Genomic DNA, 72,089 nt, shown 5'->3' with positions numbered 1-72,089 from the left:
CTGCTCCAACGGAATTAGTTCAGTTTTCAGAGTGCATCTACAACACCTGCACTCATCTGACAATAAAGAGTCGAAGGGCATTAATAAAACTAATCTTGATCTTGCAAAATAAATGTAACATCTCTTCAAATTAACAGTGAAATGTTAATACAAACTTGGCTCACAGTGGCTATGTTTGATAAGTTAACTATGCCATACATGTAAGTGTTAAACAATATGTGTCAAGTTTGATGATATGTTTTACCAGATACAGAAATGACTGATTTCCTTCAAAAATTTGAAATGCGAAAAAAAAGTACATTTGTGTGAAATTTGCCCTTAACAAGTTTAAAGATGAATCCCTGTATTCTTCATGAATACATTATTTATTTTTTTTAAATTAACAGCAGTAATTACCTGTGCTAATCCCCTTCATAATTTTCAGTCATGTCACCTCTTAATGTCTTTCTGTTTAAATTGAAAAGGCTCGGCTCCTTCATTCTCACCTCATAGCTCATACTTCTCAGTCCCAGAATCAGACTGGTCATTCTTCTCTGGTGTTTGTCTAGTGCTGCTATATATTGTTTGTAATATGATGACAAAACACTGTACACAGCAGTCCAGGTGAAAACTTACTTGAGAGTTACATAGCTTAAACATAACTTCCCTTGTCCTATATTCTATATACTGTGCTGTATAACCTTTAACACTGTATTAGCCTTCTTTATTAGTTCTATACACTGTTAGTTATACAGTAGATAATGACAAGTCCACTATGACTCCTAGTCTATCTCATAACATATACTTTGATGTTTAAAATCTCCCATTGTGTGTTTGAATTTAACAGTTTTGCTGTCTACAATGCTATTCCTTAAACCTACTTGCTTTAAATTTAATTTGCCTCAAATCTGCCCATGCTATCTAGGCCCTTCTTTAATCATTCAGCTATTTCTACATTATCTTCCCTTCTGCTTATTTTAGTATTGTGATAAGTAGCCCGGACACAGACAGACGGACACCATATTCAAGTCCACCACACGTTTATTATTCATAATAATAAGTCCAATAAAGTGCACAAACCCAGTGCCTCCAGCACCAAACTCCCCCAAAGTCCAGGCTCTCACTCTCTCTGCCTGCTCTCAGGCCGCCTCCTCTCTCCTGCTTCCAAACCTTGTCCTCTCCTCACCCGACTCCAGTCCTCCTTTGCAGGGAGGCAGCCCCTTTTATAAGTGCCCGGATGGGCTCCAGATGCTTCCCGACACTCCTAAGACGGCTGTATTCCCGGAAGCCCTCCAGGTGCTCCCAATCTTCTTGCCCCCCAGCACTTCCTGGTGTGGCGGAAGTGTTGGGGTTCCGGGTCCTTCAGGCATAGGGGTGCCTCCTGGCGGAGACCACGGGCCCCTACAGGGTTGGGCTTCCAAGCCCTGCACCCGTGGCCCCTAAAGGAACCAGGGCGGTCGCCCTCTCGTGGTCTGGAGGAGGCATGAGCCCTGCTCCTGTCCTCCTGGGCGTCCTGGCTGGGCACCACCCCCAGCCGCGTGCCACAGTATCAACTATAAACTTGACCAGCTTATTGTTTACATCCTTATGTTTACGTATATTAAAAAGAATAGCATCCATGAGGGGTACCACTTATAACACTACCTAATTCAGAAAAAGTACCTCTCACTATAAAACTTTGTTCCCTGTGCTTGACCCAATCTTGTACTCCCTTGGCCCAATCTTATACTGCCCTACCCACAGCACCCAGAATGCCTACATCTTTTAGTGTGCAGAGATTTTTAAAAATACATGTCATAGGCTTATATACAGTATGTATTCACTTAAGCATCCCAGGATGTTTGTTTGATTTCAGCCGATTTGATCTAAGCAGCACTTCTCCCTCTAAAATTTCCAAATCATTAAGTGCCTCCTTGATAGACCCTGTTACTACCGGAAGGTTATCAGTTTCTTCCCAAATTCAGAGCATTTGCCATTTCTCTGTATGCATATTTTAATTAACTCCCACTTTTGCTATTGCTTTACTTCCTGCATGACTGTTCTTTATTACCAAAATATTGAAAATCTCTTTGGGCCTTTTTTTGCCTTTTCTAGTATTTCTCTCCAACTGCCTATTAGCTGGGTGGCACGGTGGCACAGTAGATAGTGCTGCTACCTTGCAGTTAGGAGACCTGGGTTCGCTTCCCAGGTCCTCCTTGCGAGGAATTTGCATGTTCTCCCCATGTCTGCATGGGTTTCTTCCAGGTGCTCTAGTTTCCTCCCACAGTCCAAAGACATGCAGGTTAGGCTGCATTGGCAATCCTAAATTGTGCTTGGTGTGTGTGTGTGTGTGTGTGTGCGCGCCCGCCCTGCGGTGGGCTGGCGCCCTGCCCGGGGTTTGTTTCCTGCCTTGCGCCCTGTGTTGGCTGGGATTAGCTCCAGCAGATCCCCGTGACCATGTAGCAGGTTGATTAATGGATGGATGGATGGATGCCTATTAGCTTCACTAATATATTTAACTATTGCTCTCATGTGCCCTATAGGTAGCACTGGCTTTGTTAGTCTTATACTCCTGATAAAGCTGGTTTTTTTTTTCATTTGAATCTATTTTTACCTTCTTATCTATCCACTGTAGAGTTGCCTTCAGTTCCCTACTGCTTCTAAATTTTGAGATAAAGCTGCCCCATATTTCCTCAACTGCCTCTTAAAAGCGTATCCTAATTTAATTTTACCCTACTATAATTACACTTAATAGTTTTAGTTTTTGAATATGTGCTTTGCCAAAACACTGTACATTATACTGTTTTATGCTCTCAAAAGATCCTAATGGTTCTATCATATCTACATCCTGAATCATACCCTGATTATTTGAGAATATTATTATACTACTAAGTCTAAACAGGCCTCATCCTTTGTTGCTGCTTTAACATACGGTGTTAAAACAGAACAGTAATTGATTACGTCTAAGAACTTGTGTTCTTTTGCTTTGATATTTGTAAGGTTAGCCTAGTTAATATTTGGATGATTTAAGTCCTTTATGACTAAAATGTTCCCCTGTACTTTTGTTATTGAATGTTATTGAAAAGAGGCTTATTATAACTAAGGCCTCAATCACTAATGGTGTCTAGTCAAATCCAAACATTCTGTCATGGCTCAAAAATCTATTTTAAATCTTAGATAGATAGATAGATAGATAGATAGATAGATAGATAGATAGATAGATAGATAGATAGATAGATAGATAGATAGATAGATAGATAGATAGATAGATAGATAGATAGATAGATAGATAGATAGATAGATAGATACTTTATTAATCCCAGGGGGAAATTCACAAATCTTGTTTTATATAAATGGTAATTCTCCACACCTTTTTGGTTCTGCCTACTTTTCCTAAATAATGTGCACCTGTTTATGTCATATTTATCTCCATCTCAATTATTTAGCCACATTTCGGTTATTGCTATGATATCATAATTTATGCACGGCGGACGCACCGAAGCGCATGCGCACTGCACCACGGCGCCCCAGAGTCAAACGCAGCGGCTTCCCAGAGTCAGTAGGTGGCGCCCAAACAACACAACCTGTAAATTAAACTTGCTCTAATCCACTGTGCCAGCAGTCTGTGTGGCATATTCAATTATGATTCCTACAACAAGCTTCAAAAACACCACACGCAAAGAAGTCACGGCTCCACACAACAAAGACGAGACCGCATGGATAAAAACAATAGTGCGCCCCAGAGTCAAACGCAGCGGCTTCCCAGAGTCAGTAGGTGGCGCCCAAACAACACAACCTGTAAACTAAACTTGCTCTAATCCACTGTGCCAGCAGTCTGTGTGTAATGTTCAATTATGATTCCTAACAGTAAATGACGTCTACCTAACGACACAGCCACAGAACAACAAAGACGAGACTGCATGGATAAAAACAATACACGGAGGCTCCTACGACGCGCTTCAGACACACCAGAAGCAAAGACGTCACGGCTCCACAATGAAAGAGCTTAACTAACGGAAATACAAAACGAGCCCGTATGGATAAACACAATGAACGAGCGCGCCCACAACGCGCTTCTGACACAGCAAAGGCAAAGGAGGCACAGCTACAAATGGAAGGAGCTCAACGATTAGTAATACAAACATGAGACCGTATGGCTACGACCTGTAAACGAGCCCGTATGGATAAAAACAATGAACGAAGGCGCCCACACAAAGAAACCACTTTAGTACAAATAGGTTTATTTAAGTAAATGAAAACTTTACCAGCCCGTAGTTCCCAGAGTTAGAGCGCGGCGCCCAAACACCACAACCTGTAAACTACACCTGCTCTAATCCACTGTGCCAGCAGTCAGTGTGTGTAAGTTGGAGTATGCTTCCTAACAGTAAACGACTTCTACCTAACGACACAGCCACAGAACAACAAAGACGAGACCGCATGGATAAAAACAATACACTGAGGCTCCTACGACGCGCTTCAGACACACCAGAAGCAAAGACGTCATGGCTCCACAATGAAAGAGCTCAACTAACGGAAATACAAAACGAGCCCGTATGGATAAACACAATGAACGAACGTGCCCACAACGCGCTTATGACACAGCAGAGGCAAAGGAGTCACGGCTTCAAATGGAAGGAGCTCAACGATTAGTAATACAAACATAAGCCCGTTTATTTAATTAAATGAAAACTTTACCATGGCTATGACCTGTAAACTAAACCTGAGGTAAAGCGTGCACGCCAGGTTGTACAGCCGCCCGAACGCGACCGCCCACACCACGGCATATACCACGTTCGTTTAGTAATGTAGCCCTCCATGCCCGGATCCGCCGCCACGGTCACTTCAGCACGCGAATCCGCCGCCGTCAGCAAACGACTTCTCGCTGACGACACAGCCATAGAAAAAAAAAAAGAGACTGCATGGATAAAAACAATAAACGAAGGCACCTACAACGCACTTCTGAAACACCACAACCAGATGAGTCACAGCTCCAAAAAGAAACCGCTTTAGTACAAGTATATTTATTTAATTAAATGAACTTTCCCAGGACGCACCCACCCTCCATGATATTTCATCCCTCCAAGTATCGGAGGGAATAGAAAGTGATTGCCATTCTTGGATTTGCAATTCTTTCGAGAATCGCGGGCTTGCTGGTGATATCATAATTTTGTGAAGATAAATATTCCAAGCATTAAGGCAAGCAATTTTTAATGTACTATTTCACATATTTTGTCTTTTTAACAGTATAGTAGATCTTTAAAAGTTAACTTGTATATTTGTATTTATACTATTGCCTGTCTCTTTATCCATCCATCCATTCATTTTCCAACCCGCTGAATCCGAACACAGGGTCACAGGGGTCTGCTGGAGCCAATCCCAGCCAACACAGGGCACAAGGCGGGAACCAATCCCGGGCAGGGTGCCAACCCACCGCAGGACACACACAAACACACCCAGCACACACTAGAGCCAATTTAGAATCGCCAATTCACCTACCCTGCATGTCTTTGGACTGTGGGAGGAAACCGGAGCGCCCGGAGGAAACCCACGCAGACACGGGGAGAACATGCAAACTCCACACAGGGAGGACCCGGGAAGCGAACCCGGTTCTCCTAACTGCAGGTCAGCAGTACTACCACTGCGCCACCGTGCTGCCCCCTGTCTCTTTATATGAAGTACTAAACCCGTCCAGTCCTTAACTCCTGCCCTGTTTCCCTAGTTTAAACAATCCTTAATTAAACTACTCGGATATCCCCCAACCTAATATATTGGGGCCCTTATGGTTTAAATGTAGCCCTTCATAGAAGAACATGAACTATATTCTACAGAAGAAGCTCCAATGACCCATAAACCTATGCCTCTCTATTCTAAACCATTATTTTAGCCACACATTGAAACTTCAGTCAGTTTAATGCCTCAACTTACTTCAGCACCCTACTCTTTAAATCTTGATTACAGAACTGACAGCCTGCTCTTACTTATGATATTTACTTCAATATGGACAAAGACAACTGGATATACACCCACTCTAGTGAAGCACCTGGTAGAAAATGCATCATATGAGAATCTCTGCCACTGAAACAAACCTGTATCTCAATTTTCATAACAACTGAGTGACCCACTACCACTACTTCTCTCTTTCTGGTGACTGGTTTTGAGGTGACCCATTACGGCTTTTCATCCCTACATATCACCCCAAGGCTAACACAGTCATCTCTTAGTTTTGGCATGGAACTCTTGCATCTTTTGTACTTTATCGTTGCATTTTATGTTTTACTTTGAATTTTGTTATTTGCTGTCCTTATTGGTTGATGGTTTTTGAATTACCCTTTGTTAATCTCTTCTGTTAGTGTAATTATTTCCTCCTCATATCATTAATTATGTAAATTATTTTTTAACTGATGGTGATAGATTGAATACAACACCTAAAACATGTCCTCTGATTAGTAATCTTTGCAGCACCTGAGTCACTATAAAAAGGCTACTCATACTCTCCAAAAGAGACTGGTGTGAAATTCCTTCTGTGTCCTTCATCCTCTTTGTATGTTTTGTAATCTGTTGACCACTTGATTTTTTCTTTTCAACAAATTTCCTTTACTAATATTTTGTGGCCAATTTTTTGACATTTTTTCACCCCACTAGGACAAAATGCATAACAGCTATCATGCATCTCTGCAAGGTCCTGAAAACAGTTGGGTGTGTCCAGCTCTGGGGTTGGTGTGCCAGTGTGAACTAGTTGACTTGAGCTTATATTCTACCATCACACACCTGTTTTTACCTCTCTTTTCTGAAGTCCCCTGTTGTGCACACTATCTCTCTAAGTGATACTTGAGCAAGCATAGCTAATTCCTGATTACAATGCAGGCCTGCCACCTCCTCCTGCTGTATAGCTGGCATCTCTCTCAAATGTAGGTATCCTGGAAGAAGACATAGTAAAAGCCACCCCAAATGAAATTGAGAAAGGACAAATGTGTGACTGATTAGAATTCCAGTCAAAAGACCCAACAGGCTACACATACTTCCTGTATATGCATGTGTTTTCTCTGGGTACTTTGTCTTTCTTATAAATTGAAAGCAATCACTCAATTAGTGAGACCCTCTAATATCAGCCTCCATTAAAAAAGCTACCCTTGTCCACACAGCATGATTGCTGGTTTCTATTTTTTGCCTACTATTTTTCACGCAAATTTTGTTATTCTTTTATTTTTCTGACATAATTTGAACACCATTTTTATTTACCAATATTTTCACAACCACTGCTAGTACTCTGTGTCCAGACTTTTTAGATTACTCTAAAACAACTTTTTGTTTAGAATTACTTTTGGTTAGGGATCTTGTTTAATTAGTTTTGGTATGCGACTTCTGCTGTAGATTTTTTTAACCTCTTTGTCCTTTGATTTATTCAGATGACAAATTATTAGTCTATTTTAATAACGTTTTGCCTGCCTTTTGAACTCCAATTTTGCCTGCTCACTGCTCTCTCATTCTTTTTTTATTCTGTTTCCAAGTTTTAACATTTCTCATCTGCCAAGGTGTACATAACCTTGATAAACAGATAAAATATACATTTATTTATTCTGATATTTAAGAAATCTATTCAAAACAAGAAAGAAGCCGAGATACAGGACAAGTGCAAAACATTAACCAAAGGTTAACGAAAGTACCACAAAATAGGCAAAGAACTTAAAATAATATGCCAGGTAGAGCCAGGTAGCAGTACATGAAAGGAAGAGTAAGGAACAGAACTTAAGCCAACTTTCTGACAAATGTTTCTCCCTTTTCTTCTGCTGTGTTCTTGTCAGAAGCAGCTTTAAACTTCTGTGCCAAGACCTAGGAGCAGTTGGGAATCAGAGGAACATGTTTTGGCTACAGAGGGCTAGGCTAGAGATCACTTTTGTGATCCCAATGCCTTTGCCCTTAAAGCTACCTAGATACCCCAAGTTGCCTTGACTCTGTCTTCATTATACTCACATTTGGTATCTCCCTGAAAAAAGATCTCTGCCAAGACCTTCTTGTCCAGAAGATGTGTGCTGGCCTCCTGTATATCTTTGAAGAGGATTCACCATCATTAACATTTTTGTAATTCAGGATTGGTCACATTCTGTAGCCTTCTACTTTAAGCCTTGATGTAAATATTTCTAAACTTGTCATGGGCAAGTTTTGATACTATATACTTTTATTGATCAAGTTATTTACTGTTCTTCTTAAAATACATCATGTAAGCTTTAAACAAATTCACCTTTTACCTAGGTGGGACATGATTTATTATCAAAGACACCATTGTGCCTGAGTGGTATATTTCCTGTCATCTAAAGAGTGAAGCAGTTAGTCTAGTCTAGTATCACACACTCTAAATTCATCATTGAATCATGATTTATATTATCTTTCCAAACAAATTATTTGGCTAGTATTTTTTTGTCTGGCCTATAGTACTAGGGTGTTGTACCGTGTTAGCCATTATGAATGTAGTGAAAAGTCAAGCAAAATGACAGCTTTTATTGGATAACTAAAAAGATTACAATATGCAAGCTTTCGAGGCAACTCAGGCCCCTTCTTCAATCAAGCAACTGGAACAGTACTACATGCTAGTTACAGCATGTAGCATGAATAATTGCATGAAACACATGATCTGTATCAGCCATTTGTGAGAAATATAAAGTATCCAGCCATATAATATGAAAAATAGATACATTTATTGAAGAAAATACCATGTACAAGAAACATTGTACAGTACATGCAAGAATGACACCTCAGTCCCCTTCAAAGTAGACACCTTGGGAGCTCACTCAGTTTTCCCAGTGTCTCCACTGTTCAAAACACTTTGCAAAATCCTTTATTGGAATCACCATCAGGTACCTAGTCATATTTTCCTGAATTTCATCAGCAGTCTTAAATCTCTACTCTTTCAAAGATGATTTTATTTTGGGAAAAGCCAGAAGTCACAGGATGCCAAATTTGGGCTGTAGGGGGACTGAGTCATCTGGGTGATTTGATATTTCGCCAAAAACTCTGCACGAGATGTGATGCATGGGCAGGCATGTTGTCATGATGAAGCTGCCAATCACCAGTTGCCCATAGCTGCGGCCGTTTTCATTGTATTGCATCTCTTAACTAACAAAGAACATTGAGATAGTACTCCTTGCATCGTCCCCGAAATCCTTCTGAATCATATGAATAGTTTCCACGGACGACTGTTCAAGCTTAATGCAAAATTTGATGCAGATTTGTTGCTCTGTTTGCTCAGTCATTTTGAATGTGACGGCCACAGAGTATACATGGTCACTCAACAGTGACTAGTGCTCTCACTGACTAGTCCAGTGAAGTCGTCATTGTTCACGCATGCTCATTCTAGTCCACTCTCCTTTGTTGCCAGGTTGCATCAATGTCACACAAACCATTCTTGTTATATTAACAATGGCTGGACTTTTTCCGACAAGACCTTTGTCACACACGTGCGCATGGGGAACAGCTGAAGGGCCTAGTCACTTGTAGTTCTACGCCAGGCCAGGGGGTGGCAGAGTGTACTGACTATCTCTCTCAGTCCCTTGCAGACCTTTCCCGGGAAATCCCGCCTCTTGCCGGCCCCAAAGATGACGTCACTTCCGACATCGAGGACGCCACTCCCAGTTCCTGCTACAATGACTTCATTTCCTTTCCACGCCTTTAAAACTACCATCTTGCCTCAGTACAGGCAATTCTGTTCTGGACTCTGAACCATACACATCGTGTATAAAAACAAGCAATTTTGCAGCCGAGCATATTATACAGGTGGCTGCCCCAAACCTTTCTGATGTCTCCAACTCATTCTTCTGACAATGGCGTAGTCGGCAGGATACAACTTTCCCAGAAGAAACCGGAAAGGAACCTTAAAAGTACTCAGGTAGGAGAGTACCGGGGCCGTGTTTCCGGGTGGGTGGCGTGCTCAGTGGTCCGGAGTGGCACGGTGCAGGCTTCGCTCCCACCAAGGGATAATGAGCCCCTAATCCTACACAGGGAGAATGTGGAGGAGACCCACCAACGTGGGCTGGTCCCTGGGGGAAAAATGAAAAGGGCTTACTATGTTCTCTCAGAGGAGAGGACTGGGCTGTCCATTGGGACCAAGGTCCTAGAGACATATGGGCTACCCCCAGACCAGCAGGTAAAAACACTACAGACTTGGGAATATGATCCAGAGAGATCAACCTGGGAGCAAGCTTATGCTCTTTGGGAAATAGTGGCTCAATGGCTGAGACCCTTTGAACTAAACACCAGACAAATTGTGCAGCAGGTAGCCTGCTTTATTTTGCTGCAAGGTCTTCCCAGTAACTTTGCCCAGCCGGTCTGGGGAGACTTCCATTCCATGGACGAGCTTATAGCTCAAATAAGACCACAGCCAGCCTCACAATCTGTGGGAGCAGAACGGTCCTCTAGTGGACTCTGTAGGGATTACGTCCCACTATATAAGTCCCTTCCATATAACCCGAAGCCTGTCCCGATGTCCCCAGGGCGCAGGGTGGGCCGCTCGCACGGGAGCGCGGAGGGATGCGGGTGGAAGGAGGGAGGACGGTTATGTGCACTTTCAAACCGCCTGGCTACTGGTAATATAGGAGTGGTAATAATCAATGGCCATAAATTTACAGCACTTCTGGATACCGGCAGCAACATCTCCATTGTTGATTGCCATTATGTACTACTGCAACAAGGAACGAGAGAAAAGACCAGTATCCGGTGTGTACATGGCGACACACGGTCATATAAAACCGCCCTGTGTGTCATCAGCTATGAGGGAGTGGTAAAAAAGTGCTCCGTAGCGGTCCATCCACACCCTGCTTTTCCGGTGATCCTAGGGCGAGACTGGTCTGACAGTAAATGCGGTGTACTGATAACCACTCCTCATAACTCTATAGGCCTAGTCATAGAAGGAACAAACCCGTCTCAAGCTGTTTCCACACCGTCTAACCGGCCGGAGGAAAGAGATACGGAAGACTCCGAGGAGGACTGGGAGGTTCCTGGGCCGTCGCACATAAACACATCATCAGCCCGGGCCTCGATGAGCCGGGAAGACTCCCCGCCCCTTGAGGTCAGACCGGACCCTCTCTCCGACTTACACTTTCAATTCAAGGAAACACCGGCGTCTTTCAGGAGAGAACAATGGAATGACGACTCCCTGAAATTTGCTAAAAATGCAGTCGTGCTTGTCAATGGCCAACGCACTCATCTGCCCATGCCTCGCGGTCCTCACTTTGTACTTGACAACGATCTGTTATATCAAGTAGCTGATCATGAGGGCGGAGTATGGAAGTTGCTGCTAATCCCACGAACCTACCGGCCGCAGGTTTGTGAGTTGACACACGCCCATCTCCTGGGAGGCCATCTTGGCACCGAAAAAACTTTAGAGCGATTAAGTTCAGATTTTATTGGCCTGGAATAAACAAGGAGGTTCGCCGTTTTTGCATTTCTTGTCCAGAATGTCAATTACGGCAAATTCCTAGGAAGGACCGCACTCCTCTCGTTCCCCTTCCCCTGATTGATGTTCCCTTTGAGCGTATTGGGGTCGATATAGTAGGACCCCTGGAGCCCGAGGACATAAATATATATTGGTCCTTGTAGATTACACTACCTGATATCTAGAGGCAGTTCCGTTGCGCTCTGCCACTACGAAAGCTATCGCATGGGAACTAATGGGTGTATTTGCACATTTTGGGATCCCTAAAGAAATCCTTACGGATTAAGGGACGCCCTTTACCTCGGCGACGTTCAAGGAAACAGCCAAGTTACTCAAAATAAAGCACTTAAGGACCGCGGTGTATCATCCTCAAACCGATGGTCTTGTCGAGAGGTTCAATCAAACTCTCAAGCAAATGCTGCGCAAGGTGGTCAGCGGGGATGGGAGGAACTGGGATCAGCTCCTCCCCCTCGTGCTCTTTGCTTATCGGGAAGTCCCACAAGTCTCTACGGGGTTCTCCCCTTTTGATCTGTTGTATGGACGACAACCCCGAGGATTATTGGATATATTAAAAGAAGGTTGGGAAGGAGAGGCTCTTCCCTCTGCCAATATATTAGAGTATATCGCACAGTTACGCGATAGATTCGGAAAAATCCGACCTATTTTAAAGAGTCACATGGAAGAGGCGCAAACAGCACAGGCCCACTATTACGATCGTGGCACGGTTCTCCGGGAGTTCCAACTTGGGGATCGCGTCATGGTGTTGGTCCCCACCTCACATTCGAAGTTGCAAGGCCCGTATGAAGTTAAGGAAAGGAAAGGGCTCGTCGATTATTTGGTGAAACAACCCAATCGTCAGCCGAGCGAGCGGGTGTATCATGTTAATTTGCTGAAGCCGTGGAAGGAGAGGGACCCTGATCCATCCTCCGCTCAGCCCAGCTCTTTCTTTGCTCAGAGTAACCGCCTTAACTTCAGTACCGACTTGAATGCTAAACAGAGACAGGAACTTGAGACAGCGATCTTGTCCGTTCCGGAGGTAGTAAGTGAGCAACCTGGAAGGACTTCTCTGATTGCGCACGACATCGTGACAAACCCCGGAGTTGTCGTCTGAGAATGCCCATATCGTCTTCCCGAAGCAAAGAAGGCAGAAGTGGAGCTTGAGATCAAGCGCATGCTGGATCTAGGTGTGATCAAGGAAAGTTATAGTTCCTGGTCCAGCCCGATTGTCTTGGTCAGTAAGCCAGACAGGATTTGGAGGTTTTGCAACGACTTCCATCGACTGAATCAAGTCTCCCAATTTGACGCCTACCCAATGCCTCGCGTGGACGACCTCCTCGAGAGACTTGGGCAAGCGAAGTTTTTGACTACACTTGACATGACAAAGGGGTACTGGCAGGTTCCTTTAACGGACTCCGTGAAGGCTAAGACCGCGTTTAGCACTCCTAGTGGGCACTGGCAGTACACGGTCCTCCCATTCGGGTTACATGGGTACAGAGTGCTCCGGCCCCATAACGTGTTTAGTGCTGCCTGTTTGGATGACGTTGTCATCTATTCCAGCACCTGGAGGGATGATGTGCGGCAAGTGGAAACGGTATTGCGGACACTGGCTGAAGCTGGGCTTCGAATTAACCCAAAGAAGTGTTTCTTTGGGTTAAAAGAAGCTAAATATTTGGGCTACCTGGTGGGTCGTGGTGCCGTCAAACCACAGTGCTCCAAAGTTGATGCCATATTAAACTGGCCCCGTCCGAATACCAAGCGCCAAGTGCAGGCTTTTCTCGGGTTAGCAGGGTACTACCGCCGGTTTGTGCCCCGGTTCTCCGAGAGAGCAGCATCCTTGACAGACCTGACAAAGAAGAGGGCCTCAAACCACGTGGTATGGACTGACAAGACGGCCGCTGCATTTTGTGACCTCAAACGGGCCCTTACGTCAGCACCCATATTAAAAGCACCCAACTTTACACTTCCTTTTATACTCCAGACCAACGCTTCGGACACAGGCCTGGGGACTGTGCTGAGCCAAAGTGTCAATGGTGTTGAACACCCTGTCATGTACCTGAGCCGGAAACTGCTGGATCGGGAGACCAGGTATGCGGCAGTGGAACGGGAGGCTCTTGCGATAAAATGGGCGATTACGCAGTTGAGGTACTACCTCTTGAGCCGTGAATTTACTCTGGTGACGGACCATGCACCCCTCCAGTGGATGGCCCTTCACAAGGAGTCAAATCCGCGGGTCACTAGGTGGTTTCTTGACCTCCAACCTTATAAGTTCTCATTTGTTCACCGGAAGGGTTCTCTCCATGCCAATGCGAATGCCCTCTCTCGAGTCCACGACCTCTCGGACAGGTCCGGCCGACCCAGTGGGTCTGGGCTAAGGGGGGGGGGCCTTGTCACACACGTGCGCATGGGGAACAGCTGAAGGGCCTAGTCACTTGTAGTTCTACGCCAGGCCAGGGGGTGGCGGAGTGAACTGACTATCTCTCTCAGTCCCTTGCAGACCTTTCCCGGGAAATCCCGCCTCTTGCCGGCCCCAAGGATGACGTCACTTCCGACCATGAGGACGCCACTCCCAGTTCCTGTTACGATGACGTCATTTCCTTTCCAGGCCTTTAAAACTACAATCTTGCCTCAGTACAGGCAGTTCTGTTCTGGACTCTGAACCATACACATCTTGTATAAAAACAAGCAATTTTGCAGCCGAGCATATTATACGGGTGGCTACCCCAAACCTTTCTGATGTCTCCGACTCATTCTTCTGGCACCTTGTAGTTGTGTCAATTAACCTTATCCTCAGATGCTGAGTCTATTTCATCTACTTTTTTGCCGTAACAACATAACTTGCATAGAATTTAATTTGGTGAAACTGAAATATTTATACAATAAGGTGTTTACTTTAGCAAGCTGTTTATACAACACCTTAATTTAATTCATGTGTAAAACAAGTATGAGACAACCTGGAAAAAAAATTAAATCAACTACATGCTATATGCATCTGTCTTTAGCACAGAGTGCTAACTCTAGAAATGGATCTGGTTCAGTGCGGGGAAATACATAACGGGAAGGTCATTCTGCTTACAGTGCTGGCTGAAAACCACAGCAGTGACAAAATAATCACAACAAAACATGACCTAATCACAATACAAATAATAATTTTATATTTAACTTGTATAAAAGAATCATTTAGATCACAGTCTGCAGGAGGCCCCATTGAATATGGATAGGTCAGTGTTGCTGTAGCTGTTTAGGATTTGTGCTATCTCTCTGTCCCTCTGTCTCTCTCTCAGCTGAGGTGCTCTTGGTGTCCTGGCAATTGACGTTCAGGGTGCTCCAGCAGGTCCAAGGGCTTTGGAGTTTCGTGATGCAAGGGTATGCTAACAGATTTTTTTTAATAACTTATTACTGTTTTAATAAAGTATACCAATCAGTGTTAAACTATAAACTCTTCCACACTAGAGATTTCTGAGAAGTAAGAACTTTCTCAGCATCTCTCCTGACACACCTCAAGAATGCTTTCACACAGACTCATACAGTGTAATAGTTAACATGAAAGAAAGTATGTCTAATAAAAAAGCAAGTATAAGCAATGTAGCCTAATGAAGCTCCTTTATAATGAGGTCAGCTTCAAACACTCTATGGTGCATTCACAAATGTAATTTCCTTACACAGAATAGTTCTTGGCTGTCATTGATTTTGTTTGTAACACAAAGTTATTATCTGTGATTTCTTAGGTATTTCACATGCACTGTAATTGCATTAAATTTTTTTTACAAAGTAATTAATATAATTTGCCTAGTATGTTGCAAAAATGTAAATGAATGCCTTTATATACTAAAATGTAGGTTGTAAAGAAATGTTTCCTAACATGCTGGTTAAATTGACTACCACAGCCTTGTTATTCTGCCCCCCTAATTATCCCTTCTCCCTTATTGGCTAAATTTCTCTGCAATCCTTTCACCACTTTATAGTTAATGAGTTATAGGTATATTGGTGTAAAAATGGCTGCCATTGATTCTTACAGATGGATGCAATACAATTAGTGGTGTTTGTAGTAGGCCCCCACTGTCTATGTGAAGCACCTTGATTAGGGTTAGAAAAGACCTATATAAATGTAATTATTAATTATTAGGATTTGGAGAACAGAAATGCCATGGACCAGAATCATTGGGTTTTGGACCTGGTCTTGAAAAGAGCTACTGCTTGGAAGAGGAGTTGCAGATAGAAAGCACCTTCCTGCAAATACTTCAGAGATGCTTTTTCACTGCTAGAGGTTATTAGTCTGGGTGTGCCACCGACTTGTCTTCTAAATGATCCTGGCTTGGACTGTCTCACAGAGTTAAGGAAAGTGAAGCATATAGTGTTGCCTTTGAGCCCAAGTGAGGTGCAAGGTAGACTCAACAACATGAATAGCTATAGACAGAGATAAGACCATGTTGAGTCACATAGATGGAGACACTCAAAATTGGGGCTTCAACAACAGCATTGTAGGATGGCCAAGGAGGGAGACTGCATGAGCCCTGCTATAACCCAATATTCTCCCCAACTCTCAAATAAGGGTTGCTAGTATGCATATCTATATATCTTCTATCTTAAATCTACTTAAGATGACAAGGTTTATTTATAAGAAACTAAAATCCAATTATGCATCTACTTTGTTAACTGAGATATTACTGTATCTATAGAGCAGTGGTTCCCAAACTCAGTCCTGAGGACCCACTGTGGCTGCAGGTTTTTATTCCAACCAGATTCACAATCGGAGATAATAATCGATAACAACTGATCTCATTTAATTAGCTGGTCTTTTTATTCTTCTCTTATTCTGCATTCAGAAAAACACAACAGTATGGTTTTTCCATTTGTAAAACATTTAGAAGTATTTATGTTTTTTTTCTAAAGCTATAAATGCTTAACTCTCTTTTGTTGTTTTCCTATTATTTTCCCCTTTTCCTGTGTAGTTTGCTCCCTTCATTTGACCCTAATAGTAATAATTAACAACCAGCACAGCAGACAACCAGGATGATGAAAGCAGCAACAACTTCAGTGTCAGACTTGCTAATTAGTAAATAATCAATTAAATAACCAGAACACCTGGAAATGCAGAATGAAAATTAGGTTGAAAATACTGTTAACGACTTAAAAAAAACCAACTACATATTCGCCATATAACTGCTTATTACATTTTAATAAAAATCTACCAATCTTAGTTTGTAATTTCTACATTGACTCCAAAACACAGAAACTGGAAAATAATGACTCACTTAATTAGGCTAGGAGTCCAATGAAAAATGGAAGTTGGTTGGAACAAAAACCTGCAGCCACAGTGGGTTCCCAGGATCGAGTTTGGGAACCACTGCTATAGAGTATTTATTCTCTTTAATAAAACCCCTGTGTGCATCCATGTGTCCATGTGTGTGTGTCTTCTGGTGAAGTGTGCGGGGCACGGTGCGATGCTTCAAAGGCCGCCTGACGCGTCACACAAGACAGAGAGGGCGGGACCTATAAAATATTGCGCGGCCGATTGAATTGGATTTCGGTAAATGAGGTAAGACCTAAAACATAACGCACGAAAAATCCAATCGGGTACTGAGACGAGGAGATCAACTTCCCAAAGATGTGGGATTAGTGTTTGTTGTTGTGCAAGTGTTCACTCCGAGGATGTCAGATTTGCGATTAACAAATTGGCCCGGTAAAGTGTAAAGTGTCAGCCGTTGATGGGGTTTTCCTAAATATACGAATTTTCATGATATTACAATAGGATGACTTTTAAAAGTAGATTTATTTTTGCGCACATAAAATCCGTTGCTAGGGAGACGCCACACATACAATAATCAGCTGCACGCCAGCACAAATTAAAATACTTGCTGGGGAACTGCATAGTACTTGCTGGACAGACGTATTACTGCGAGAAAAAATTAAAGGCACACAATACAGTGACACATATTACAGCCACATACAAGCCAGGATTACTGTAACAGAAAATAGACGGTCCCTTGCCATTTAATATAGACTGTTCCTGCTAATGTTTATGCACTACTGTTCTAGCGCCCGTTATTGTAACGGGCTTAATGTCTAGTTGTATATAAAAGAATGATATTTCATAAGCAGGTTAAGTTTTTTATTACAAAGCTTTTTTAAATCGGCAGATTTTAAATATTGATTGAATTTTATTGTTGCCCACAGCATCACATTATGGCCCTTTTGTCTTGTGTAACAGATAGAGGCACTGTCGACCCCTTGAACCCTCAGATCAGACGTCAGACACCAGATAAAAGTCCAATATGACTTCATTTTATAACAATAATGTGCACCAAGCACTCTACACTCCACTATACTCATATAATACACAATAATACAATAATCCCTATAATAACCAATACAATCATCAATCCTCCACTCCCAGACGTGTTGCCACCCTTCCACCCAGCTCAGCTCAACGCTCTGGTGTTTCTCTGAGTCTTTTATAGTCCTTGACCCGGAAGTGTTTCGCCCTCTCTGTCCACGTGACTAGGAACACTTCCGGGTCAGAAAAAAATCCTTTTCTTCACCCCAGAAGCACATCATTCCTCTTGTTCATGTGACTCTGACATACTTCCGGGGTGTAGGGAAAATAATTACTGCTCCTCCCTGCAGTGCCTTCTAGTGGCCCCCGTGGTATCCAGCAGGGTTGTAAAGGAAAACTCCAATGTCCATAATTTCCTGCTGGCATTCGGGGTACCTCCATACTGCAAGGAGAGCTCCACCTGGCGGCCTGGGGGTATTGGCCGGGATAAATGGCCGGCCACCTATCACACTTGTTAACAATTCATGCTGTGTGCTAAGCATACCACCTGCTATGCATCTGAGGCTTTAATTATGCAACTATAATTAAGTTTTTTGATTAAAGAAAATTAAACAAGGTAAAACAAAATACCCACTGCAGTGATGTCAGCTTCTTTGGAGGGTATTGAAAGTCTTCATGTTGAACTGTTGAAATATCTGTGCAACTCTACTGTGAAAAAAGAAGTCTGCTTATTCAGTTGTAAATGGAAAGGTTGATTTACCAAGGTGTGATCAGTCTTTTAGAGCGATCAGTGTAGGTGCATGAGAAGAGACCAGGTGAAAGTAAATGAAACAAGTTGGGTAGAGGAAAAAACAAATACAATCTTTAATGTGGGGTAAATTAAGCATAAGCAGCTGCCTTACTTATTTATCAATCAGGTGTAGTTGTTTAGATCCTGGAAGAGTTAATAAGGTGAACATTGAGAAAGCTAAGTTTCAATGAGCCATTATTCTCTGCAACAAAGTTATTGTTAGAGGAAACATGAACCATGTTTAGGATACAAGTTGGAAAAAGTTAATATTTCAGTGTGAGTGTTAGATTTCATAAGCAATCTCTTCAGAGATGTGCTGTACAATAGCAATTGTGAAGTGGAATTAAAGAATGAGACATGAAATGAAAAGTTGGAATTGAATCAAGAAACCATAGCAAAATTGCTATAAGGACCATGATAATAGTTAGAGGTGAAAATGCAGAAGTCCAAAAGAGAGTGGTTCACAAATGTGCAGCATATGCATCTAAAGTAGATATTGGATTAGATATTTTAAAATACATCTTATTTTTTCATAAATTGTAATCTGACAGTTCCCGAAAAACTCTCAATAGAACTGTGTTGCATTTCAATAATTTTACATCTTTATCAATTAACACCACAAACAATTTCTTGTATAAAAATTTAGAAAATATCAGATACCATATTACTTTAATAACGTATATTTTTCTTTACATATTGTGCTGACTGTTCATACACCAGTATGAAAAACAGGTTGAGACAGTTTTGATAAAATCCCTCCATACCTGAACTCCCTTATTTTATTTCTGGATCTCCAAGACTCCGAACCTATCATGGAAGCATTAGATGCAAGGTAGGAACCATATTACTTAATAATATATGCATAATTTATTCAAAATTAACATTTTTGATAAACAATTAATATTTGTATACAGTACAATGAGCCCACAGAATGAAATCAGATAGAGGGTACCCTCTGCATGCACTTTGAACTTGGGTTACCAGTGAGTGTAAATATAGTATGGCATTTACCAGGCCAACTAAAGTTGACACCAACACATGTCCAGAGTAGGCTGCAATGCGGTGTCTAATTGTATACTGCAGGTGATCTGGAATTGTTACAATGAGTAGCAATATGCAGTTTAGCACACCATAGATTCTGAGTGAAAGGCAGCAGAATTGGTTCTTGCTGGAGAGCAATCAGCCTAGTGGCCACAAGTAACTATGGAAGTGAGAAAAAGACAACATATAAATCTAGAAATAACTGCTTGCAGACATGGCTCACTAAACAGAACAGACGGAAGAGGTAATGGAGATGATGGTTGACAGATGACCCTCAAAGAAGAGATAGGACAAAGATGACGTAGGAATAATGTTGGGTCTGCTCTTGAGAAAACAGGTAGCCTTTTCCACTAGGCTAGCAGCATAAGTATTTCAATGTGGTGCTGCTAAGTTTAATTGTGTATTAATTTTGTAAATCATTTCTAATTTTTTTGTATTTCTTATTGTATTACATAAAAAGAAATATTTTTTGTGTTTTCTCTTTTGGCTGCGCTGTTTGTATTAGGTGAGGAGGCACAAAGACATAACCCTGTTCCAATATATACAGTGCTCTTTATTCAAAATCCCCTCAAGGTAAAAGTAAAGTTTTCATTTTCTCTCTTTAATTCCCATTGTATTCAGCGGCTGGCTGTTTTGATTAAAGTGCTGTCCACTTAGAAAACAATCAAACAGGCAAATCAGTGCAGCAAGCCAAGATTAAGTTATGTGCACAGCCCTACCCAGCCAGAATCAACACAGACTTTTCTAACATAAACAAAATTAAACTACATGTGTGAAGCAAGTTTTGATTGACTTTACTTCAGATTACAAGCATTGTGAGAATGTCAGCTTGCTTGAGAAGTTTGCTGTTGCCTCATTTGTTTGGCCTGCTGCCAGCTGTGGATGTTACTCTCAGTAACTCAGACAGTGATTTTTCATCTATCATCATTCTGAAACTTTTTGCCTCTGAAACTTTATGTAGCACCTAAATAACTTGAACTAAAGCCCCTTTGAAATTGCAATTGAAACTATAAAACACAACACTAAAATGCTGTCTAAAGAGCCTATACCCTTTCTTGTCTTTCTTATTTTAAGATATATTTTTAAAAAGGTGTCCTTTAGGAGAATGATATTAGGGATGTTGGAAAAGAGGAAGACCTAAGAGGAGGTTTATGCATGTGGTGAGAGAGGATATGTAGGTGGTGGGTGTGACAGAGCAAAATGTAGAGGTCAGGAACATACTGTATGGAAACAGATGTTGCACTCTGGCAACTCCTAACGGGAGCAACCAAAAGAAGTAAATTTCAAAAGGTTATCCTTTGTAGCCAGAGAAATATATTGTGTTCAAACATTCTGAGGCTACTCTTGCGGTGTTTTTTGAGACGTATCAATAGAAGTAACAGTTTGGTTATAATCTTCAAGTCATCGATATGAAAAGACCTCGATTATCTTTCAAACAAGGAGACTGAGACTTACTGACATCATCTTTGCAGTTGAAGGAGAAGCAACTGGGAGTTTTTGCATTCTGTGGTGTAAGAGTTAAATAAAAAATACATTTTACTCCTAAAGTCTTTTTGTTTTGGTTGCTGCTAAGGAGCCATCTGTGAATTTTTAAAGCTTTTGTCCCTTTAGAAGGTTTTTTTTTTCTTTTTTTTTTTGCCTGCATGTAACCAAAAGCAGGTAATTGTTTGAGGGAGCATTTGAAAGCTTGTTACTTGTACTTGATATTTGTATTCAGAGTAGCATCAGCGAGGCAGAGCAGTAAGTAGCCGTATCTGACACAGACATCTCTATAAGTAAATAGCTGGTGTCATAATAAGTAACAAAAACAGCAATTCCTTAGTGGGGTAAAAAAAGGCACTGGCTGACTTCAAAGTTGTAAAGAGAAGGGTTCCACAGTACGTAGGCAGGCGGCTACCATCAAGGCACTGATCAGGCACAAGCGGCAGGAGCTGACAAGACAGTAAAAAATTAACAAGTAGCGGATATTCAGTAAGCAAGTTTTTCTAGACTGAACAGTTTTTAGCAGTCAGGAAAGTACAGCAGTTAGGGTTCATTAATACAAGAGAATACGAACGGTATGAGTAGAGAACTTTTAAATAAGGAATAAGAGGAGTGCAGTCTTAGAAGAACATACAAATAAAAGTAAAGTTAACTTCACAGAAAAAAAAACAGTAGGCATTTGAGGGAGAAAATATTACAGGATTTATGGGGCCAGAAGGTGTAAAATAACTGTAGCAGTTCTTTAATATAATTTCTTTGGCTTATTTTTTTTTAGTTTTACTATTTACTTAAATCATTTAATTTTAATAAAATAAACAAGTTAAGGCAGTTTTAGTAATCCTAACTCAAATTTTAATAATTAGGCCAGTGCAATGTAAGTCCTGTTGGATGTTGGATTTTTTAGAGGATGGCTTGGAGGAGCCGATCTTCTATGAGGACTACATCTGCAAGAAATACTAGCTGACCCAGCACCTCAAGCTCAAGCTGGAAGTGTCATACTGTTTTCATGTCCTTGCAGAGGTAGACGGTGTTTCTAAAGATTCTACAGGTGGTAGGCAGGCATGATAAGCCCCAACTGGCCACTTCAAAACCAGGTTTGCTCCAGAGACAGAGAGTCTCACACTGTAGGTTGTCTTCCGGTTGCATAGGTGGGAGACCTCCCTGGAAGGGTTGATAGGCTTTTGGCCAGAGCAGGGGTGGAACCAGTGGTCATTGTCCATGTTGGAACAAATGACATACATAAGAGTAGTCTGTCAGTTCTGTAATCGAAAGAGTTAGGTGCCAGGCTGAGAAGCAGAATTGACAACATAGTCTTCTCTAAAGTTCTGCCTGTGTCATGTGCCAGTCCAGGTAAGATTGAGGAGATTAGAAGGCTTAACGCGTGGCTTTAATCTTGATGTAGGGCAGAAGGATATAGGTTTATGAGGCATTGGGATTCCTTTTGGAACAGATGGGACCTGTTCTGCTACAACATCTGAATAGAAAGGGCACCAGTTGTTTGGGGAGGCATATGATTAGGTTAGTCAAAGATTGTTTAAACTAGGGTATGGGAGGGCAGGATGTTTAGGACAGGCTAGGTTTAGAACTGTACCTGATGGAAAAAGCAATAGATAAAAATAAAAATGCATAGTAATGTAAATGTTAACTTAATGTTTAAATATAGAAGTTAAATGAGTAACAAATTTCAAATTGCTACAAAGGAAAAAAACAGCTGTAATAGGCACATAAGACTAATTTCTCCACTGTGAATTGTAGGGCTTATGAGAACATGAGGGCAACCATTAAGAAGGATATTAGGGAAGCTAAATGACAGGAATGTAGCAGAGAAGGTGAAAGATGACCCAAAAATGACCCACCTACAACTGAACACCAGCAAAACCAAGGAACTGGTGGTGGATTTTAGGAGACCCAGGCCCATCATGGACCCTGTGATCATCAGAGGTAACTGTGTGCAGAGGGTGCAGACCTATAAATACCTGGGAGTGCAGCTGGACGATAAATTGGACTGGACTGCCAATACTGATTCTCTGTGCAAGAAAGGACAGAGCCGCCTGTACTTCCTTAGAAGACTGGCATCCTTCAACATCTGCAGTAAGATGCTGCAGATGTTCTATCAGATGGTTGTGGCGAGTGCCCTCTTCTACGCAGTGGTGTGCTGGGGAGGCAGCATTAAGAAGAAGGATGCCTCACGCCTGGACAAACTGGTGAGGAAGGCAGGCTCTATTGTTGGCATAGAGCTGGACGGTTTGACATCCGTAGCAGAGCAACAGGCACTCAGCAGGCTCCTATCAATTATGGAGAATCCACTACATCCATTAAACAGTGTCATCTCCAGACAGAGGAGCAGTTTCAGCGGCAGACTGCTGTCACCGTCCTGCTCCACTGACAGACTGAGAAGATCATTCCTCCCCCAAACTATGCGACTCTTCAATTCCACCAGAGGGGGTAAACGTTGAACATTATTCAAGTTATTGTCTGTTTTTTACCTGCATTTTTTATTACTCTTTAATTTAATATTTTTTGCTGCTGGAGTATGTGAATTTCCCCCTGGGATTAATAAAGTATCTATCTATCTATCTATCTATCTATCTATCTATCTATCTATCTATCTATCTATCTATCTATCTATCTATCTATCTATCTATCTATCTATCTATCTATCTATCTATCTATCTATCTATCTATCTATCTAAATAGATTCAGTATTTTAGTAGTATAAGAACAGTCAAGGAGAAGGTAAAGTACATCAGGAATAGTAAAGGAGAATTTAAAAATGCAGACAATGAAATAGCAGATGTTCTAAACATCTTCCTGAGGTCTCCACATATGAGAAAGTAAAAGGGACTACTAAGGAGGTACTGAGTGGTACTGAGTGATTTGGAAACTGAAAAGGGAGATGTACTGCTCAGATTAAATATACAGAAATCAAACAAATCACCAGGACCAAGTAATATTTACTCTTGAGTTCTTAAGGAGATTAGCAAGTACATTTATAAATCCTTGACGTATATTTTAGGAAGTCACTGCACACCGGGGAAATTCTGAAAGATTGGAAAATGGCATATATTTTTCAATTATATAACTGAATATATATGGGCAGTTCTAAGCAACTATAGGCCAGTAAGCCTAACATGTATCACAGGTAAATTAATGGAAGGAATTAGTACAGTAATAGTACTGTTATTTTAAAATGAATTTGTCAAGGATACAGAGACACACTTGTTAAGGATAAATTTTGCAGAAACATTAGGAGGTTTTTCTGTACACAGAGAACCATAGACAAAGGGAATAAGCTACCAGGTAGTGTGGTAGACAGTAGGGCTTTATGGACTTTAAAAACTATACTTGATGTTACTTTAGAAGAATTATGGATAGGAATGTCAAACTGTGTTTGGCTGAATGGCCTGTTCTCGTCTAGACGCGTCTAATGTTCTAAAAAAGAAGCTGTAAACTACAGCTACTTAAGAAGCTGCAAAGTACAGCTATTTAAGACCGGTATCACACTACTGGACTAGACATGACATCTCATTGCATAACATATCACATTTAATGAACGCACTTGTTGATTTTCGTTGCCTCCAAGTATTTCAATTAGAAACTGCAGGAACTGAATAAATACAGCCATGCACTTGCTCATTGGGGACAGCATAAAGGTTCTGGTGGTGGTAATTCCTTGCCGATCCACACGGTGGCACACTATACTAACGCCAATTCTCTTCCTCCCTTTGCTGGATGACTGATAGTCTTAAATGTCTCATGTCACTTCTGGTGTCTGTCCACCTGGACCCATCTCTTCTTGCTTGGCCTGTATTTAACTGGAATGTTGCAATCTTGGGCAGCCTACAGAGACATTTTTTTCCCTGAAACCAACAACATCAGGTCAGGTTCGGGAGCATGCACTGGCACAGCACGTTGCCGCACCCACCACATAACGAAACAGCTTGGGATCCTGGTTGGCAACACCCCAGGCAGACACACGGTCTACTCCCACCCTCCGCAAATGACCATCTATCTGCCGCAGCCAGGTGTTACATGGATGTCACCCTCGGCCGTAGTACCATAACTGACACTCCCTCACAATGCAGGTAATGTGCCTCATCTGGGATTCTGTGAGCAATTACTCATTCAATACAAAGTGAGACCAGCAGTACCCAAGGATTTTCCAAAGAGACACAGTGCCGAAGGAGTCCATTCTTCATCTCAGATCATTGGATAGCATCCATGTCCCGCAACCATATAGCAAGACAGGAAGAACCAGGACACTAAAGACTTGGACCTTCATCCTTTGCATAGATATTGGGAGAACCACACACCCCTTTCCAACGACCTTATGACCCCCGTGCTCTCCCAATCCGTTTACTGACTTCATAAGAGGAATCACCAAAGACATAAATGTCACTGCTGAGGTAAGTAAACCTCTCGACAAGGTTGACCCTCTCTCCGCAGATAGACACACTGCTGATGGCTGTGCTAAGAGGTCATCAACAATCAAAGAATACCAACAAGCTATTGTATAGTTCAAAATCACATAAGGAGTGCTGCGGTGGGTTTTAGCAGGCCCTGTTTTTTGACAGAAGACAAGAAAAAACTCAGAAAATAAAGATCCTTGTAGGGAAACAAAAATGGAAGAAATCTTGGGGAAGGCAATTTAGAGAGTGGCCCCTTTCCAGGTATGTTGGCCATGCAATGGGTATTAAAAAATGGGATAAAAACAATACTCAAAACAGAACACGTAACAAGTGATCCTTTTCAAAGAGCTAGATTGCCAATCTATCATTGCCACCTGAGGAATACAGTACAATAGTACAAACTACAAACCTTAATGCAAGAATAAATTATATCACTCACTAAATACAGAACGGATAGTCGAGCCTCGGATTCAGGAGGAACAGTGTGGTTTTCGTCCTGGTCGCGGAACAGTGGACCAGCTCTATACCCTTAGCAGGGTCCTGGAGGGTGCATGGGAGTTTGCCCAACCAGTCTACATGTGTTTTGTGGACTTAGAAAAGGCATTCGACCGTGTCCCTCGGGGAATCCTGTGGGGGGTACTCCGAGAGTATGGGGTACCGGCCCCCCTGATAAGGGCTGTTCAGTCCCTGTACGATCGGTGCCAGAGCTTGGTCCGCATTGCCGGCAGTAAGTCGAACCCGTTTCCAGTGAGAGTTGGACTCCGCCAGGGCTGCCCTTTGTCACCGATTCTGTTCATAACTTTTATGGACAGAATTTCTAGGCGCAGCCAGGGTGTTGAGGGGGTCCGGTTTGGTGGGCTCAGGATTGGGTCACTGCTTTTTGCAGATGATGTTGTCCTGTTTGCTTCATCAGGCCGTGATCTTCAGCTCTCTCTGGATCAGTTCGCAGCCGAGTGTGAAGCGGCTGGGATGAGAATCAGCACCTCCAAATCCGAGACCATGGTCCTCAGCCGGAAAAGGGTGGAGTGCCCTCTCAGGGTTGGTAGCGAGATCCTGCCCCAAGTGGAGGAGTTCAAGTATCTCGGGGTCTTGTTCACGAGTGAGGGAAGAATGGAGCGTGAGATCGACAGGCGGATCGGTGCGGCATCCGCAGTAATGCGGGCATTGCATCGGTCTGTCGTGGTGAAAAAGGAGCTGAGCCGCAAGGCGAAGCTCTCAATTTACCAGTCGATCTATGTTCCTACCCTCACCTATGGTCATGAGCTATGGGTAGTGACCGAAAGAACGAGATCGCGAATACAAGCGGCTGAAATGAGTTTCCTCCGCAGGGTGTCTGGGCTTTCCCTTAAAGATAGGGTGAGAAGCTCAGTCATCCGGGAGGGGCTCAGAGTAGAGCCGCTGCTCCTCCGCATCGAGAGGAGTCAGATGAGGTGGCTCGGGCATCTGATCAGGATGCCTCCTGGACGCCTCCCTGGTGAGATGTTCAGAGGCACGTCCAACCGGGAGGAGGCCCCGGGGAAGACCCAGGACACGCTGGAGGGACTATGTCTCTCGACTGGCCTGGGAACGCCTTGGGATTCTCCCGGAAGAGCTAGAAGAAGTGGCCGGGGAGAGGGAAGTCTGGGCATCTCTGCTCAAGCTGCTGCCCCCGTGACCCAACCTCGGATAAGCGGGAGACAATGGATGGATGGATGGACTAAATACAGAACTATCACATATGAGGATATAGATTTCTTCAGACTCCTAGAGACCTCAGCCAACACATTCCATAGCTGAGTCAGTGCTGGGCCAACCAGTCTGATAAAAGGACCATTCTACCTAATGATTCCAGTGCTACTTTATCAGAGGTTCCTTTTCCATAGGCAGGCAAGCAACTTGGCAGTAGAGCAGTGGTACCAAGTGCCACATGTGAGTACTGAGAAGAGAAACAGAATAACCAAGTATTAGTAACAGTTTATAAATGTCATGTTACTTATATTTTAATACTTATGACTAGTCACAGAGATGCAGTTTTCACAGGTAATCGGCAGCTGTACTCAGGGTGTGCTAAACAATAGCAGTGAGTGTTTATCCTGGATTTAAAATCCAAAACCAAAGGTGCACCTCTTATAGTATCAGGCAGAACATTCCACAGTTCCTGGGCCCCGTAACTAAAGGCTTGATCTCCCACACTGTAAAAAATGTCAGTAAATGTAACGGTAAAAATACTGTAAATGGTGACAGTAAAATACCTTTTCTGGAAAAAGGGAAAGTTACCTTATGTTCTACTGAAAATTACGTGTATATTTTAAACAATAAATTTCATTAGTTTTTACATACAAGTTCTGTAAAATCAGTATTATTTCTCCCTTCAAAATATGCTACATACCGTGTATTGATACGTTACAGTCTTACAGTGTAAAACTGAAGAAGCGAAAGGTAAAAAACTGTAAAACGGTTAAGCTCTGTTTCAGTAAGACTGAAGTTACGCTATTTGCATAAGGAAACGCCCCCTTTTACCCCATTGTTCCTGGTTAACCACATACCTTTGAACAGTAGGGGGAAAAAAACTTAAAGTGAACAGACTTATTTTTCCCTTTACACTGAAGTTTTTTTGAGGTTATAGAAGTTGATTTATGGTGAGTTGTATTCAATAAGCTGGCACACCTGTTGGATACCATACACCACAAAAGCAAACTTCTCCACTAGACAATGTACCATAACTCTCTCAAACATTGAATTATTTTCCATGTACAGTATATAATTAAATGATACATGTTTGCTATTGGTTTTTGTTTCTTTATTGATGCAAACTGTGTACTGGTTTTTGATCTTGACAGTATTTTCTAATGGTTTATTGATTGGCATATTTATTATAATGCATGGATATTAGGTTATTGTTAAACGTTCACTTCTATTGGAATGTGTTGTAAAGAAAAAAGTAGTTATTTACTACAAAGTTATACCATTGACCTAAAAATATTGTCACCTTATTTTTTTACGGTAAAATTCTGGCAACCACAGCTGCCAGTACTTTACCGTAAATTTAACATTTTTTTTTTTTTTTTCAGTGCACTGTTATTTTATTTATCCTTGGATTCATAAGCAGACTGGCACCTTGAGATCTTAATGTGTGCTCTGGTTTGTAAGTAATGATAAATTCAGGGAAGTAAGCAGGACTTTATCTGTTAAAAGGATGATTTTGAAATCTCCCCTAAACTTAACTGGGAGCCAGTGTAAGGACTTAAGAACTGAAGTTCTGTGTTTGTATTTTCTTGGTCTTGTAATAATTCTTGCAGCAGCATTTTAAATTAACTGAAAGCTGTCTAATAAACAATTTGAACTCCAGTGAACACCACATTGTAGTTGTCAGTCTTACTAGAAATAAATGCATGAATTTATTTCTCAGTATCCTGCATATTTAGAAAACACAGAAAATGCCTTAATGTTCCAACTTTTTTTAGGTGGAAAAATCGTTTTGAACAGCTTTGTAATGTGTGATTTAAATGACATGCTGTTTTAGTATGGTAAATGTTCAAAATCATTAGGCAGACAAAGACGTCATGGGTTATGAGGAGTAGTAGGCTGTTCTATCAGAATCAAGCTGAAGAGGAGAACGAACAACCTTACAAGTTATCTGTCCATCACTGGGCACACCCACACTCGATTTAGAGTCACCAATTAATCTTAACGTGCATATCTTTGGTGTGTGAATTGAAATCACAACAACCTGAAATAAACCATGTTAGCAAGGTAACAGTGTTCAAACTTTATGCAGGCAGTGGTATGAGTGGAACTTTACAACACATCCTTGGGGGCAGCACTTATCTGTATGCCTCTGATATACTTTACAGAGGTATTTGGTGTTTTTTTATGTTATTTTGATAGAATTCACTTATTGTCCATTGTTTGGATGGGTCACAGCTACTCAACTATGTTCAAGGAGAGGTGCATTAGCTGTTGGTTTTCAAAACATCTAGGTTTTAAATAAGGAGATAACTACTGGCTATGATTGAAGTCTTTGTTTAGTCCATTCCCCTAATTTCTTCACAAGGCCTGGAAACCACAGAATCAGACAGGTGTGAAACTTGTCAAACAAATTAATTGCTGATATGCTAACCTTAGGCAATTAGCATCACTGAGAGGTAATGAATAGTGACTTAGGTTTTTGTCTTTTTCTTTAATCAAAACATCTGTTTAGAGTAGACATTATTATTGTACCACATAAAATAGATGGAATGCATTGTTTTATCCTTTTACAACTCATCTCTACATATTTTGCTTTTTGTACCTTCCTACTACAACAAACTACTCTTAATTTATCAGGAATTCTGTGGATCAACACTTCAGAATGTGGTACCAGTGCCGAAGAGGTCCGATATGTTACTGTCCATTGCACCAGCGTGTGCTAGTTACATTTTCAGACTGTCAGTTATTTTCTAACTTGCTTTATCCTGAACAGATTTGTGGAGGGTGCTGGAGCCAACCCCAGCTAGCACAGAGAGCAAGGCGGAAACAAACCCTGGACAGGATGCCAGGGCAAACACACAAATACAGACACAAACCACGCACTAGGGACAATTTAGTATTGGCAATCCACGTAACCTGTACATTCTTTGGAATGTTCAAGGAAATCAGAACACTCGGGTGAAACCCATGCAGACATGGTGAGATCATGCGAATTCCATGCAGGGAGGACCTGGGACACAATCCCTGGTCTCCTTACTGCAAGACAGCACTGCTGCCACTGTGCCACCCTTTTCATTTCAGCTTTTTACAAAATTTTCATTAAGGAGACATTTCTTGGCATTGGGAACCATCTCAGAAATTGGATGGTGGAAGATTAAATTTTAGAAGTCAGTGTTTCAAGGATGCAATAATTTCCATCCATTATCCAACCCGCTATATCCTAACTACAGGGTCACAGTGGTCTGCTGGAGCCAATCCCAGCCAAGACAGGGTGCAAGGCAGGAAACAAACCCCTGGAATGGCGCCAGCCCACTGCAGGGCACGCACACAACAACAACAACATTTATTTATATAGCACATTTTCATACAAAAAGTAGCTCAAAGTGCTTTACATAATGAAGAAAAGAAAAATAAAAGACAAAGTAAGAAATTAAAATAAGACAACATTAGTTAACATAGAAAAGGAGTAAGGTCTGATGGCCAGGGTGGACAGAAAAAACAAAAAAAAACTCAGAAGGCTGGAGAAAAAAATAAAATCTGTAGGGGTTCCAGGCCATGAGACCGCCCAGTCCCCTCTGGGCATTCTACCTAATATAAATGAAATAGTCCTCTTTGTAGTTAGGGTTCTCACGGAGTCACTTGATGCTGATGGTCATACAGACTTCTGGCTTTTAATCCATCCATCATTGTTGGAACATCATGGTGCTTTCGGTAGATGGTGGTGGCACAAGCCACCACCAACAGGACACCGGAAAAGGAAACAGAAGAGAGAGTAGGGGTTAGTACAGATTATGAATGAATAGTTATTATAATGAATTGGATATACAGAGTATCAGGATTAAATTACAGTGAAGTTATGAGAAGGCCATGTTAAAATAATGTGTTTTCAGCAGTTTTTTAAAGTGCTCCACTGTATTAGCCTGGCGAATTCCTACTGGCAGGCTATTGCAGATTTTAGGTGCATAACAGCAGAAGGCCGCCTCACCACTTCTTTTAAGTTTTGCTCTTGGAATTCTAAGGAGACACTCAGTTGAGGATCTGAGGTTGCGATTTGGAATATAAGATGTCAGACATTCCGATATATAGGATGGGGCGAGATTATTTAAGGCTTTATAAACCATAAGCAGAATTTTAAAGTCAATTCTGAATGACACAGGTAACCAGTGTAGTGACATCAAAACTGGAGAAATGTGTTCGGATTTTCTTTTCCTGGTAAGGATTCTAGCAGCTGCATTCTGCACTAGTTGCAAACGATTGATGTCTTTTTTGGGTAGTCCTGAGAGGAGTGCGTTACAGTAATCTAGCCGACTGAAAACAAACGCATGAACTAATTTCTCTGCATCTTTCGATGATATAAGAGGTCTAACTTTTGCTATGTTTCTTAGGTGAAAAAATGCTGTCCTAGTGATCTGATTAATATGCACACACACACACACACCAAGCACACAATTGGGACAATTTAGAATGCACCTAACCTGCATGTCTTTGGACTGTGGGAGGAAACCGGAGCACCTGGAGGAAACCCACGCAGACACTGGGAGAACATGCAAACTCCACGCAGGGAGGACCTGGGAAGCGGACCCGGGTCTCCTAACTGCGAGGCAGCAGTGCTACCCACTGTGCCGCCTGCAATAATTTCCCCAATATACAAACGTCTTATGTACAAGCCAGAAATCTTTTTAAAGACACTTGTCAGGAGACAGAAACAATATTATCTTTCAGTAATGAAGACATAAACAATTTTTTTACACTCTGCCAGTCTTTGTAAGTAATGTCCTCCTTTGATATTTGGAGCTGTCAAAGATGAGACAAAAGAGTCACAAAAAGATTTGTGACATACAATTATTCCTGGCTGCAAAATATTTAAATTGAGAGTACATTAGTGTACAGATTCGAGTCCAAAACAGAATTGTCTTAATGAGGCAAAGAGGGCAGTTTTAACAGCAACTGTGCCTGTGGCCTTCCATTTCCTGAGTACATTCCTTACAGTTGAAACTGACCGTTTAAACCTCTGAGATAGCTTTTTGTAGCCTTCCCCTAAACCATGATACTGAACAATCTTTGTTTTCAGATCTTTTGAGTGTTGCTTTGAGGATCCCATGCTGTCACTCTTCAGAGGAGAGTCAAAGGGAAGCACAACTTGCAATTGACCACCTTAAATACCTTTTCTCATGATTGGACACACCTGTCTATGAAGTTCAAGGTTTAATGAGCTAATTCAACCAATTTGGTGTTGCAGTTTTTGTACAGGCAGTTTTTCACATTTGTTTTAATTTCATACAACTAAATACTGCTTCACTAAAAATCTTTGTTCAGAAAATACCCCAGTACTCAAATGTTCCTAGGAAATGAAAGACATATCACTGTTATCTTTTTTGTTGAAAGTAGAGTAAATTATTATGCAGGCTGAGAGGGGTTCCCAAACTTTTTCATATGACTGTATTCCAGTGGAAGCATGTAAAGTGAAAACAGTAAAGGTCCCAATACTGAGCCCTGCAAGATACCATAGCTCACTTTTATGTATAATGATGGAGTACTATCAGCACATTTCTGTACATAATAGAATTGAATTGATAAACAAGAACTAAATCATGCATGGGCATTGCCTGTATTCCCAATGCCTGTTTCCAGCCTGTGCAGTAAAATAGAATGGTTGATGGTATCAAATATTGAGCTTAAATCTAACAACATAATTATAGTGGAATTTCCTTTATCAGAGGATATCGGAATGTTGTTTACAAAATATGTTAGTGCTGTTTCTGTAATATGACCAATGCAGAAGCCAGACTGGAATTTTACAAATAAATTGCGATGTGTAAGGTGAGACTGAAGCTGATTGATGATTACTTTTTCAAGTATTTTAGAGAGAATGGGTAAATTTGAAATAGGTCTATAATTATTAACTATATATTGGTCTAGGTCTAAATTTTTAAGTAATGGTTTGATAAGTGACACTTTTAGTGCAACAGGTACTGCTCCATGCAATAATGAGCTATAGATAATGCTAAGAATAGGAGCTGCAAGAACATCCATTGCATTTTTTACTAGTTTTGTTGGCACAAGTTCTAAATTTTGTGTTGCACCCCAAAAGTACCATTATGTTGATTATTTTGGAAGACAACACAGAGTACATCGGAATAAGATGCAGTCTCAACTATTGTTTAAATTTATTTATTTATTTATTTTGCTCTATCATCTGTGCTGGTAGTAAAGCTCAGTAAGTCTTTCCTTAGTTTCCTTGGTGTTCTCACTACTTTTGTGCATTGTATGCACTGTACTTCCAGTAGAGAGATCAGTAATAATGCAAACAGACAAGAGCCCACCATTACAAATCAGGACTCATTATGATAAAATCAAATAAAAGAGCAATATGACCTAGTGGGAGTGCCACACCACACATAACTGACAGTAATGGGCGAAAAATCATTGTGATTTTATTAAGATTAGGTAAATTAAAACTACAATTGAGAATTATTGTAAAATCAGTCTGACTTCTACATCTAAGAGTGCATAATTCAGCTGGTTTTAAAGCTTCCTCAGATCAACACAAAAGTGGTTTGTCAAACAGTCATTCTTGAATGTGATATAATTATGTCCATTTTGTTATTTTCTAATTTTTTGGCCATGGTCTTGTAAACTTCTTTCTTGAGGCAAATATGCAATTTTCTGATTCACAGCATCTTGTGCAAATTACAAACCTTTCATTTTCAATGAAAATGCAAGTGAGGTTTTGCATCATCTTTTCTTAAAAAATTGCCAACTGCTGCAAACTGCAAGTAAGCAGACCTTATCAATATTCTATTTTCTTTTAACAATATTTTTATAACTGTCATGGAATAGATAGATAGATAGATAGATAGATAGATAGATAGATAGATAGATAGATAGATAGATAGATAGATAGATAGATAGATAGATAGATAGATAGATAGACATCAGACTGTCATTAGTTAGACATTAGACAAAAATGCTAACACAAGTAGCTTGCCATGCAATTTGAGGTGCCTGCAGGGGTCTGAGTATACCACTAATAATCTTTAACTTTTTGCCAAGAGCATTTTTAAAACCATAACTAACAAGTTTGAATGGAAGCTCTTCTCAGCTCTGGGCATCAGTTAATTTAAACATTAGTGTTTAAATATTTAAAGTATGCTCAAATTCATAACTCTAAAAGCTATGTTATTTATCTGTCCTTCAATTTTCTACATTTGCTCATTTCACTGTAGTGTTAGATTAAGTAGGCTTTATTATCTCAGCAGGAAATATGTTTGCAGCAGGAAAGTACAAAACATAATTCATTGTTACAATGATGAAGAAAAAAGCAAAGACACAACAACCAAAAAGCAGTGTTAACAAAAGTACTCATTCTCAAGATTAGTACAAAGAAGACAGTAAACAGTATTAAAAATAATTCAGAATTTACAAGCATCCCTACAAGTAATAGAATTCAAAATGCTATAGCCCATGCAGTTATCAAACTGGGTCCCTGAAGTTGTGAAGCATCAGCACTGACAATTATCCACCTATTTCATTTGGTTTCACCTTGTTCATTGTTGTTTTTTTAAATCCATATTTTTCAATTTGGTGTTCTAGGGAGCAGCTTAGTGCTCCAGGCAATAACCAACATCAGTCAAAGGGTACACTCACCCATTACAGCAGATATACTGGGCTGATTTATAACCACACCATTTAACATACCATGCTTATCTTTGGTATGTGAGATGAATCTGGAGTACACAAAGAAAAAGAAAGTTGGCATGGAGACAAAATGGAAACTTAACACAGACTTGCACAATGAGAAGAAAATAGAAATCAGATTACTAGAGGCATGAGACTGAAGTGCAAATCACCGTGCAGTCCCCTATTATTATAATTACTATTATGCATAACACATTGGACAATAAGTAATACAGAAATTAATATGTATAAACCAAATGTATTTTTCTCAATAACTGAATAACACCACAGTAGCATTGTTCAATTGCTGACACATATGTTGATTTCAAATAGTGCTGTTTCTACTTTTTAACACATTGAGTTCTGCACTTAATGTTCATGAACCTGTCTTTCTGGAAGCCACTAGGGAAACTTGCGATAAATTTCTTTAATTTTTCTTGAAGAAGGTTGTAAGCACTAGGGCCCTCATTTCACCACCTTCTCATGATCCATCCATTTTAATACCCTTTTTGGCTGTGTTTGACCACTTTGAGTCTGTCACTTTGTCCTTTTTAAAGTAGCTGGTTTTCAGTATGAAGCCATCTGGCTCCCCCCTTGATGTTGTTCCTCCTCGACTTTTTAAGGAAGTCTTTTCTACCTTGGGTCCTTCTATTCTTACTATTATTAATAGTAGTTTAACCTCTAGTGTGGTGCCTAAAAATTTTAAACATGCTGTCGTGCAACCACTGCTGAATAAAACGGGTCTGGACCATTCTGTTATGTCTAACTTCAGGCCTATTTCCAAGCTACCTTTTTTGTCCAAATTCTTGGAAAAAGTCATCTATACCCAACTGAAGTCCTTTCTGGACAAACATGCAATTCTGGAAGTGTTCCAGTCTGGGTTTAAAACTCACCACAGCACTGAGTCCTCTCTGTTAAGGGTTTTTAATGATATTCTTTTGACAGTGGACTCTGGTGACTGTGTACTACTTATGCTTTTGGATTTAACAGCTGCATTTGACACGATAGACCATGAGATCCTCATCTCTAGGCTGGAGCAGTGGGTGGGCATCACAGGTTCAGCTCTCCAATGGTTTAGGTCCTATCTTTCAGATAGAAGTTTTTGTGTCAGTATTGATGATTTTACTTCCACCTCTGTTGCCCTCCCCTGGGGGGTACCACAGGGCTCCATCCTGGGACCTCTTCTGTTCTCCTTGTACCTGCTGCCACTCGGCGCTATTTTTCGGAAACACAGTATTTCCTTTCATCTTTATGCAGATGACTGTCAGGTGTATTTCCCACTGAAGCGCCAAGGTCCATGTTCTATCCAGCCCCTGCTTGATTGCCTTACTAACATAAGGAGTTGGATGGCACTAAATTTTCTAAATTTTAATGAGAACAAAAGAGAATTCATGCTATTTAGGCCCAATAGCACCAGCGGGACCCCTTGCATTGACCTTTCCACTGTGGTTCAATTTGAGAAATCCATGATCACAAATTTAGGTGTAAAAATGGACTCCACTTTTAAACTTGATAGCCATGTGAATGCAGTGGTAAAATCTTGCTTTTTCCAGTTGAGGCGGCTGTCAAAAATCAAGCCTGTGTTCTCTAAGCGCAACTTTGAAACAGTGATACATGCTTTTATAACATCTCGTCTAGATTACTGTAATGCGCTTCTTTTTGGAATTAGCCAGGCCTCCATGGCTCGCCTACAGCTGGTGCAAAACGCTACTGCTCGATTTTTAACTGGCACAAGAAAGCATGAGCATGTTACCCCGATTTTGGCTTCCCTCCACTGGCTTTCAATTCATTTTCGAATCCATTTAAAGATCCTTATATTTGTTTTTAAATCTCTTAATGGGTGTGCCCCTCTTTATTTGTCGGAACTGCTGCACCCTTACGTACCATCTCGCTCCCTCAGGTCAGCAGACCAGATGCTTTTACGCGTTCCCAGGGCACGATGCAAACTCCAAGGTGAGCGAGCTTTTTCAGTTGCAGCCCCAAAACTCTGGAACGATTTGCCATTGCATGTTAGGCAGGCTCCTTCGCTAGCTGCCTTTAAATCCTTTTTAAAAACACATTTTTACTCTCTGGCTTTTAACCCTGTATAATATGTTGGCTATTTGTATACTTTTTATACTTTCTATTAAGAATGTCTTCAGCTCTTATGTGTTTATGTGTTGTTTTTCTTTGTACAGCACTTTGGTCAGCCTTGAGGTTGTTTTTAAAGTGCTTTATAAATAAATAAATAAAATAAATACATGAATACTCGAGCATTATTTTATGCAAGTTTCCAAAAATATTATCTCTGTAATTGAGATCATTGAGAAGCATGTGTGCTCTTGTAGGTTTCCATTTTTTGGTGTTCTTTATTCATTCATTATCTTATATTTGAAGCGTATAAAATGCTCCCAAGTAGTGCTTAAAGGAAGTTATTGATTGCCTTACACAAGTAAAAAAATATAAAAATTTTTAAAGTGTTTATAAAAATTAAGTATGAGTCCAAAAGCTAAGCAGTCAGATACCACATATTGTAATTATTGTAAAAGGCAGTGCTTGTGAAAGGCCATATGGACTCCACTGGTACTCCTCAGTGTCCAGAGCACACCACTTAACTTTGATAAACTACACCCCTCTGGTGAAAGGGCCCTATGTGGCAGTCTTCTTCACCTAATGGATTGACAGGCCGCAATCAACAACATCTTAGTAGAGTTTTTGCAGTGGCGCTCCATGTTCAGAATTGCTTTTTGTCTTTAGATTAGCATTATGAATATAAAATTGTTAGCGATAGTTTTATACATGTACATTTGATGCATCATAAGAACAGTTCTGTGGCACATTTTCCTGAACTCTGAAACAAAGGTTACCAACCAATTGTATTTAACATATCAGTTTAATATTATCTTATCACACAGTCCATAAATTTTAGTAATAATTTTGACTTTAAAACATGGAGCTCTGGAGCTATTTGTAAAATTTTGACCATTTCTTACTTAAATGTCTTAGAAAACATAACAAGTGATTCAGCTGCATTTTAACTGTTTAGTTTGCTGATTACCTGTGTTATCACTTGTAACTTGTCAATTCTTTATTGTTTAGTTTAGTAACAGATCTATGAGACAACGTTATCAGTTGTAATAATTAAATAATTATAAATGGTATAGCTATTGTTTTCCAGACTCACCAAGATAATAAGTATCGTTGAAACCGAGATTAATTTACTGCGAATTTTTGATTATTTTCATGTCAAGACTGCCTTAATTTAATAAGCACAAAATTAGTGCAGTTATACTCGGATTATAAGGACACAAAGCAACATATGATGTCTGTGTAGCTTTGTTATTGAACGATGCTTGGTCTGCAAAAAGAAAAAAGAGGTAGAGGTGAATTTCATGGTACAAAAACAATAAAGTTCACAAAAACTGCGTTTGGACTGACAAAACTGATGAATTTGCTTCATACCGGGTCACTGCTATTGTGGAGTTCGTGCGCTGTCCATTGGATTTTCTCCTATAACTGTGGCTTTCTTTTACACCAGATTTATATGTGAGTCAGGTAAATTCTGTTAGTGTGCCGTGTGATGAAGCGGCGTCCGGTCCTTAGCTGATTTATGCCTTAAGTGCAGCGCTCCACGAATAGGATACGTTCAGCAGAACCCTGAAACCGGTTAACAGAGTGTATAAAATATGCGTTTTGTATGGTTAAATGCATGGTGTTTTGAGCGTTTAACTGACGTCAATATATTGAAGTGTACCGCGTTCTAAGTCTGTCCAACGGAAAAGACAACTGCAATAAACAAATTATTTAATGAGATGGTTGAAGTCTGTTTCTGGCTTTTTGACGCTTTTTTCTTATGACATTTTTATCAGCAGCTCTGAGGAGACATGACAGTAGAATTTTCATTATGTCCATGACAACAAACGTAACTTGACTGGGATAAACCGGTTATATACAGATGACCAGTAAATTAAAATATTTTGAATCCAAAAGGTAATATATTCACCATAAATACGATCAAAGTGTACAAAATTGGAAGACGTTCTTATAAGGAAAACATTGTGTGGATGTCACAGTCTGCATAGTATCTGGAAATCCACCGCCGAATATGTTCTTACAGCGGTTTTTAGTCAGTTGCGCCCGGAGCACGTGGGCAGGTCTGCAGTTTCTCTGGGAAAAAAAGCAGTGTGAAGTGTGAACCAAATTAAACAGATTGGGAAATGATCGTCCTGTGACCTGGGGGTTTACGAAGGTTTCGCAATGATCCCTCATGTTTATAAGGAATCAAACAAAGTTAAAATACGGCTGATAATTTAGTAATCAAACAATTGTATCTTTAAATCTAGATCAAGCCAATTTGAAAGCCATCCTTTAACATCTGATCATTAACAATGCAATTGGCTTTGTAGTTGAGAAAACACTGAGCTGGAGATACCACCCGCGGTAACTTCTAACTTGGCACAGATTTTCAAAATGTTCAGTTCTGTTAATACAGCTTCCATCGAACACCAGCTTGAAGCTTTGGTGCTCATCGGAAAAGCGAAGGAAGGGCATGCCCAAAATTTGTCAAATAGGTCGTCAAGTAATACAGTCTACACAGAAGCAGTTGGGCGTCCAGGACAGAGACGCACCTTGACACTTGCGCAGAAGGGCCGAGAAGGTTTGTTAAGTCGACTGGCGGAGGTCGCGTCGGAAGTCATTCGTGAGCAACAGAGCTTGATTGAACTGCCTCAAACGCAGAACATTTTGGTTCACCCAAAGGTGAGAAGTTTTTGGATAAACTGAATTCGGATCATCCTGTCTAGTAAGTAAATCGTTGTTCTGTGCACTAATTTAGCGTAGCCACGATCCTAGCAGGATCTCAGTGCTCCACATTTTATCGAGTTTTTCAATACTGTCAGCTTGTAAACGGGCACTTTATTATAAACTAGCAAAATACCCGTGCTTCGCAGCGGAGAAGTAGTGTGTTAAAGAGGTTATGAAAAAAAAAAGGAAACATTTTAAAAATAACGTAACATGATTGTCAATGTAATTGTGTTGTCATTGTTATGAGTGTTGCTGTCTTTTATATATATATATAATATACAAACACACACACACATAAACATATATATATATATATATATATATATATATATACATATCTACATATACACATATCTACATATACATACGTATATACACATATACACATCCACATAAACATATGTATACATATACAAATTTACATATCTACATATATATATATATATATATATATATATATATATATATATATATATATAAAATATACTGTATATATACATATCTATTTATTGGCTCCTGTATTTAGGATATAGCAGGTTGGATAATGGACGGATGGACATTTGTATGCATAGCCCCATTTGCCCGTTTTCGTTTTTTTTCTTTGTTCAGTAATATTTCAGCAAACCCGGAGCTTGTCAGTTCAAATCGTGGTACTGACACCACTGTGTGACCCTGAGGAAGTCACTTCACCTGCCTGTGCTGCAAAAAACAAAAGTAATGTAACAAATTGTACCTCAGATGTTGTAAGTTGGTGGAATAAAGGCATAAGTAAAATAGATAAATATGTATTATACACATAGGAACTATTCATTTATTTTCAGTTAAGTCATCTGCAGCAAACTTTTATAAATGAGGGTTTCTGATTTTTAGATGGTGCAAACTGTTTCTTCTTCATTGACGTTTTCTCTTGGAGAGCTTTTTTCATTTCATTGAAAATGAAAGCAGCAGCTGCCAAAATATGTAGCTTTCTTATTAATTTTTCAACATTGTGTAAAATAAATGTATAAAGTAACATAAAAGGTTTAAATACTGGTTATCCTTTTACAGTAAAATATTACTAAAGAGATACAAAAAAAGTAAAATGGATATGTTCTTTTTCTTTAAGGAGATTAAATATTACTGAAGAAAGAAAAAAAAAATTAAACAGCCAAATGGGGCTATGCATATGAACTTAAAAGGTTTAAATAAAACAGAAATATATATTTTATTTTTACTTGCTTAACTTGTGGAGGGTGTATCCTGTAGCAAAGCCCTAACTTTTTTCGTGAAAGCCCGTTTCAGTAAATAAGTGTTAAAAACAGGTGTAAAGATATTGACAATAAGCTACGCAAACCCAGGAAGACATGGAATCGTTTAAATCAAGTATCATTACATCTTCCTTTCTTAAAGAGAAGTAAGGCAGTACTTATAAGCTTACATATTTATATATAGACATACATATATATATATATATATATATATATATATATATATATATATCTGAAGCCGTGCAAGCACACTCTTGAGAATGCAACGTATAGTTGTACAGAAGAAAAGCAATCTTGCCTCAAATGAATGGCAACCTTTTGTAGGTCTATGAAGTTAATTTAAACTTTAGGTTTACACGGTGCTTTCTTTCCGAAGTACCTGCACTCATGAATATGTCTGTATGTGTCAGTCGGTCAAATCCACGCGCTTCGCACCGGCGAAGTACCGCTTTTAAATTTTTATTAAGAAGAAAATAAAACGTTTTTAAATTGAGGGAAAATATACTAATAACAGTTTGTTAAGGATCAGTTTTTTTGTGAAGCTGCGTTTACTCGAGTGATCACTTCGACCTGACTTGGTGGCCAAGTATAAGCGTTACCTGGTAGCTAACCACCCATACAATCAGATTGTGAATCAGACTACGAATGCCGTGAATGTAATTACACACTCACTGCACTTGCTTACGGTAATCGAACCTCGGACGTCAGCGCTAGAGGGGCTTAGCAGCGGTGAAGTATTGCTTTTAAATTTTAATTAAGAACAAAAGAAAACCTCAGAGGTTCGATTCCCGAAAGGGAGTGAAGTGAGTGTCCGGTTACCTAGCAGGTAATGCTTATGGTTGGACAGCAAGTGACGTAACATCAGCCACGGTGCCTTCAGTTGTGAGAAGCAGATCATAGAATGATTGAAAATAGTTTTGCATTTACCTTTTTAGTAAAAGGCGAGCTTTTAAGCCTGAGAAATCACCCCGTAAATGCACACGTTTAATTGCACGTGTTAATATGTATGGTTACACAGTATTAAAAGACAGTGAAGAACGTGATTTACCTTTGTTCCCGCGTTTGATAAAAGGCGAGCTTTTAAGCCTGAGAAATCACCCCGTAAATGCACACGTTTAATTGCACGTGTTAATATGTATGCTTACACAGTATTAAAAGACAGTCAAAAATTAACGTCATTTACCTTCGTTCCCGCGTTTGACTCATGCTGTAAATCTCTTCCTTGTTTTTAGTTCACGTGATTACGTAGGAGGCGTGATGACGCGATACGTGACTCCGCCTCCTCCATTACAGTATATGGACAAAAAATATGTTCCAGTTATGACCATTACGCGTAGAATTTCGAAATGAAACCTGCCTAACTTTTGTAAGTAAGCTGTAAGGAATGAGCCTGCCAAATTTCAGCCTTCCACCTACACGGGAAGTTCGAGAATTAGTGATGAGTCAGTGAGTCAGTGAGGGCTTTGCCTTTTATTAATATGTATAGATAGTAAATGACTGTTAACTTCAGGGAGGTTCGGAGACGCAGTGTCTAGAGCAGGGGTTCTCAACGTCAGTCCTGGGGGCCCACTGTGGCAGCAGGTTTTTGTTCCAACCAGCTTCAGTTTTTTATTGGACTCCTGGGCTCATTAAGTGAATTATTTGCCAGATTCTGTGTTGTGGGACAAATATAGAATTTAGAAAACTAAGTTTGGTAAAATTTTATATATATAATATATATAAAAATGTACCAAGCAGTTATATGGGGAAAAACGTACTTTTGTTTTCTTTTTAACAATATTTTCATCTTGATTTTCATTCATTTTCATTTTTTGCCGGGTGTTCTAATTGTTTAATTAATTCATTATTTTCTAATTAGTGGGTCTAACGCTGAAGTAGTTGCAGCCTTTCATGATTCAGTTCTGTTTGCCTGGCTTTCTGCTCTGCTGGTTGTCATTATTAAGATACAATGAAGGGAGCAAACTGCACAGAGGGCAAAATAGAATGAAATCAACAAAAGGTCGTTAAGCATTTAAATCTATAGCAAAAGCAGAAATATTCCCGAATGTCTTATCAATGTAAAACATGCTGTGCTGCTTTCTTAATGTAGAATAAGAGGAGAAAAAAAAAACAGCTAATTAATTGAGATCAGTGTTATCCGTGTTGTCACTGATTATGAATCTGGTCGGAACAAAAACCTGAAACCACAGTGGGCCCCCAGGACCGATGTTGAGAACCCCTGGTCTAGAGGCTTGAGCTTTTTGTGTTCAAACATCGTGTTGGCAGAGTACAGTTTGGTTGGTGTCTGCTTGAGATTTATGCCTGGTACTGTGGCTTTGACCCTTTTACTCTGAAGAGGTGCAAATAATCCATCCATTGTTCACCGCTTATCTGAGGTCGGGTCGTGGGGGCAGCAACCTAAGCAGGGAAGTCCAGACCTCCCTCTCCCCGGCCATCTCCTCCAACTCCTCTGGGAGGACCCCGAGGCGTTCCAAGGCCAGCTGGGAGATATAATCCCTCCAGCGTGTTTTGGGTCTGCCCCATGGCCTTCTCCCAGTGGTGCATGCCCGGAACCAACCCCCCCGGGAAGCGTGCAGGGGGCATCCTAACCAGATGCTCAAACCACCTCAACCTCCCGCTCCATTCTTCCCTCCTTCCCTCACTCGTGAACAAGACCCCGAGATACTTGAACTCCTCCACTTGAGGTAGTAATGTGTTTCCAACCCGGAGAGAGCAAGAAAGGTGCAAACAACGTACCTGTAAATTGAGGGGATGTGTGTATTGTAAAATATGTTGATATTTAAAACTATACAAAAATAGGATACATTTTATTTCAAATGTTTACCTCATCCGACACGCGTTGCGACTGAAACCTCTTATAACCCTCTTTGTGGGAATCATTCAATGGATGGATAAAATGTTTAACATAAATTTTAATTTTTAGAAAATACAGCACATATGTGGCATTGAAACGATTGATTGATTGATTGATTGATCGAGTTAAAATGGGTATATATGGTATACCTTGCCTCGTGCCCACTGCTTCCAAAGATCACTGTGACTCTGGAATTGAGTTAAGCTTAGTCCAGAGTGAACAAGTACTAGGCATCTGCACAAATGTAATCCCAGGAAATTGATGGTTTAAACATTTCAGGAATTTACTGGGACTTGCATATACCACGAAGACATGGCAACATTCCATTCACTAGCATTCGTGCTTGAACCCTCATGCCAAACAAGGAGACTGGAATTTTAAAAGAAGTCCACAAAACCTGACCACTAATTTCACATGGTGGAGTATTTTATTCAGAATATGAAAATGTATCAGCAATCACTAAAGATCAGGTGTTATGTTGCCATATTTTTTTCAATTATTTTTTGTGATCTAATTGGATCACAAAAAGCACATTTTTGAGAAAATAATACAATTGATTGAAAATGGGAGGGAAAGGCAGCATAAGCAAATACAAACCCGCAGGAATACAAAGATGTGTGGTACTGCTTTTGCATTTTAGCAGTTCTAAAAGGCTGCACTAAGTGGAATTACCTGGCTGTTATGACCGTCTGTGAGGTGGCAGGTGTTATTAAAGATTGTTCTCTCCTCATCACTCAAATTAAGTGACATGATTTTTTTCTAAAAATGCACTAAAAATAAAATTATGGCGCTCCCATAAAAGAATTTAATTCAATTAAAATGCATAGATTCGTTAAAGTGAATTTCTAACCAGCTTAAGTACAGAAAGAAAATGACACATCATAGAAAAGTTGATTTAAGTAGGATAATGGTTATAACTGGAGAAACGTTGAGACTGTAAGAGGGTTTTTTTTTTTAAATTATTTAAGGAGTTTTAGTCAAATGTGACTAACAATCTTAATACAAAAAAACTTTTGTGCATTTTTGAATAAAATTGTGTCACTTAATCTTTTTTTAATACATTTTTTTAGCCACCCTAATGTCACACAGTCCTTAGCACATTACAAAACTTGACTTGTGTGGGAAGGTGATTAGACAGAAATGACATTAGCAACAGAATAGAACAGAACTGTAACCTTAGACTATTTAAACATCCAACATGCTAACCATTTGACCAACACTGCTAGTTTTTTATATATATGTGTGTTGACTAAAAGTACTAATATATATGTGCAATTGCTAAAAGTATAATATATGGAAATGAGAAATTTTAAATTTGACGTCATTAACACAGAGATCCTAATTCAAAACTGATGAAATATTGCATTATCACCAGAGATCAGCATGCATGCAAAGTTTGAAAGAAATCGTTTCAGTAAAAGTTGGAGAAAAAATTGATTGCAAAATTTGACCCAGACATACAGAGAAGGCAAGTTGAATAAAATCAGGTAATAATAATAAAAAGGAAAGATGGGGGAAATGCAAGGAGGAAGAACACTACTAAAACACTAGTCAAAGTCTGAAGCCAAATAATTGTCAAACCAAATATCAAACCCAGAACATCTCTATATATAATCTTCATTTGGATATTCATCTTTGTTTGTCCGCGAATGAATTAGAAGAAGAACCACTAGATGGCAGTAGAGAAACCGCTAAAACATAGCCATTGCATTAAGAATCTCCTCCAGGCTTATACTACTGAAGACTGTAGTACTCCAGTCACACCTCAAAACACAGACATTCAAACTAAACAAATTGTTGTGCTTTAAATTAACTAATCTTTATATATAATCTTCATTTGGATCTTGATCTTTGTTTGTCTGCGAATTCCACGCATGCGTAAACCACCTTCCAGTTTAGTACGTTGTTGTTACTTATGGATGTCAACAATGTGCCGGAATAACGAAAGGGGTGGTGGACAGTGTTACGCTGGTTAGCTCCTGAGGCCTGGTTAGAGAATGAGATTGCCGAAGATAAAAGGTACGTGCCTACGTAACATATGAATGAAAGAAAGGCAGTGGGTAAAATGAATGACAACGTAACAGCACGTTCCGGAAATTATTATTGTTACGTTGTAGCCGGCGAGTGCTGCGCATCTCACAGTTGTACTGTGGCTTGCTCACATGTCAGTGAAGTGATCCCTATTTATGCTTTAAAGAGCCTGGATACCTATGTGTCCCCCTTTTATAACCATTGCTCCGTGTATATTGCCTTACTCTTTGGATTGCCACAAAGCAACCTGCGAGATTGGAGAAAGGTTGAGAAGAGATCGTGAGAGGAAATGACAGCGTCGTGAAAACGAGACGGTCTGTGAGAGAAGCAGAAATGCTCCTACACCACCACATAATTACTATTCGGACAGTGATTCCGAGTAGGCCGTTCCTATTGAATCAATGTCCAAGGGTTTTGTTTTGTAATTTTGTTTCCCTTATAAAAAAAAAATCATCATGCTGTGCGACGAAGGGCCCAGTTCACGACTGGCAGCCGCTTTTAAACCGGGAGCCCTTCACAGACAACTTTAACACGCGCAACGTAGTTGGGCGCACATGGCTAGTAAACCTAATAATTCTTATACAAAATGATTTTTTTTAGCCCATACTATAATCTAATGGTTGTTGTTTAGGAAAGATTGAACACCAGGACAACCAGTTATTGTGTGCTACCATCTTGATCCATGTCACGTGCCCAGCAACTGGAATAGCAATGAAAAACAATGAAATCCTTGGAAAGATGACCACAAATTTGCAGGAATCATACAAAAAGTTAAAAACAAAGCTGCACAGCCAGAATAATGACTTTATATATACAGTATACTGTATAGGGGGCTCTGACCCCTGCTCACTTCGCTCGCTATCCCCCGGTTTTGGTTAACCCGAAATAAATTTTAAAAAAATCTTTTTTTTCTTTGTAATTGTTACATATGCATTATGTTCACTTTTTTACTTTAAAGCTTCAGTAAAAAAAATATTTGGAATTAACTTTTCTTCAAGATCGCATTGAATTTTGATTTCTTGTTTGGTCTTACATCATGATAATGCAACGTATAACTGACCGTGAGTGAATATTGTTAATTTATCTCTTATTAATAAAACTTTTTCAAATGTTTGTCCTTGGGATTTGTTAATTGTCATTGCAAAAGCTATTTTCACAGGAAACTGTAAACATTTTAATACGAATGGCATATCAACATCTCCTTTTGTGTCTGTTATTTACGGAATATGTACTACATTAACTTTCTTGTTGCCTGTTAAAATTTTACATATTAGAATTGTTCTATCAATTTTCAATGCAACTAATCTTGTCCCATTGCATAGCCCATCACTCATACATAAATTATGAAATTTCATCACGATACATCTTTCTTTCAACAGTAATTTGGCCGGTGGGAGACCGGGCATTGTTAACGTTTGTAGATGTTCTGTGGGATATTGTAAATTGATGTTTTCATCTTCAGCACTATCACCACCAAGTGTTTCAGCATAGTTTACTGATACGCATTTAACCAATTTACCGTGTAACCGATCGACTATTTCGAGTTAATTCTTTTGACTTCGTTTCTCACTGCTAGGATTGCCTGGGTACTCATTTGTTCTATTGATAATCCTTCGGGATATAAAAATTCTTTGCTTATATTCCTTTTTTTCAGATTTTGCATTTTTATCTCTCCAGTGCTTTTGTGTTTCTTTTCGTTGCATTGCTCTTTCTGCTTCGCTTAGTCGTGGACGTGTCATCTTTAACTTATCATTTTTTTAAGCTGCTTTTTGTTCTACGCTTATTCGTGTCACAGAACGAGAAAGTGTCTCACTTCAAATGTCTCTCTTCAAATCTGTCTAACATGGATGTCAGTATGACGTAATTTGACTGTGTTGCGTATATCACGGGATGTGAAAGTGTCTTTCTGAAGTGTCTCTCTGTCTCCTCTTTAATATTACAGAATTCTCTGTTTTAAATGTGATATTATAGACTTGTGATTTGTATTATCAAATTGTTCTTTATTTTATAACTATTTTCAAATTAGATCACCGGAAAAAAACAGCTTTCCCTGAGCTTAAGTGGACTTGAAAATGGCTGGATGGAATGGTGATAAAGTACAGAGAAGTAAAAGTAGCCCTTCACAAAAAATAAACAATGTACATAACAATAAATCAATCATAGTCATTAATGAAATGCACAGTTGAATTAGTCAGTACAGTAGGTACAGAAGAGGTAGTTGTAAAACCAAATATAATGTAGTTTTAATTGTTGTCATTGCCCAAATGAAACCAATAATTGACTGATTCATATTACCTGTTTTTCTGTTTTAAATCTAATTAAAACATTGATCACAAAAAAATAGATTAAAATCGAGCAATCCATTCTTCCTCTCACAATGCACTGATTTAACTTTGAAGACAAAGGACTCCATCTATATTTAATGATAAGTGAAGTCATTTTGGGCAAGCAAATATTTCAGTAACAGCATTTAGATAGGAGAAAAACGTGATGAACACCATAGAAGAGAGGCTGCAGAAAATTTGCTTTGTCACCAAATTCAGTTGACTAAGTATCTGCTTGTACATCAGGAGTACTACATTCTTGTACATGCAGCATAAAGACTGATCTCTAGGCTGGAAAGATTCAAACAAATAGCTGTCAGTTACATACAGCATAATCTTCTAAGCAGATACAATGCATTGCAAAGTTTTAGATGGTACATGGTTTTAAGGTCCAGTGTAATTATCAAGTGTAAGTGAGGCACAGAGAAAGAGAAGACTGTAAGTGTTTGTGTATTGTGAATTTCCCATTGGGATTAATAAAGTATCTATCTATCTATCTATCTATCTATCTATCTATCTATCTATCTATCTATCTATCTATCTATCTATCTATCTATCTATCTATCTATCTGCAGGCTGATTTGGTTAATGTGAAATGATCAAGGAGGCTTCACTGAAATTTAATAGCATTTTTAATAACACCCCAACTATAGCCCTTTTTTGGATTACTCCCCCATGTCTACCGTAAAGCCACAGTAAATGCAAAATGTCATTTAACTACTGTATGACAGGTAACAAATGTGGAAAAAGACTCCAGTGGGGGAGTGGTGGTTAGGTGAAGGATTCAAAGAGCAGATGAAATATGAATTGATATTGTCTGATAAAATACAGTAAGTCTTTGGGAGACACAAACTTATTAGAATCTGTTACTTTAATAACATATTCTTCTAAATTCAAGCAGGTTCATGCTTTACAACCTCTGCATGATGAGACGTTCCCTGATAGAGTATGCAGCACAACTTCTGGTCCTGGCTTTGGTCTTGTCATGTCTGGACTACTGCAACTTGCTTCTGGCAGGAGTACCCACATGTGCTATCAGGTCGCTGCAGATGCTCCAGAATGCAGCGGCCCATCTTGTATGTAACCAGTCGAGATGGGCACATGTCACTCCTCTCTTCAGGTCATTACTTTGGCACTGTGTAGCAGCACTCATTAAGTTCAAATCCCTGATGCTTGCCTACAGAATAGTCAATGGGTCAGCACCTGAGTATATGGAGACACTGGTGAAACCCTATACTCCTTGACTACTCGGGTCTGCCAATGAACAGCATCTGATGATGTCATCACTGTATATTATCAAGTCTCAATCCAGACTATTTTCCTGTGTAGCTCTGGTGGAATGACCTACTCCCCTCCATCCATGCTACTGACTCCCTCATTGTATATAAGAAGCAATTGAAAACCCATGTGTTCTGTGAATATCTGTCTAATTGACTGGGGGGGGTGGGAACTTTGATATTTTATATTGTTGATGAATTTGTTGTTGGCTAATGTTTATTGATTGTAACCTATGATTGTAAATTTATTAGTTATTACATCTTTTCAATTGTGACAATCAACTTTTGTTACCTACCCTACTACATTTGCTGAACAGACAGGCCCTAACCTAATGTTACTCGATTATGTTTACCTCTTTTGTAAGGTACTTTGGATAAAAGCATCAGCCAAGCAAATAAATATAAATGTAAAAGGTCTATTTTTCTGATTCCATACAGTTCATAAAGGCAGTAGCACAGCTAAGAATGAGGTGGAGCAAACAAATGTGTTTTTATGTTACAATTTTCAGTTTCTGATAAATTAACACAAATGATGGCTCAGCAGATATTTTTTGCTCTTTAGATACATTTTAACTTGCTTTGAATATATAACAGTTTGAACCAGGCTCTCTCAGAACTGCTAGTTATTTGAAAGCTGACTTTGCATACAGCATCACTTATCAGGTTAACGGTTTGACCAAAGAATGATTGTATCAGTTAACACTGTAGTACTAGGGTGTTGTACCGTGTTAGCCATTATGAATGTAGAGAAAAGCCAAGCAAAATGACACCTTTTATTGGCTAACTAAAAAGATTACAATATGCAAGCTTTCGAGGCAACTCAGGCCCCTTCTTCAAGCAAGATGTAATCTAATCAAATCTCAAGTTAACACTGAGAGAGTACTACACAGAAATGAGAACTAAAAATTGACAGTGTTGAATTTAAGTTTGCATTGATTGTTCCATATGCCATTTTTAAAAATAAAGTGATTAGAAAATGGAGTAATGATAATACAGATGATATTTAAGATAAATATTTCTGAACTTTGCATTAAACAATTTGACAGGAACAAAAAATTCCCCTCATGATGTACAGTAGTGGGCAAAAGTTTTGGCATTGAAACAAACGTTGTTTTGCAAAATTTGCAGCTTCAGTTTTTGTGTTGGCAGATCACGTTTTTTATATTATTGTGCAGAGTGATCGGATGTTAATTTATTGCATATAGCTTTATTAGCATAAAAAGTTAACTTTATCACAAAAACCTTTTTTCACTTATTTTGGCCCCGGGACAAAATGTTCAGCTAACAGTGTCCAGCAAGCACCAGGACCATCTCCATCCGAGGAGTCTGCTACAGATACAATTGTGTTGCCACCAGTGCAGTGTTTGCTCAATATTGGCAGCAGATGGGTGTGAGTACATCTGCACACACAGTGAGGCAAAGACTTTTGGACAATTCTTTGGTCAAGAAGGGCGGTAAAGAAGCCACTTCTTTCCAAGATAAGCAGCTTGAGACAATCCATGTGTGGGGTTGCTTCTCATCCAAGGGAGTGGGCCCACTAGCTTTTCTGATCAAGAACACTGCCATAAAGAATGGTACCAAAACATTCTTCAAGAGCAACTTCTCTGATCTTAATCCCATTAAGGACCTGTGATAAATTCTCAAAAAGCAGGTGGACAAGCAGAATCCCACAAATTTTGATCAACTCCAAGCACTAAAAAGGTAAGAATGGATCACCATCAGTCAGGATTTGGCCCAGAAGCTGATATTCATCATGCAAAAGGAACTGCAGCAGTTATGAAGAAGGGTCAACACTGTAAATTTTGACTCTTTGCAAAAATTTGATGTATTTACCAATAAAAACCTTTGAAACTTCTCAAGTGTTTATAATTATTCTGCAGTATACCATAGATAGATGTAAAGTTTGCAAAATACATTTGTGTTGCTGCCAAAACTTTTGGTCACTACTGTACATGTGCATATTCTGTAATGATATTGTATAGATTTTTCAGTAGTGTTGTCTTGCGACATGATGTAGACAGCAACCTGAGAAACGTTGGAGAACTCTTTTGAAAGATAAAATGGATGGCACTTGACTCTTAAATACTCCAGACTGGGTTTTTTTTTATTTTATAATGATTTTTATATCCGTGCATCCATAAAATACATGCCAACCCATCTTCTGTTCCTATGAGACAAGTTGGTGTAGTCCGCATACATGTCATTGTATTGCAATGTGTTTTCTCTCAGCAGTTACCCAATTTTCTGAAAAAAAAACAAAAAAAAAAAACATTGTTTCCTCAGATCTCTCTGTGAAGCTAGTCTTGCTCGAATGTTGTCTAGCTTGTTATAATTATCTGATTACTGACAAGCACAAGTTTGTGAAAGGCTACAAAATCATAAAATAACTGAATATCTCTAGAAGGTCAGTGCAGTGTGCTGAAGGGGGAAATACAGAAGATTTACTCTAACTAGACATGGCAATCTCTTTACACATACTGTAGTTGCCAGGTAACAAACTCAATTATTTTACTGAAGTCACTGCAAGACCATCTTTAACTGTGAATGAGGTGTGGAATCCTGTGGCTGCAATTAAAATTAGGTTAATGGTTTGACAATGTCTAAGGTATTCCACGAAAGAGACTTTCATGGGGGCGTGTCAAAGAAGTACAGGCTAAAAAACAAAAACCTCACTTGCCAGGTCACACAATCCATACCAGAAAGAATTTTGGTGGTAGCATTATGTTAATGGTTTTCAGCAGCAAGTTCTGGTAGTCTTTTCATGATTTACAGAAAAATAAATTGCACATCACAGAAGAAAGAAAAAGTATTTAAAATGATTGCTGGTTTAACATCATTCTGAATAAAAAATTTTTGAATGCCTGTCACAGCCTTGGTGTCACAATCAGTCCTAACCCATTAACAACTTTGTTTGGTGTTCTCTCAGATGGGCTTAAAGTGAAGAAAGACAAACAAACTGTAATTGCCTTTACTTCACTACTAGCATGTAGATTTGCCTTGTACAAATGGCAGAATCCCAGCCCACATTTTATAAGTCAGTGGGTAGCTGATGTCCTATACAATTTGAAATTGGAAAAAAATTAATTCTCACTTAGAGGACCTGTTCAGATCTTTTTTTAAAATATACCAAGATCTAATTAATCTAACATTAGAATAAGCATTTATGTTATGGAAAAGGACATTTTCCCTTCATTGTTGTTTTTAAAGTTTTGCTCATGCTATTGGCTCTCCTCTCTTTCTCTCAGGCGGGAGTGGAATTCTGGTATGTTCAGTTTAACTTCAGTGTATGGAATGTTGTTTTTGTCAAATGAAATCAATAAGATAAAACAACGTTTGCTGGTTTGTATAGCTGATGGAATTTACTTTGTACTTTTTTATTTTGTTTTGGGAGAATATTGTTGTAGGATGAAAAAAGTTTAATATTTTGTAAATTTATAATGTAAATTGCAAATAACATGAATATTAAAAACTAGGAAAACACTTGAAAAATACAATTTATTATATGGATGTCCAAAATGCCAAATGCATCTATAAGAATCCTTGAATATAAATACAATGCAAATTAATCATTTTGTGTCCAGCACTCAGCCATGATATGTGGTTACGTTTGTATGACAATGCCAATTACTTTGCAGTCTCAGGTAATTTTAAGGCAAGTTATTTGCACATTTTAACATGCTGTCTTGAATTCTATAATCCATCTGTTTGAGTCCTTCCTTAATTATCTTTGATTTTTGTTTAGATTTTTATTTATTGACCTTCCTGCATAGCCAATACTCCATTTACACTTGGGCCTCAAAGTATAATGTTTTCTCTTTTTCTGCCTATTTTATTATACTGACTATAATTCCTTGTTGTGAATAAAATGCATAGTTCTAATGCCCAATCCTTCAATTACATATTGCTAGTTAAAAGTTTGCTTTTGTTCAGTTAATTTTAATTGATTAAAACAAACTTTTCTGTAATTTCCACATAATGTATACAGGTAGAATTTTCATTTATAAGAAATGGACAGAGATCAGATAGCAAATGTGTTTATGGTGAGCACACTGACTTTTAAAAATTTGGGCTATATAAAGCACTATATTAAATGCTGTAATTTCCCATCGGGATTAATAAAGTATCTATCTATCTATCTATCTATCTATCTATCTATCTATCTATCTATCTATCTATCTATCTATCTATCTATCTATCTATCTATCTATCTATCTATCTATCTATCTATCTATCTCTATCTATCTATCTATCTATCTATCTATCTATCTATCTATCTAATTAACTCCTGTAAAAATACCAGGAGTCCCAACAAATTCCTAAAGGACAGTGTTGAGTCCTACCACACAATTCATGGGCTCTTGTTTTCAGTTTACCATCGTATTTATATGGTGCTCATAACCTACAAGTGCAGAGGCATCTGGGGCCACAACAAAAAGCTCCCCACCCACAGTCCCAGGGTTTTTTATTTTTTCCCAGAAACTTACCTGGCAATAAAAGCCCCATACAGCCAGTGTCTCTGAAAGCTTTGAATTAGGAGGAATGTTGAATGAAGGCTCAACTTTTGGGGAAAAAGAAGACAGAGGGTGGAGGAGGAGGGAGAGTTGTGGAACATGAGAAAGGAGTACTTTTTGTTAGGCTGGGTAAAACAAACATTAACTCCATGAGGTAATTAGGTCATTTACATTTTTTAGGTCGACCCTAAAGGGATATACAGTAGGTTGTTGTTACCTTTTCTTGATATATGCTTTCTTGTCTATTCAACTCTTTTTCAATAAAAACTCTTATTTTTGGATTTAGGCCTGGATGGGTTTTTCTTGTGTTTGGGGACAGCTCAAGACCACCCCTGCAGTGCTCAAAGACTAGGATGGTACAAGTGTTAGGAAGCATTACCACGTCAGAGCACTTAAGGGCTTAGGTTTGATTCCATAGTGGAATCCCATTCTATTGGCTTCTTCTAGCTGTCAAAGAACAATATGCTATTACAGATGGAGTCTATCAGTTATCTTGCTGTGTGTGTGTGTGGGTTTATAGTATTGCACACTTTGAAGTTTCACACGCCTTGTATCATTTATTTGGATTAAGCTCCCGGACACTTTTGCTGGAATTGACTGTGACTAGAAAATGAGGAATAAATAGATTAAAAAACGTTAACTAGTATTGTTAAAAGCCAAGTTGTAAATTACAATGGGTGTGTTTCAAGTTATCATTATATTCATTTTCACATTTGTTTATATCAGATGACTTTAGTATATATCTTACAGCACTGAAAATGACGCTAACAAAGTTCAAAATGTTTTTTTAGTAAAAATGAAAGGTTACTCCTATTGTATAGTGTGTAGCACTGTCATCCGAACAGTAGTTCAATTCCCAGATGGAAAGTTTTCTGTGTGCAGTTTGCATGTTCTTATCCACATGTGTTTGTTGTATTGTCACAGATACTAGATAGGACAATTTTAATTGAACCAGAATGAGCAAGTATAAAAAAAGAAAAATAAATGGGAAGGAACTGTATGAGAAAATTTGAGCCCTAGCAAAGCACATTGCTTGTTTTAATTTTAAGCAAGTTTTGTGAAATATGTTTCTTATATGCTTAAGCCTCACATTATTTGGTGGGAGTAATGATAAATGGAGGTTTATGAAAAATTGCACTGAAGATGACAGATTTTAATTCAGGCAAAGCAAAATAGTGAAACAGGGTATTTGTTAAACTGATTAAAGGTTTTGGACCCAATTTTTTCAAATTATTCATTGAAAGAAAATGTATTTTTGTATTTTTATTATATGAAACAGTGATTAATGTTTTAATAAGTTTTTACATTTTCTTTTTATTCAAACAACTTGACTAAGCTTACGAAAAGCTGACATTCATTTAAGAAAGGATGTTTTGCATTTTTAAAAACGCTTTTATTTTTTAATCAACTGAAACAAATGTATTAGTTGATGGCATGAATCTGTAACTGGATACAAAACTTTATTGGAAACAGTTGTTTTAATATGTTACACAATTGTCCTTAGAAAAAATATTTTTACAAAATTACAGGACAAGTAGAAAAAAAAACCTTTGGCCCAGCAGACCGTGATCGCTTCCAAAGAACAAATGGTAATCTTTCACTTTTCAACATTTTTATGTCACTCCAGAAATGCAGAGTCAGCAAATATTTGGTTGCACTTTAGAATGTGTATATTTATAGCAATTGAGGTCTGAAGTGGCTGCTGAATGTCATTGCAACTTACCCTGAAATCACCTTCCTGTCGCTCTCTCTCGCTTCTTTTTTCAATATTGTTGTTCTAGAAGGACAATAGGACAGTGGTCATCTCCATCTCTTCTGAACTGGCTGAATCTGCTAGGGCGGACTGGTGGCTCTGAGGCTAGGGATCTGCACTGGCAATTGGAAGGTTGCCGGTTTGAATCCCGTAAATGCCAATAGGGACTCTGCTCTGTTGGGCCCTTGAGCAAGGCCCTTAACCTGCAATTGCTGAGCGCTTTGAGTAGTGAGAAAAGCACTATATAAATGCAAAGAATTATTTATTATTACTGCTTTCTGTTTGTGTTTTTGCCTAAACTGCTATTCTGTCTGGATGTTTTCTTTGAAGCCAAAGAAACTCCCAATATCCTGTTTCTTGCAATACATGGTTTCTTCATATTCTATTCTTGACCTTTTTATCTCCTATAATCTTTAACCAGATCAACTGATTCTCAATCCTAATATCATATCTATGGTAATCATAAGTAGCATTACATGACCGACTCTCCTGCTTGTACATTACTCAGTGACCAGTAAGGCCAGCTCCAATAAGATTTGAGTTTGAAGTTCAGAAGAGATTTTAAAATAGATCACTGGCCTTCTGTAAAACAGTATTGCTTCTGATGACATTTTTTAAATCTTGTTCTCTTCACCGTAAACACTGGTTTCAGTATTTGCTTCTAGCCTTTTCTATAAACCGCTTTGAAATCCTGGTTGACTCTTCTTCACACACGTTTCCTGCTGCTTTATACAATATATTGTAGAAGAAAGTAATTTTGAACTTATAAGCCTAATCTTTTCAAAATGAGTCAAATACAGTCAGTAGTCCTATTTGTTTCACTTTAATGTTTAAATATTTGAAATGCAAGGTACTGTATTTCCAGTAAAAAAAAAAATTAGAAATCAAATGAGGACTGGAAAACAGAATTTGTGGTTAAGTTTGCATGGTTTTGAGCTAATGGGCTTTCCACAGTAAAAAAAAAAAAAAAAAAAAAAATCCAAATTCTGAAGCCTTTCTCCATACATATATATAGGAGAGATAATTGTTATTTAGTAGAAATTCTAACTTGAACCATGAGTTTGAATCTGGCACCAGTTGTACATTGTCCACTCTGCATCTTTGGGAATGTGAAGTTTGGGTTATTTGAAGATTCCAAATCGTTCCTGTGTGGGTGGGTGTGTGAATGGCCACTGTGGTGGATTGGTGTCCTGTCTAAGCTATTTTCTGTTTTGTAGCCAAGGCTAATAGAATAGGCTCCAATCCCCCAAGTCCCTGAATTGCAATAAGAAGGTTTCAGAATGTTATTTTCAACATATTTGTGCATTAATTTTATCTAAGATGTAAATATAAAGTGTGTCTGTGGATCAACTGGTCATGATAGAACATGGCACTTGTATTACAAGCCTGAAACAATTTGTCCATTGCAATTTTCATTTTACTAAATTCATGTTTTGTTATTTTTACCAGATGTAACCACAGTCTTCCCTTTTGGAAAATGTATGGAAATTCTACAAATTTCAATCAAAGCCTTTAATGAATTCACCCATTTCCAGTTTGCCATCATTTACATCTACCATAAAGATGGGTTTTGTTCTTTCAGTTTTTGTTTTCAAGAATACTTAAAATTAAGTGTTTAGCAATAATAATTGCCACATTATGTGATTGAAGCTTCGTTTTTTTCCTCCATTGCCATTTTTTATAGGCAGTTGAAGAAATAACCAAATCACAAAACACTAGATATGCCAACATGGCACTATCTCCTCCATTTTCACCCTTATTTACTTTGTGTTGATACCATATTTTTATCTGTCTATTGAACACTGAAGTTGTTTTTGTTGTTTGATTTCCCAGGCCATATTTATTTTGTGGAGTGTTATGCCAGCACATTACAAGATATACAGTATATACACACAATTTAATCTTTTATATGCATGTCTTTAGGAGGTGTCTGAAAACCAAACATCTGGCAGAAAAACCTCCAAAGAATATGACAGAAACTTATAAACTCCACACTGGGCAGGGGATTGGGGATGTGATGCCATGAAGACATTTTAAATCTGTTTGAAAATAAACAACAACAAATGGTGCTAACTTCTTGTTTTCTCTTAAATCTAGCAAAGCATTGAGCTGAAAAATATCTGCAGCAGAATGGCATTGCAGGTGAAGACGAGTCACACAGACAGAAATCTGAAGGACCTCCGAGACTGTTTGAAATCTATTGCTGAAACTCTCCTGTCATCATTATCCAACTCCAGCACTGAACAGCAAAAATTGGCTGCTAGGAATCTTGGGAAGATGCTAAGTAGTTTTCCAGAACTCTAAAAGTTTGATAGCACAATTTGACAAATGAGTTGCTGTGGTAGTTTTTATTTCTTGTTCTTTTATGATACGTTTTATGAACTCTGCTTTTAAAATGAATAGATGCATTTGATGTTGATGACACTGTTATGTAGATCATTGCCAATTTTTTGGGGGCGGCTGGAGGAAGAAGCCAAAAAAAGTTATTTTACTTTTAAGGATCCAGCTGTGTGAGAAATTGGTCATGGTGATTTTGGAATCCTATTTGAATAATTCTCTCTTGTTCTTTTTGAACTAGATTCTAAGTGTTTATTTATATCAGATGGATTGTTTTATGAAAGAACACCATGTGCTTCTGTTTTGCGTGTAAGCTCATAAATGTGACTGGGGAAAAATGTATTAGAACACACTTGTCTTTGCTCATTATAACCAGATGCCAGTATAATGAAGCTTTGACATGATTTTAATTGAAGTGAGACTGCAGTTAATGAAAATTGCATCTTAATCATCAAATTGTCACAAGTTCTAAAATTTCTTATTTAACAGGAAATATATATTGCAGAGGTGAATACCAAAAAACTATTGTCATTTATTCACTTTTAAACAGTTGTAATTTTCTTAAGATTTATTATTTTTGAATATTTGGTAAGTGCATATTACATCTTTCAAATGTTATGAAACTGAGCCAAATTTTGGCTTATTGGATATATTTTGGTTAGTATCTAAGATGCTAATTCTCACCATTTTTCAGTTGAAAGGAAAGTTTTGTTATGAAATGTTTTGCATGGACTTAAATTCCAGTACTGTGTATCAGGTTTTATTTACATGTACAGTATTGGCTACAAACTCATGACAACATGTCCATTTTAATAAAATTAAACTTTTCAACTGAGAGAAAGCACAATGCAAAAACTTAATCTAAAACTGAGCAAACAATTGTGCTACTGACTTCTGGGACGGTTGGTATCTTATCAATCTACACTCAAATTTATAACACAATGACAAAGTGAAAGAATCTTTTTATAAATGTTTTACAAATTTTTTAAAAATCAAAAACTTAAAATTTTATTCATGCAAGTATTCAGACCAGGGGTCTCCAACTTTTTTTTTCCCCCCCTGAGAGCTACTTTTACAAAATGTTTTCTAACGATTATTCTCATAGCTTATTTCAACTCAAACAAACTGAATAAGCTTGTTTTGCCTGAACATTTACAAAATGTTGGTGTCCACAGCTCACATTTTGCATTAAAACATCACAAAAAAATATTTAGTTCATCTGCAAGTGCATTTTGTATGTCTGTATGCATTTTCTAGTGTATCTCACACTAATGAATTAAAACATGAATGCTATCAAAACAAAACAATGCAATTACAAATACACAGATATTACTTATTCATTTGTCATTTTGTTACATGTCACTGTTTCACTGTTTTCACTTCACATGTTCAGTTGCATGTGTGATGTGTTTTTTAGTTGGTGAGATGACTGGCACTGCATGGAGTCAACAAGAGAGGTGTATGGTGGAGTGTAGCCACTTAGGTTCACTTTTATGGAGTCATTTAAATGTTCATCTGTCAGTCTTTTTCTGAACTTTGATTTCATGACATTCACGTCAGAAAAGGCAAACTCGGATGAGGTATGTAGACCCAAACAAAGCAGACATTTTCAGAGCTGCTTGGTGAAGATTCTTATAGTTATCTGGCTCTACTAAGCTCCAGAAATGCTGAGAATGCTGTTGAGACTTTAACTGCACATTATTTTGAAGATTTACTAATATATAATACGTCAAATCCAATGTCTGTCTCTCTGTCTGTCTGCTTTTCACGAGAGAACTACGTAACAGATTTAGATCTGATTTTTTTCTATAATTTGCTTGAACATTCCGCTTGATTTTGCAACTTCTCTTATTTCGCTATGTATCATAGTTCGCTTGCGGTACCAATTTATTTGCACGAATCTGAGACACACGCTGCCGGCCAAGGAGCGGGGCCTTCCTCACTCACTCACCAGCTTCAGGGCATGTTCCTTAACTCTGCTTAGCTAACGAACAACAGAACAATTGTATTCAACTTTGTTTGATATTTAAAATAAAATGTTACTTCGGTCTTGATGAGTTTGAGTCCGGATATTCTCTTGAGTGTTTGCCACATTGAAAAGATAGATTGCAATTCAGATTGTGGATCGTGATTTTGTGTTAAAAGGATCATGATATGATTTTTTGGAAAGCTTGGCCACCCCTAATTTGACTAATCAATTTTTCAAATTTATGTAGGATTCATTAATCCCTTGGTGAGCTACCGGTAGCTGATTCAGACCCTTAATTTTAGTACTTTGTACAAGCCCCATTGCCTGGAATGGCAGGTTTGAGTCTTCATGGGTAAATCTCTACAAGTCTTGTATACTTGGATTTGGGCACTTTATCCCATTCTTTCTGTTAGATCCTGTTAAGCTCTGTTAGATTGGATGGAAAGCATCTGTTAACTGCCATTTTCAGTTCTCTCCACAGGTGTTTTATTGAGTTTAAGTCTGGGCTTTGACTAGGCCACTTGAGGGACAGTCAGTGACTTGTCATGAAGCCATTTCAGCATCGTCTTGGCTATATGCTTCAGATCATTGTTATGCAGAAAGGTAGATTTTTGCTTCAGTGTGAGGTGGCGTGTACTCTGGAGCAGGTTTTCTTCAAGAGCATCACTTTATTTGGCTGCATTCATCCTTCGCTCAATTCTGACTAGTATCATTTTACTTGTTGCTGAGAAGTACCCTGTAACATGATGCTGCTACCATAAAGTTTCACTGTGATGATGATGATGATGTTAGGCAGGTGATGAGCAGTGCCTGGGCTATGTTAGACAGAGTGCTTGGAGTTCTGGCCAAAGAGTTAAATTTTTGTCTCAATAGACCAAGAATCTATTTTATCATGCTCCAAGTTCCTAAATTGCTGTTTGGAAACTTCCAAAAGGGCTGTCATATGCCTTTTACTCAAGAATGTCTTCCATTTACTGCGGTGGGTTGGCATCCTGCCCGGGATTGGTTCCTGCCTTGTGCCCTGTGTTGGCTGGGATTGGCTCCAGCAGACCCCTGTGACCCTGTGTTCGGATTCAGCGGGTTGGAAAATGGATGGATGGATGTCTTCCATTTAGCCACACTACTTATAAGCAATTGAATGATTTATTGCTGCTGAAATGGTCTTCCTTGGGATAGGTTATCCTATCTCAACAGTAAATGTTTAAAACTCTGTTCGAGTGACCATTGACTTCTTTTCTTACCAAGGTTCAAGGTTTTTATTTAGTCATGTTTACTCAAGAAAACATAAAATTTGCCTTCTCAGTTGCATCCAGTAATAGTCAAAAATAAAATAACTACATAGAGACAAGACAGGTGTAAGAGAAACAAGATGACAACAATAAAGAGCTGGGTACCATCCTGGTAACCTCGTATACATGAATTGCAAAGCAAAAAGAAAAATATGCAATAACTGCAGAAACGTCTTTTCAGATGTGAGTTGAGGATAGAACTGACAAAGATGGCAGAGCTTCTGGGTTTCAGTCTTTCTAGCCAGTAGAAGTGGGGCCAGGTGCATGAACAGAAGTGACATCAGAGGTGGTATAGCTGTCAATCATCCAATCTGAAGAGAGAGAAAGAAAAAAGGCATTAGAACACAACACCAACCCCTGGAGCGGTTGTAAAATTGCAATCACTAGAGCCCTTCGTTTGTCCCCTATGCATATGCATGTGACATACATTAAAATTTGCACAGAAATTCTAAAAATACTTTCAGAATTTGAAAAAGAGGTTTTTGTTAAAACTACTTCTAGCAGTTTGATAGTACACTAAAGTTGAAAAAAAGTACATGATCTATAAGGAAATCTCTATACTTCTGGGATTATCTCTGGTATTCCTTATTAAAAAAACATATTTTACTAGAGAGAGGAATTTCTGGAGGTATTTGTGGGGGTTTTCAAAGTGAATATCCTTCCTAATTTTGCAAAATTAAGTTCTGGGCGTAGCATATGTCGTAAGTTGAGATAATTTCCAGTTTTTCCAACACTGCAGTATGATACACACTTACCAAGTTGTCTACATTAGCCCCATTCAGTTTATCTCCATGTATGGTAATCTGCTGGAGCTTTTTAAAATTTTGGTTGGTCAGACTACTAATGCAGGCAATGAAACAAAAAGTAGTGACTGAATCACACTGTGTTAAAAGTACAACATGAATTCCTTGTTCTCTTTAAAAAGTCTGAGTTTAAGAAGGAGAAATAAGCACTGATTGTGTCTCGAGAATTTGTTTTTGCATTTCAGTTAAGATTGTTATCAATGGTAGTTCCTAAGTATTGAAGCCGGGTGCAGGAATGACAGATCTGGATGCACTGAGGAAATTTTGGGGCACCAACAGGGTCGTCCTTATTATTGTCTGCAGACAGCAAAATCAAAATGAAACAAACTGAATGCAGAAGATGATCAAGAAATAGTGCTCTGACAAAATGAACCAGACTTATCAAGAAAAGTGCAGATTTGATGTAAGCTAATCAGCAGAGCATATTCCACACTTCTGTTTGCACAATAAGCAAATGTGGAGTTATCTTGAAATGACTTCAGCTCTGTCATTAAAATGTTTTTCACCAAATTTTCAAAGCATTTCTTTGAAATGGAGATGAGTGTTATAGGTCTATAGTTATTCAGACTGCTTGGCCTGGAGACCTTAGAAACTGGGATAATGACTGTTTCCACAGCTCGGGTACAGTACCATGGGTCAGGTACCAGTTAAACAGCAAATGAAAAACCGGAGAGAGCTGCTTAAAGCAAGAATTTGGGAGCTAGCCTCATTTTGCATCTAGCCCCACTGCCCTTTTAGTTTTTACCTGCTACAAACCTTTCTCCACTTCACTTACACTGCACTCCATCCTTGCAATATTTCTGGCATTTTTACAAAGCATCTCCCTCATTTGTGCATTTTGGGTACTGAAATTATTGGTTTCAAATCAATTAAGTTCATCTGATGAAAGCTTGTTGTCCCTATCTATTAGAATGTTCACACTTTTTTCAGAATCCAGTTCTGTTATTGTTTTCAGACCTTTCCAATCCTGCTTTGGATTGTTATCATTAGACCACCTCTTAATTTTCCCCTCTACATAATTTTATTTTGTTTAACCTATTAATCAATTTCTTCTTTTCCTACTTACTTACTCAGTTTGGCCAGAGGGCCAGCACTAGGAAGAGTGTGGATGGTCCCAAACTGTATAATACGTTACAGTGGCCGTTCGTTTGTCTGTCCAGGATTTTAAATCGCCTGTAGCTCACAAACCGTTTGACCTATTGACCTGAAATTTGGTACACATATACTGCTTGACGTCTACTATCCGCTTTCGGGGTGATGATTAACCTCCAAAGTTATTCCTATTTTTATTTTATTTTATTGTAGAATCAACTCTCGGCAGCAGCCAGCACGGCATCCATGTGGTGCATGCGTATTGGCGCTGTTCTCATCCCTACCACCTTCGCCGTCACTTCCCCTACCTCTTCATATCTTAAGTCTTCAATCTGCCTCAAGAATGATTTAAGTGCCAGCTTAACTGAAAAATTAAAGAAAACATACTAAGTAATTGCAAAACAAACACCAACTTAATCAGTTTTAACGCGAAAAGACGCTGACAAAAGAAGAGAAGAAGCAGGCCGCTAGTTTGGAGAAACTGAAGAGCTGCTCAGGAAGCAGCAAGTGCATCAACCTCTGAGCAAATGAATGCTAAACATACAGAGAGAGAGTATGAAAACTATGAATGCTCAAGTCGAGTGTATTCACTGCACGTTATCGTGCAATGTGCCATTACTGGTTTCATAATAATTCACTGTGTTCCTGAGAACATTCAAAGCTTTAGAAATGGTTTTATAGCCTTTTCCTGAGCTATCCCTCGCCACAATCAAATTGTGGTGGTCTACAGAGAGTTTGTTGGACCTCATGGCTTGGTTTTTGCACTGACAGTTTGACAATGTCTAATCAATTAAATTTGACATTGGTAAACTCAAATCCAGTTCTAGACACATCTGAAGGATAATTAATGCAAATCAGGATTCACCTGACCCCAATTTGGAATAGCACAGCAAAGGCTCTGAATACTTGTATGAATGAGAGATTTCTATTTTTGATTTTTTCATAAACTTGCAAACCTTTCTGAAAATATGTTTTCATTTTGGCATTCGGCTACACTTAATAACCCATAATGAGCAAGAATGGTAAATGTATCCATTTAAAATTAAATCTATGACAGAACAAAGTGAGCAGAAAGTGAAGGGGTTGGAATACTTTCTGAAACTGCTGTTTGTGGCAAGAAATGCATGAAAGTGAAGTAGAGAGATGACTGATTTTAAAAAGTAATAAATAATTCATCAGAAGATTGCTCTAAACAGATTAAGAACTGCAAGGTGAAGGAGGGTTAATTTGGAGTACTACAAGAGGAGAACTAAACAGAGAGCTGCAATAAAAATGGACTCTAGATAGATGACTGCACTCTTTAATGTGTGAGCAAATTTGTCCTATGTTGAACTGCCAGTTCACCCAAGATCAGTTACTGCCTTTTGTCTGTAAAGAAGATAGAGAGGAGCATCATTCTTCATGAACCAGAACTGGACTGAACAGGTTCATTAGTCGATTAATGGTTGGAGGGAGTAGTGAAGTAGCCAATGTAGATGTTTTTAAAACAGTCCTCAATGATTAAAGTGTCTGAGCATTTAACAATATTAGTTAAATATATGTACTGTATATAATGCTTTACATGGATAGTGGCGGACCACTTCAACCACAACTAATGTGTAACATTCACTTAGATAATGCAACTGCAGTCATTTTTGTGCCGGTATGCTCACTACACATTAGATACTAGGCATTAAAGGACAGAGAAATATAGTTAGCAAAGAAGGGAGAGGGGGTGATTAGGAGGCTAGAATGGCCAAGCTTTGGTGGGCAGTTGTGCCAGGATATTGGGAAGCATCCTTCTCTTTTTGAAAGATGCTCAGGGCTCCTTTATGACCACAGAGAGTCAGAACCTCAACCTTACATCTCATCCATCTGTGTAAGACCAAGCAGTTTGTGAAAAATGCATGTTTCTAAAGTAATAAAGACAGATAACCATGAAAACATATAAAATATATCCATTCACATTCTCAAGACCCTGTAATCCGGTTAAGGGCTGCTTAAGCAAAAGGCACCAAGTTAGAGTTTTGAATATAAACAGTAACTATTGTGGAGGATGGCCGGGATTACAGTGGTGCGTTGGACTCCACAGAGCTCCATGGGAGCTGGAGTTGGATACAGCCCTGTTGGAATCCATGGGTGCCGTCAGGGGGTTCTGCAGCAGCTTCTGAGCCCTTATAGGCAGCTCTTCCACTACACCCAGAAGTGCTGCTGGAAATGCATCAATGAGCACCTGGAGCACTTCCGGGTGCCTAAAAGGAGCCAGCAGCCACTATTTCAGGAGCCAGAATCGGGTAGGAGAAGACAAAGCTTGCCAGGAGGAGTGGATGAGAAAAGAGAGAGAAAGAAGAAAAAATTTGTATTGGGCTGTGCTTGTGGGAAATGAGGGAAGGTGTTTCCTACAAGGTGCGAAAGAATAAAAACCATGTGTGCCTTGAACTTGTGTCCTGCGTCTGTCTGTGTCAGGTCTAGGCAGCGGTGCACCCTCTGCAGGCCACACTAAGTAGACTATAAGAATTCAACACAGTTTATTGATCCACACATTTCGTAAATCTTCTTAATTCCTATTTAAATGCCAAGGTCATCTGGAGCATAAACCAGAAACCATTCCTGGAGTTGGTTGGCAAGTCCTTTGCAGGGGCACAAAAGATAGAAGTATTATACATATAATCTAAATAAAGAAATTGACCATGTGTGGCATTACCCTGAAGATTTTTGATACCCTACAGAAAAATTTCAAGTTTCACTGGTAAAATTTATTTGATTTGTTAGTTCCCTTCATATCTTTTTTAACATTAATGGTTACAGTCAAGTGATTAAAGAAATACCTTTGAGTGGTAATACAGTAGATTCCTGCTGTTTGTTATGGGCACCTGAATACTAAACAGAGACCTTCATTTGGAATTTACCAGAGAATTGGATATGAAAACACAGAGATGATCAAAAAATGAATAATTTGTTATTGAGGATAACCCCTAAATATAAGCCTAAAAAGTAACAAGATTTCTAAATGACTCTTTAGTTAGAACTAGTGTTTGCACAATCTAAAACAGATTATATGTCAAATGCTTAGAAGGCATATTTAAAAAAAAAAAAACAACAAAATAAAACTAGTATACATTTCAACTGTCCACCACCAAGTACTGAACAGAGAAAGCTAATGGTCAGCTAAGCAAGGGATTCAGTCCTATGAAAGGATAAACTGTCAAGAATATGCTGCATTTAAATGATCTTCAAAACAAAGGTACTAATTTAAAGAAAAGGAAGTTACAAGTCAACAATTCATTCTTGGGAAATCAAAATCATTAAATCACAGCATCACCTCAACTTCCAGCATGGCAAAGCATGAAGATGCAGCCAGCAAGCCTTCCCAGAAAATGGATTTAAGAAAAATGGGATTGAACTGGAGTATGTTGACCCACTGCAGGTACATCAAGGACATAATAATCAACAACCAATAAAAATCACACATTGAATGTTTACAATCTTGACTTACCATGTCAAAATGTTGTTCTGCAAGAAAAGGCATCCAGGACAAGAAAGAAAAAACATGCAGTATTTTAGATGGGCTAGACTGTTGCAGTTGTTCAGTCACTAAATGTTACACTGGAGGCATTTGTAAGAAACTGAGATAAACACTTTATTCATAAAATACAATTTGTGCAATTGGGCAACCAAGAAGAATTTTCTGGACTTTCTTTGCTAAATGCGTTATTTTAATAAAACATATACAGTAACATTCTTAAGCCTGCTTAATTAATTTCAGGCTTTTGGGGGGCTGGAGGCTAGATAGTACACTAATCCAATATAGTGCCTATTAAAGCAGAATCACACATGGCAAATTTGAAATTGCCAGTTGACATAACAGTTTTGAAATTTTCGGTGGTAAAGAAGAGTACCTGAAGAAAAATCATTTGAAACTCAGAATGAATGTGTAAGATCAACACAGATAATGATTTGCACTTCTGGTTAATCCCTTAGCTATAGATTATAGCTGGCACACAGTGACTAGATATTGCTTACTGTGGTTTTGGATATACTGGTTTGAAATTGGAGGCTGATATGGAAAGACAAAAATTGTTTATAAATTAATTCAAGGACTGTATTTTTTTTTTAAAAAAAGCTAAAATTCAAGGACTGTATTTAAAAAAACAAGCTATAAAATTGTGATAAATTATGGGGAATAATCTTTTCCAGTCTTTTCACAAAATGGAGGATGCGTTTATTGTGTTTTGGTTGGCAGAGATTCCAAAGCAACCCCATCTCTGTTTGTATAGGGTAACAGTGGATGTGGGACTTTTCTTCCAACCAATTTTTTTATTTTTAATAGTTAAATATGATATTTAGTTAGATGCTTATCTCAGCTCCCTGGTTACAGTCTCACTAACGTCTAATAATGTAGGCTTTACTTTTAATTTAAATATAAAAGAGGCAGTTAAAGCTTGTAGTTCACAGAAACAAGTCAATATATACATTTTTTGGTTATATTAGAGTTCCCTTGCTTGTTGACTGTGTGCTTCCTTTTTTTGTAAATCAGCTGACTCCTAACAATGAATTGTAAACATCATGGGACCCAGAAATGGGACAGCTAATTTCATGCTTCAGTGTCAGTGGTGTGTGGTCATCATAAAGTAACTTTAACCACAGAATGGAGAAAGAACAAAGAGGGAAAGAAACAGTTGAGTGCTCAAGGTCTACTAATTCATTTCAGTCTACTAAGTATGGTTAAGTATTCCTCATACAAGTAAAATCTTTGGTGGAAGAAATATCTAAAACAGCACAATGAGAGCACAGCAAGTAAGCTAACTGAATGACATATACGTACATCAATGGGAAAAACTAGCTTTGAATCAAGAGAGTGCCTTAAAGAAAGATAATGTGACCATTGAACAGCTGATTTTGAGACCCCTGTTTAGGCATATGTTATATACAGTAAGTGGATGTTCAGTCATGGTATTGGAAGGTTGTGGGCTTACTCTGAAATTGAATACTTAATGAGAAGGGTGACAAAGATAGAGGGTGTAGCAGCCACTCAACCCGACAGAGACAGACGCAGGATGCACACTGATAAAACACAAATGTTTTATTTTCTTTTTCTTATATATAAGTCACCCAGAAGTGCGCCCGGTGCTTGTTGCCCCACTTTCTGTAGTATGGTGGAAGAACTGCCCGCACGGGCTCAGGAACAGCTGCAGCGCCCCCTGGCAGTGCCTCCAGATCCCAACAGGGCACCGTTGCTACCCAGGGAGGGGGGGGATTCTGCCATCTAGCGTTACAGGGGAGGTAATGCTCTGTCCATGCTTGTTACCCTGGACCATACAAGGAAGAGGCGTCCCGGCTGGGCAAGCTAATTCCTATATTTTGTTTAGCTCCTGCTTTAATCAGACTAATTATTTTCTGGTAATGATTCATTACCAATATCTCTCGTGACAAACAAGAGTGTATTTCTAGTCTACACCATTATTATTTTTCAAATAGCTATTTTTAACCTAATATTTTCAAGGCCACTTAATCCATTTCAGGGTTATGAATTGCTGGAGCCTATAATATGATACTGGAAGAAATGTAAAACAGGATTAGAAAGTTTAGGCTGAAATTCCAGGCCTGGGGTCAGATCTATAAAACTTGCATCCACACAAATAGACACTTGAAATGTGCATATGCAGTTTTCTAACAGAAACATTAGGATTTATAAAAGGAAACTTGACAAGAAAATGTGCATCAATTTCCGGCAACTCTAATCAAGCGTATGCCAAATTTCAGAAAAAATGGGAAATGATGACACCCTTCATCAAGTATGGAACTGCAGCCAGTCGAGATTAAAGTCGACACGTTAACTATTCTCGACATTTCCACTTTATTCTTGCCATTTACGTCGAGATTAAAGTCGACATGTTGACTTTATTCTCGACATTTCCACTTTATACTCGCCATTTACGTCGAGAATAAAGTCGACATGTTGACTTTATTCTCGACATTTCCACTTTATACTCGCCATTTACGTCGAGATTAAAGTCAACATGTTAACTTTATTCTCGTAGTTTGTCATTAAAGTAGAACATTGTAAACTAAACTTCATCTTAAAATGAATATTTAGTTTAGTAGACCTTCCCAAACCCCGTCATAAATTATGTAGGGCATGAAATGCTTTGTGTTAAGCGTTCCCCAAGCCATGTTAATCACTATGTGCTTCTTAAACTGATTTCCTCTGCACAAAGAGGAGGCGCAAGCAGCGATCACCACACAGAATACATTAATTTTATGATATCCCTGCTCCCTGAACATTTACAATGCTAAGATAAATACTTGACATCATTTTCGTGATGAAATGCATTAAAGCATGTAGCCTACTAATCATGTGGGGGCACGGTGGCGTAGAGGTTGCACTGCTGCCTGGCAGAAAGGAGGTTCCGGGTGTACCCTGCCTTGAGTTTGCATGTTTTCCTGCTAGGTTTACTCAGTGTGCTTCAGTTTCCTTTCAAAGTCATCTTGGCAGTGGGGTTTTGTTATGCTATATTGACCCTGGGGTATGTGTATGCTCGTATTCACCATGCAATGAGCTGGCGTCCCGTTCAGGATTTGTTCCTGCCTGGCACATGATGCTTGCTGGGATGGGCGCAACCCTGAAGGGATGGCATATTTAAAAATGTATAACGAAGATTTTTTAAAGTTCTGAACACTACGTGGTCTAAGTTTATAACTAGTTTTAATTTCACAAAGACGTTTATCGTGTGGCGATTGGTTATGTGGAGAATGAAAAAGGAAGGATAGGAACGGGGGATTTGGTACGTCAGATAGAGACAGCACGCATGCAATAATGAAAGTCCACACAGAAGAACATCCATTGAATTCTGTGTTCGTGTCTTCGACCACCAGATCACGAACCCAACATTTACACAATTTTTCAGTTAAACCTGTGCGATACCCATTCATACATCCAGTTTATTGAAGCCTCGTCACACTTGCCATAAAGTTCTCTACACTGAACATACACCAGAGTGTATGTTTAATACCTGCTTTAATGTATTTCATAATGAAAATTATATCAAGTATTTATCTTAACATTCTATATGTTCAGAGAGCAGGAATATCATGAATTGAATGCGGCGATCGCTGCCTGCGCATCCTCAATGCAAGAGGAAGTCAGTTTAAGAAAGCACATAATGATTAATAACTGGGCCGGGGAACATTTAACACAAAGCATTTAATCCATCCATCCATCCATTTTCCAACCCGCTGAATCCGAACACAGGGTCACGGGGGGTCTGCTGGAGCCAATCCCAGCCAACACAGGGCACAAGGCAGGAAACAATCCTGGGCAGGGTGCCAACCCACCGCAGGACACAAAGCATTTAATGTGCTACATAACTTATGTCAGGGATTGAGAAAATCTAGTAAATTAAATATTTATTTTAAGATGAAGTTTAATTTACGACATTCTACTTTAATGACAAAATAAACTACGAGAATAAAGTAGAAATGTCGACTTTAATCTCGACATAAATGGCAAGAATAAAGTGGAAATGTCGAGAATAAAGTCAACATGTCGACTTTAATCTCGACATTTAGTTTTTTTTTTTCTTCACTGTGTCCGTATTTTTTTTTCACTGTGGCCCTAATACGCTTCCGTACATATCACTTAGTCCTTATTAGAATGTAAATTGATGTGACATACATACTCAACTTCAAAAGAGGTGATTATGATGTACACACTGTATTTTGGTTCCCTTTTAAGAATGTCAATACTACGTGTTTGCACTGAAAAACTTTATTGTATAGGCTTCCTGTCACTTCTCAGGGATCTGGCCAATAGGTCAGGAATATCTCAGCAATGTCCTGTTCTCCTAATGTATTCAGAGCGATTTCCTGCACTCACATTGAAATAAGGGCAACTAATGAGAATGAAGCTGCTTTTGTTAACTGAGTGGAGAGTGAAATTCCATTAATGCACAAGTCATCTGTGACACTTAGATGAAACTGACCAATATCATGACCCATTGGCCTGGGTCAACCCATGATTCCTTTATTTTGAGGCAAATTAGCTTTGACAAATACAGAATGATGGTACTGTGTGATGTAGCTGGCTTTTTGGTAAGGTAACTGGCTGAATCATCAGTGTTGACCAATATGACCAATAACATTCATTGTTACTGCAATCATGTCATTACAAGTGCCAGGTAATAGCAGCTACCCAACCCCAAAGTGCAGTGAAGAGGCTTCTGAATACAATTCTGAGAGTTGCATAAGATTCCTCTAGCAAACACAGGTGCTGGTGTCTGGGTGTGTCAGGTGGAAAGCAACTCTATCAGCTAATGAAGAAATGCAACATCTTGATTGCATATATATGAGGTTGATTAACATGCTCTATATATGGTTGTTTCAGGAAGGCAATCAGGCGGAGTTTGAGACACATTCATGTACCCATATTTACAAGATGATTGTAATTAATAAAGGTAAATTGTGTAGAAATTAGCATACACTGTGTTGTATAAGTCTGATTTTTTGGCATTTATATTTATTCTGTTTTTTGATATATGTGTATTTCATCCATCTATTATCCAACCCGCTATATCCTAACTACAAGGTCACGGGGGTCTGCTGGAGCCAATCCCAGCCAACACAGGGTGCAAGGCAGGAAACAAACCCTAGGCAGGGCGCCAGCCCACTGCAGGGCGCACACACATACACAGTGGACAATTTAGAATCACCAGTGCACCTAGCCTGCATGTCTTTGGACTGTGGGAGGAAACCCACACAGACATGGGGAGAACATGCAAACTCCACACAGGGAGGACCCGGGAAGCAAACCCGGGTCTCCTAACTGCGAGGCACCCGGAGGAAACTCACGCAGACATGGGGAGAACATGCAAACTCCACGCAGGGAGGACCCGGAAAGCTGCGAGGCAGCAGCACTACATCTTATCCCTGCGTGGTTCTTGCCTTGGGCTTAAGGTTGCTGGGATAAGTTCTAGTTACCTACAATTCAAAAGGTCTGAAAATACATGGATGACAAACAAATGATTGTTCTTCCATAAAGGCTGCAAAAATTCTATTAAACTTTTTGGATGATCTCTAATATTACAAAAGAAGCTTATAACAAGCTGTTAGCTACCATCT

General features: G+C 39.0%; 1 protein-coding gene across 1 annotated transcript; it reads left to right on the top strand.

Moving 5' to 3' along the window:
- Positions 1-38,945: 38,945 nt before the first annotated feature.
- dleu7 (deleted in lymphocytic leukemia 7) lies at positions 38,946-58,341 on the top strand. The gene is made up of 2 exons (XM_051925762.1): positions 38,946-39,461; positions 57,601-58,341. Exons 1-2 carry the CDS (start codon positions 39,174-39,176, stop codon positions 57,805-57,807), a joined length of 495 nt encoding a protein of 164 aa, XP_051781722.1. The 5' UTR covers positions 38,946-39,173; the 3' UTR covers positions 57,808-58,341.
- Positions 58,342-72,089: the final 13,748 nt, after the last annotated feature.

Source organism: Erpetoichthys calabaricus, chromosome 4, assembly GCF_900747795.2.
Source record: "Erpetoichthys calabaricus chromosome 4, fErpCal1.3, whole genome shotgun sequence".
In the NCBI taxonomy this organism is placed as follows: domain Eukaryota; kingdom Metazoa; phylum Chordata; class Cladistia; order Polypteriformes; family Polypteridae; genus Erpetoichthys; species Erpetoichthys calabaricus.
The sequence above is the reverse complement of the archived record's forward strand: the minus strand, read 5'-3'. Positions and strand labels throughout refer to the sequence as shown.

Coding starts and splice junctions, on each gene's coding strand:
- dleu7 (XM_051925762.1), top strand. CDS start 39,174: ATGTTCAGTTCTGTTAATACAGCTTCCATCGAACACCAGCTTGAAGCT. Junction 39,462..57,600: donor ACATTTTGGTTCACCCAAAG/GTGAGAAGTTTT, acceptor TCTTAAATCTAG/CAAAGCATTGAGCTGAAAAA.